At 41.7% G+C, this 64,177-nt stretch overlaps 1 protein-coding gene across 1 annotated transcript; it reads right to left on the bottom strand.

Moving 5' to 3' along the window:
* Positions 1-6,968: 6,968 nt before the first annotated feature.
* Positions 6,969-62,401, bottom strand: LOC134351977 (cytochrome P450 3A24-like). The gene is made up of 13 exons (XM_063058959.1): positions 62,158-62,401; positions 59,861-59,954; positions 57,705-57,757; positions 47,198-47,297; positions 40,832-40,945; positions 37,550-37,638; positions 34,462-34,610; positions 32,326-32,453; positions 30,154-30,247; positions 25,710-25,870; positions 9,101-9,324; positions 7,713-7,875; positions 6,969-7,502 (listed from the first exon to the last, which is right to left on the bottom strand). The coding sequence occupies exons 1-13, from the start codon at positions 62,253-62,255 to the stop codon at positions 7,407-7,409; spliced, it is 1,563 nt and encodes a 520-aa protein (XP_062915029.1). The 5' UTR covers positions 62,256-62,401; the 3' UTR covers positions 6,969-7,406.
* Positions 62,402-64,177: the final 1,776 nt, after the last annotated feature.

The raw sequence follows: 64,177 nt of genomic DNA, 5'->3' as shown, positions 1-64,177 counted from the left end.
ATCTGGTCTATTTCCCACACCTCCCTCCCCTTTTTCAATCTCCCTGTCTCTATCGCTGGGGACAGTTTGTCTAGTGATGTATATTATAAACCTAATGACTCTCTCAGCTACCTGGACTATACCTCTTCCCACCCTATTTCATGTAAAAGTGCCATCCCCTTCTTTACATTCCTCTGTCTCCACCGCATCCGCTTTCAGGATGAGGCTTTTCATTCCAGAACAAAGGAGGTGTCCTCCTATTTCAAACAAAGGGGCTTCCCTTCCTCCACCATCAATACTGCCCTTAACCGCATCTTTTCCATTTCACACACGCCTGCTCTTACCCCCTCCCCCCGCCACACTACTGGGAATAGGGTTCCTCTTGTCCTCACCTACCAACCCACCAGCCTCTGCATTCAGCACATAATTCTCTGTAACTTCCGCCATCTCCAACAGGATCCCACCACCAAGCACATCTTCCCCAGCCCCACTTTCTGCTTTCCACAGGGATTGCTCCCTACATGACTCCCTTGGCCATTCATCCCTCCCCACTGATCTCCCCCCAGCACTTACCCTTGCAAGTGGAACAAGTGGCACACCTACCCCAACACCTCCCCCCTCACTACCAGTCAGGGCCCTAAGCAGTCTTTCCAGGTGAGTCTGTTGGGGCCACCTGCTGTACTTGGTGTGGCCTCCTGTATATTGGTGAGACCCGACGTAGATTGGGAGACTGCTTCACTGAGCATCTATGCTCTGTCCGCCAGAACAAGCGGGACCTCCCAGTGGCCACCAATTTTGATTCCACTTCCCATTCCCATTCCGACATGTCTACTATTGCGAGGAGGCCACACTCGGATTGGAGGAGCAGCACCTTATATTCTGTCTGGGTAGCCTCCAACCTGATGGCATGAACATCAATTTCTCAAACTTCTGGTAACACCCACCCCCTCACCTTTACCAGTCCCTATTCCCCTTTCTCTACCTCACCTTATATCCTTGCCTGCCCACCGCCTCCCCTTTTATTTCTTCCATAGCCTTCTGTAGACTCCTATCAGATTCCCCCTTCTCCAGCCCTGTATCTTTTTCACCAATCAACTTCACCCCTCATCTCCTCCCGATTTCACCTATCTCTTGTGTTTCTTCCCTCCCCGACTCCTCATCTTTTCTTCTCCAGTTCTGATAAAGGATCTCGGCCTGAAACTTAGCTTGTTTACTCTTTTCCATCGATACTTCCTGGCCTGCTGAATTCCTCCAGCTGTTTGTGTGTCTTGCTTGTCGCTCCAGTGCTTTTTGTTTGTTTTTGCTTCAAATTTCCAGCATTGCTTTTTGCCAAATTGCTGTCTGAATATATTTCTCTTCTGTTTAACAAAAACTTTCTGATAGAAAGCTGGATGAGGGAAGCCAAGTGTGCTTTCCATGGTCTTATCCATTTAAGTTTTCTATTAATGCAAGGAACTTGTTTCTGGGAATAGAGACCAGGGTGGACCTCTGCAATATAGTAAAATATGAACCATTCAAAAGATTTACAAGTTTATATTATTCAAATTGGCAGATTACTTTCTTTATTAATATGGGCAGAGAATCTCTGCTCTTAATTCCTTCATAAGGCAGGAAAAATGGATCTTGCCATGGTTAACAGTTGCTAGGCAGATTGCCAGGATCGTTAAGCTTTCTTATTGGAATGCTTCCTGGTATAACTTTGGGTCGGATAACATAAGACTGAAAATAGACATATCCTGCACTTAATCAACTTTTTTCTTTGAGTTACCACTAAAGTTTAAATAACTCTCGAATACTGAAGACGAACTAAGAATATGTTTACACTGGACACTTTACGGTATATTAAAATAATGCTGGACTCACTGTAAGGTCAGCATAAAGCCAAAAAGAAAAAACTGTCCAAGAAGGTTAACGGCAGGATGTTGTCATGCACTAGTTGTCTTGGAGGGGAAGCGTCAGGAACCACAAGAAGTCAAGGTGAAAATAAAGTTGCTGCAAAAGCAAAAGTATGCTTATCAGCAGCATATCTGTGTACCCCGAATGGGAACACCAGTATATCTGTGTATCCCTTGTTGTGACACACAACAAACTGTGCCAGCTTCCGGGGTTTAGATGCTTTATCCAGAATGTGGATAGCTGATATAACCCTTTAAAGGAATAGGCTTCCCCATTCATTGGTGCCCATGTTATGGCACCAGGATTTAATATTTAAAGAGCTCCTGAACTAAGGTTCAGTGCTCAATCATCAGCTGAGTTTTGGATTCTTGTCTAGTGTTTAGCTTAGAACCTTATCTTCATTTCAGTCTTGTATCGTGTCTCAATTCTAGTCTCGGATTCTACAGCACTTGGGTCATAACCATTCTCGCCTAGGCCTTTCATCACACCCCTAATGGGAGCCAGTATATCTGTGTCCCCCTTACACAGGTGCAGAGTATGAGCTGGATTTGACTTTTTTTTTTAATTGTCCCCAGACAATAAAACATACAGCAGAGATAAAATTTTACCCAGATTGAGGATGAGTTACGAGGCTGAAGTTAACTTCAATAATCTTGGATGGTATTAGAAATTATCTGGTGTGAATTGGGACAGTCTATTTTCTGGAAAGGCGTACTTGGAAAGTGGAAGGCCATCAAAAAAATGAAATTTTGAGAGTACAAAGCTTGTATGTGCTTGTCAGAATAAAAGGTAAAATAACAAGTGTAGGGGACCTTGGTTTTCAAGAGCTCTTGAGGCCTTGGTTATGACAAAGAAGGAGGTGCATAGCAAGTGTAGGCAAGTGAGAACAAATGAGGTGCCTATAGAGTACAAGAAATGTAAGAGAATGCTTGAGCATAAAAATCATCAAGGCTAAAAGAAGGCATGAAATTGCTCTAGCAAACAAGATGAAGGAGAATCCTAAGGGGTTCTACAGATATGTTAAGAACAAAAGGATTTCTAGGGACAAAATTCGTTCTCTGGAAAACCAGAATGGTAATCCATGTGTAGAGCCAAAACAGATGGAGAAATCTTAAATGCATTCTTTACATCTGTATTTACTCAGGAGGTGAATACATAATCTATAGAAGTGAGACAAAGTGGCATCAACTTCATGAACCCTATGTAGATTACAGAGAAGGAGGTGTTTGTTACACTGAGGCAAATTAGTGTGGGTAATTCCCCAGGGCCTAACCAGGTGTTCCCTCAGTTGCTACAGGAAGCAAGTTCAGAAATTGTCAGGTGCCTAGCAGAGATACTTAAAACATCCTTAGTGACAGGAAAAGTACCAGAGGATTGGAGAATAGCCAATGTTGTTCCACTGTTTAAAAAAGGCTCTAAACAGAAACCAGGAAATTATTGGCCGAAGTGCCTGACATCAGTTATGGGAAAATTATTGGAAAGTATTCTAAGGGACCAGATATACAGTATAAGTATTTGGATAGACATGGACTGATTAAGGATAGTCAGCGTGGCTTGGTGCATGGTAGGTCAGGTCTAACCGATCTTATACAGTTTTTTGAAGAAGTTACCGGGAAAGTGGATGAAGGCAAGGCAGTGGATTTTGTCTATATGGACTTTAATATGCATTTGACAGGTCCTGCATGGGATGTTGATTAAGAAGGTTCAATATTCAGGATGAAGTAGTAAATCGTATTAGATATTGGCTTTGTGGAAGAGCCCAGAGAGTCACAGTAGAGGGTTGCTTCTAAGACTGGAGGCCTGTGACTAGTAGTGTGCTGCAGGGATCAGTTGCTGGGTCCTTTGTTGTTTGTCATCTATACTGATGATCTGGATAATAATGTGGTTAACTGGATCAGCAAATTTTCAGATGACACCAAGATTTGGGGTGTAGTGGACAGTCAGGAAGGCTATCATGGCTTGCAGAGGGATCTGCAGCGGTGGGAAAAATGGCCTGAAAAATGACAGATGGAATTTAATGTAGACAAGTGTGAAGTTTTGCACCTTGGTAGGACTAACCAGGGTAGGTCTTAAACAGTACAGGTAGGGCACTGAGGATTGTGGTAGAAGAAAGGGATCTGGGAACACAGGTCCATAATTCATTGAAAGTGGCATCACAGGTCGATAGGGTTGAAAAGAAAGCTTTTTGCACATTGGCTTTCATGAATCAATGTATGTTATACAGAATTTCTGATGAGATGTTATGTTGAGGTTGTATAAGATGTTGGTGAGGCCTAATTTGGAGTAATATTGCCAGGTCTGAAGGACCTGAATTATAAGGAAAGATTGAATAGGTTAGGATTGACTCTTTAGAACGTAGAAGACTGAGAGGAGATTTGATAGAGGTATACAAAATTATGAAGGGTATAGATAGGGTAAATGCAAGCAGGCTTTTTCCACTGAGGTTGGGTGGGACTACAACCAGAGGTCCTGGGTTAAGCGTGAAAAGTGAGATGTTTAAGGGGAACATGAGGGTATACTTCTTCACTCAGAAGGTCTTGAGAGTATGGAATGAGCTGCCAGCACAAATAGCACATGTAAGCTCAATTTCAAAACTTAAGAGAGAAGTTTGGACAGGTACATTGATAGTAGGGGTATGGTGGGTTCTGGTCCTGGTGCAGGTCATTGGGAGTAGACAGTTTAAATGGTTTTGGCATGGACTAGGTGGCTCAAACGGCCTGTTCCTGTGCTGGACTTCTTTATGACTTGTTGATGTCAGTAGGTAAAAAGTAACGAACTTAGTCAGCATTTGAAAATAGGTTGTAGTCATCCCAGCAAAAACTCTAGATGAATTAACATCACCATGAATTAATTGTTTTTAGCACTGCTTTCCCTTTTTGGAATATACAGCGGATTCTGGTTAATTGGGACACATTGTCAGTACATTTTGGCCCAATTAAGCGGCTGCCCCAATTAGACAAAGTTTTATAGAAATAGTTAAAGTATAAACAAATATTTAAAAATTATGTATTTAAATAAAATACAGAACAAATCAGAACACTATCAATACTACTACAGTACTATAAAACTGTGTATTACTTCCTGGTGTGTACTTTAGACTGACTATAAATGAACAAAATTGGCACAGACATCTCGTGCAGAGAGTAGACTGCCTTCATATAGCGCTTTCGTCGATTACATCCTCTAAATCTCCATTTCATTCTAATATTCAAGATAATTGCTGATACCTTCAAATTCTTTGTAGTTCCTACCTTTTGGAGTAGAAAAATTGTTTCATTTTCACCCCCGGCCGTTTCAAGCATCTCCCAGCTTGAATGCCTGAAACCAATGTTAACAAAACGGTTCCGAATTGCCTTACTGCTTATTTCTCGCAAATTATCTGAGAAAACTCTCTGCTTTTTGAACACAAACACATGCAACTCAGGCTATTTAAAAACTGTTTGCTCTAAGAATGCTGTAAATGTCTAACAGCCACACATGTGCACTCAACTAGCACTAATTAGAAACTGTTTGTCAACAGTCTCCTGCACCAATTAAGCAGCATAGTGCCCCACGTAAATGAAGAGAATCCTAGCTATTTTCTCAATTAGTTTTTGTTCTTTAAGCTTCTCCAATTAACTCATGGCCCACTTAACCAGAATCCACTGTAATTCATTTGTTACTAGGATAATTTGCTACTAGGATTGATAGGATAAAATGAATTCATTGTTGAAAGAAACTGTAAAATTGAAAAAAAAAATCAGTACTCTACATTAACTGCCATAACTGGAAATATTGCTCTTGGTTTGATATCATTTTAATTTAACAATTATCAAAAAGGCAATTCATTCATTTCTATAGATGCAGCCTGACCTTTTGAGTACCTCCTGCACTTTGTGTGCGTTGCTTTGGATTTCCGGCATCTGCAGAATTTCTCATGTTTATAGATCATGGTAATAGTTTACATCTGAAAGCTCTTGACTTTTGGTAGTCTAATGCACAAGATCCCAAGGGGCAGCAGAAGGTTGTAGTCGCAGCTAGTTCCATTATGGAAGTGACTGAGTCTTCCTCCCCCTCCCCACATCAAGTACATCTTCAAGAGGCGATGACTCAAGAAGGCAACATCCATCATTAGAGATTCTCATTATCTGGCATATACCCTCTTTGCATTACTACCACCATTGGGATGAAAGAATGGTGGTGCAGGGTCTGCATTTTCTCATGAGCAAGTGTGTTCATTTCCTCTTCATACTTATCTCGTGTTCTTATTCCTGGTACCTTAAGAAGGAAGATCACCTGGGGTGGGTTTCCTACCTCTGTAGCTTCACAGAACTTGAACTCTCAATATGGAAGTTCCTGTGGAGATGGTGATAGATGGGAGCTGATTGGAAGGTCAAAGGGCAGGAGGACAGGCTGAGCTGAGCATATCTGCAATCTCTGACCTTTCACAAGTGGTAGTTGTGTATCAGAGATTCTAAAGTGCTCTTGAGCTATTCCATCAAGAAATTCATAAATGGTGCTTTTCTTCAAATACATTTACACACATGCACAAAAAATACATTTAGAGTGCATTTAAAGGAATGAATTAGAAACTGGGAATTACAACTCTTCCGTGGCTGAAACAAATTTCAACATTTTATACTTTTCTAGGCTGATTTGCCCTTTCCCTCTATGCCTTCAAAATGATGACATTTCTTGTGACAGATGAAACATTGCTCAGGAGCACGGACCCATCCTAGTCCAGTACACACCATGACCATTGTTGATTGAAGGAAGCAGAGGCAGTTGGTCTCTCTCAGGCATACCAGACAAGACTACACCTAGAACTGCAGATATACTCTTCAATGTTCTGCTCACAGCCTGCAGCATTGAAAATTTTAAATATAGAACAAGCACTGCGTAGACTTTTGAACAGGTGCCAGCATAAATCACTACAATGTCTGTTTCCCCTTAAGCAACCCGCTCTTCACCCAACATCTCTCTCTCTCACATCATAACTGCACCAAGTAGTAAACCCAGAAGTATGCCTTAGGACAAAATACAGCCTAAGCAAGACTACATAATGGACAATATTGAATAACTAGCCATTCTGCACACTAAACAGTTTTCTTTTGAACATGAACGTTTATTAGATCACAAAAAGAAGTAGACAAATTTATAACTGGCACAAACATTCAAAATCAAGATGCTGAACATAAAATGCTTTACTATTAATTGCAAAGGGTAAAAACCATTTGCAAGCTATCTCTTTATTAGATATTAATGGCACATCATAAAATGATTGGATATTGAAGTGAACCTCTAAGTTAGTTTTCAACATTTTTTGATTGGAGTAATAACTAGTTGTTTTATTTAGTATCCAACAATCGACAGCACTAAAGACTCTCTTCACAATTAAACATGAAGATGCTTATCTCTAACCTTCGTGAAAATGATTAGCTTCCTCACTCTCAAGATGCCATTCAAATATTTAGTGGTATAAATCTCTAAACTCTAAGTTATGTGATGTACACTCTCCTAAATATTTCGCAGCACCACTGCATTCTTGTCTCTTACTCCTCTGAATCAGTTTTCGTTCGTGGTACCAATTTCAGAATTATGGGTTTTTTAGGATGCATGGGTCCTTTCACATCAATTTCTAATGGGACCTGGAATAGAAACAGCGACATTAAATTAACTGAAAAGCTTGAATAGACACCATTATCCTTTTATCAGCTATCTTTCCATATTTCCCTCCTCAATTCACATGCTCCTTTAAAAGCTCTTAATTTAAATGTAATTTCACAATACAAATCACTTCCCCACCGCACCCCCCCCCCACCCTCCCCCCTGCAAATCCTCTATTCTGCAGAGCTCACCGGTGTCTCCTTGCATGGCACAAAAGTCAGACGTTGAAGGAGCGAAACAAGTCCCATCTTGATTACAAATTGAGCGAAGCGCATCGCAATGCAGTTGCGAGGACCCAACCCAAATGGCAGTAAGATGCAAGAATTCGAAGATTTCCATTCTTCTTTACTAAACCTAAATATATGGAAACAAGTTGAGTATGCAAAATGGATCATTATAAGATTTGGTCAGGAGACATAGATGAAGACTGGAACACTTTGAATAAGTAACTGACTTAAGTTCTCATTTCTCCCTGACTTTCATATGTACCTGATGTTGCAGTTCCATAAATATTGGATGCTAATTGATGATAATCCTTCGACTTTGGAACTCCTGACAGTGTGGACACATTTTTTTCTAAATCCTTTTTCAAGTTTGAAAATAATACCAACATTTTATAGATGCTCCACAGAAAGCATCCTATTGGGATGCATCACAGCTTGATATGGTATTTGCTCTGCCCAAGACCATAAAAATTTCCAAAGAGTTGTGAATGCAGCCCAAACCATCATGTAAACAAGCCTCACTTCCATTGACTCAGTCCCCATTTCCCATTGCCTCTAGAAAGCAACCAACGTAACAAGGGTTCCTCTTTCGACTCTGGTCATTCCTCCTTCTCTTCCCTCCCACTGGGTTGAAGATACAAAAGCTTGCACACATGTAATAGTGGGATAGAAACTATCCTTGCACCTGGTGGTACAAGTCTCTTGCACAGACTTCTCTATGCTAAAGATGAATTGTTGATTTCTCAATCTACCTTGTCAGGTCCCTTGCAATTGTCTACCTTCACTTTCCCTATAAATTAATGTACGTTCTGTATCTTTTCCCTTTTATACTAGCTTAACATATTTCTCTGTCTGATGGCATGCAAACAAAAGCTTTCACTGTATATCAAATGTTTACAGTCAGCACTTCATCTGGTGGATTTTTAGGTTGGGAAAATTGTACTGGATACTAGTAGCCAATTCCCCAGAGGCAGAATATCTGTAAGGGCTAGAAGCTCAATTTTTGCAAACAGGAGCCAGATCTACCTATGAGACTCATTCTGATTTCCAGTGTGCAAACAAATGAAAATAGGGTATCGGGAACACATCTACAAGTACTTAGTAGTGTACTGAATCTGCTCTCGAGGGGCAGCATAAATAGGCTACCAAATTTCACTTCCATTCACTTCAAGATGTTCCTTAAAGCCTACCTTGTTGACTATGTTGTTTGATTATCTGCCCTATAATCTACTAAGCTTGAAGCTTTCCATGAAAAAAAACCAAAATAACTTCAACTGGTTAGCAAAGGCCACAGTTGATGGTGAGTGTTGGGTCAGAGGTTGGTGCATTTAAAAGGCAATGTCATTACTACATACCTCTCAGGTCTGAATTCTTCAGGTTCTTCCCAGTACTTTGTATCACGGTGCAAGACGTAAACAGGCACCACAACTACAGTGCCCTTTGGAATTGCCACTCCATTGAGTTTGACATCTTTCTTGCAGACTCTTTCCAAACGGGGTGCAGGAGGATATAACCTCAGTGTTTCAGATATCACCATTTCCAGGTACTCCAGACGCATCACACCATATGTAGGCTGAGCCTTCACAGAGAAACACACTTTTAGCAACCCTAAGAGGCACTAGTATAGAAGTGTGATGGTTATTGAAGCCAATAATATAGTAAAGTTAAAAGATTTTGTCATAGAGTAGGAAGAATATTTTGCTGTGTACTTTTAGAAGAAAAATGTTGATTTCACTTACAGGAAGTCTAGAACCAGGAATAATATTTAGCAGATAGTGATAAAGATCCAAAAGTGAATTCAGGATTCAAGGATTTACCCAGAGGTTGAAGCACATCACCGTGCAGTATAGCTGAGACAATGCCATCAAAGGGTCTGTAAAAGAAGCTTGACAAATAGGGGAAAAGAAATAGTGGGTGCAAAAATAGGTAAGGGGAGCGTCCGGTGGAGCCTGGCCCTATTAGGTGCAACAGATGCTTTATGTGCTGTAAATGCTATCCAAAGCATTGGGAGACTGACCAGAGAAAATATTCTTGAGTGCTTTATGGACATAAATCAGAAAGAGGGGAAAAACTGGGGCACTATGCACATCAGGAATAAATGGCTTTCAACCGTATTTGCTGGAACAGCTTGACTCTTTGGGTTAGAAGTATACAGTGCCTTGGAAAAAGCATTCAGCCGCCACAACTACTTTCACATTTTACTGACTCATTTCTTAAATATCGAATACATTGAAGTAGGATTTTTTGAGTTAATCTACAAAACATTGTGCATCGCGTCAAATCAAAAGAAAAATTCCAAAACCTGTAAACAATTTACTCAAAATTAAAACCAAAATTGTGAAGCTTGAGAAGTATTCATCCCTTTTGTAATTACTATGCTAACTTTCCTTAGGTGCAATACTGTATATTACCTTACCAACTCACTCAATTTGTTGCTGTACAAACGTAGTAAATTGGAGGATCTTCTGAATAAACGCCCTCTCTCTCTCCAAAGCCCAACAGTATGGTAGAGTTTCAATGAACCAAATCAAAATGAAGACAAAAGAGTTTGCAAGGGTATTCAGCAAAATGATAACAGAGAAGCACAAATGTGGGGCAGGGTACCAGACCATGTCAAAGGCACTGAACAGCTCTCAGAACTCAATGCAGCCCATCTTGAAAAAGTGGAAAACAAATGAAACCACAGCCATGCTGCCTAGGTCAGGACACCCATCTAAACTTAGTCACAAATAAAGTTAATCTTATCTCTGGTATTTCAGAACAAATGGCTGTGCCCTCTGGTCCTAGGTTCACCCACTACAGGAAACATCCTCTCCATGACCACTCTATCCGGGCCTTTCAATATTCGATAGGTTTCAATGAGATGCCATCTCATTCTTCTAAACTCCAGCAAATACAGGCCCAGAGCCATCAAATGCGCCTCATGTGTTAACCCTTTCATTCCCAGAATCAATTTTGTGAATCTCCTCTGAACCCTCTCCAACGCTAATGCATTTTTTCTTAAATAAGGGGCCTAAAACTGCTCATGATACTCCAAGTGCAGTCTGGCCAATGCCGTATAAAACATCAGCATGACATATTTGCTTTTATATCCTAGTCCTCTTGAAATGAATACTAACATTGCATTCGCTTTCCTCACCACCAACTCAACCTGGAAATTAACCTTTAGGGAATCCTGCACAAGGACTCCCAATTCTGATTTTTGAATTTTTCTCCCCGTTTAGAAAATAGACTATGCCTTTATTCCTTCTATGAATGGAGCTTGATCATACACTTCCTTACACTATACTCCATCTGCCGCTTCTCTGTCCATTCCTTCTGCAGACTCCCGATTTCCTCAGCACTACGTGCCCCTCCATCTATGTTTGTTTCGTTTACAAACTTGGCTACCAAGCCATCGATTCCATCATCCAAATCATTTACGTATAATGTGAAAAAAGGGAGTCCCAATACCAACCCCTCTGAAACACCACTAGTCACTGGCAGCTAACCAGAGAAGGCACACTTTATTCCCGCTCTTTGCCTCTTGGAGTCAGACAATGCTCTATCCGTGCCAGTATCTTTCCTGTAATACCGTGGGCTCTTATCTTGTTAAGCAGCTTCTTGTGCAGCTCCTTGTCAAAGTTCTTCTGAAAATATAAGTAAACAACATCCACTGCCAACAAGTACACTCAAAAACTTCTATAGATGAACCGTAGAGAGCATTCGGACAGGCTGCATCACTGTCTGGTATGGAGGGGCTACTGCACAGGACCGAAATAAGCTGCAGAAGGTTGTAAATCTAGTCAGCTCCATCTTGCATACTAGCCTACAAAGTACCCAGGACATCTTTAGGGAGCGGTGGTTCAGAAAGGCAGTGTCCATTATTAAAGACCTCCAGCACCCAGGGCATGCCCTTTTCTCACTGTTACCATCAGGTAGGAAGTACAGAAGCCTGAAGGAACACACTCAGCGATTCAGGAACAGCTTCTTCCCTTCTGCCATCCGATTCCTAAATGAATATTGAAGCTTTGGATACTTTATACTTTATTGTTGCCAAACAATTGATACTAGAACGTACAATCATCACAGCAATATTTGATTCTGCGCTTCCTGCTCCCTGGATTACAAATTGATAGTAAATATTAAAAATTTAAATTATAAATCATAAATAGAAAATAGAAAAATGGAAAGTAAGGTAGTGCAAAAAAAAAACTGAGAGGCAGGTCCGGATATTTGGAGGGTATGGCCCAGATCTGGGTCAGGATCCGTTCAGCAGACTTATCACAATTGGAAAGAAGCTGTTCTCAAATCTGGCCATATGAGTCTTCAAGCTCCTGAGCCTTTTTCCGGAGGGAAGAGGGACGAAAAGTGATACTACCTCACTTTATTTAATATACAGTATTTCTGCTTTTGCACATTTTTAAAAAATCTATTCAATGTATGTAATTGATTTACTTGTCTATTTATTATGCTTTATTTTATTTATTATTGTTTTTTTCTCTCTCTCTCTCTCTGTTAGATTATGTACTGCATTGAACTGCTGCTGCCAAGTTAACACATTTCATGTCACATGCCAGTGATAATAAACCGGATTCTGATGCTGATTCTCCACTGTCTAATCTGCCTGTTATTTCCTAAAAGAATCCCAACAGATTTGTCAGGCAAGGTTTCCCCTTAAGAAAACCATGCTGACTTTGACCTACTACATCATGTGCCTCAAACACGCTGAAACCTCATCCATCATTGATCGTGTGGATAGTCAGAGGCTTTTCCCAGGGCTGAAATGGCTAACATGAGAGAGCATAGTTTTAAGGTGCTCGGAAACAGGTACTGAGGGGATGTCGGGGGTAATGAGAAAATAGGATACATCTGATGATCTGACCCACCTATGTAATGCCAAGGTCATAAAATAGAAAATCACAAACAATATTATAAATGTTTAGTCCACTATCAGAAAGCACTCAGGCACCAACCATGTAGGCAAGAATGAGGTTTATGGACACAGTTGGAATTTCAAGCCCAACATTCTAATCTTGAACTCAATAATGCGAGCATTATTTCTGTAGGAGTATTGAAATGGAACCATGTATGATTCTACATTGAAGGGAAAAGGAGCACACTTTGGCCAAAACCTTCCAAAGCCCAGTACCTCCACTCCAGGATTGATAAGATGCAGTCACTTACCTCAGAAATATGGTAAGAGGGCTGGGCTCCAGGCAAGGCTGAAATTATGTGGGTTCAAGTTACACTCCCCCCACCAAGCATCCTACTAATGTCCAGGCCTTTGAGAACAAAGTTGATGAAGTAAGCGCAAGACTGACCTATCAAAGAGAACCAAGGGACTGCTGTGTGGTTGTGTGCAATGTCTCACCAAAATGTAGCTTACACTTACTCGCCCTGATGAAGGGTCTCAGCCCAAAACATCTGCCCTTTATTCCTCTCCATAGATGCTGCCTGACGTGCTGAGTTCCTCCACTATTTTGTGCGTGTTACTCTGGATCTCCAGCACCTGCAGAAATGCATGATTACACCTGCTTCACCTGACTGCACCATACAACCTGGTTCCTTCTCAATTCATTGGAGGGATGATAGTGCATCCTCAGACAATATTAGAGAATGGGGGGGGGGGTGTCTTCTTCCTAATTAATACATTGTTGTGCTTGGACGTAATGGTCCTGGTGATTTACTGTTCACCAAGCCTGGAATATACAATGGTGCAATGTTGCCCATACTCCCAACCAGAAGAGTTCAGTTAAGCTGTCCTGACAACAATCTACATCCTACCCCAGGCTGATGTGAAGTCTACACTCAATGAATTATACTCCTTGTCAATAGCTCTGAAATGGGATACCTTAAGATTCTCTACATCATTGCTGGTGGTTTCAATGAGGCCAACTTCAAGAATGTGTTACCAAAATATTACAAGGCATGTCTCCTGTCCCACCAGTGGCCCAAGCACCCTTGACCATTGCTACACAGTACAACCAAAGACACCTATCAAGCCACCCCCCACCCAAAATTTGTTACATCACCACAATGTGCTCTTTCTCCCCATATATAACAGAAGTTGAAACATGAGGATCTAGTACAGAAAAGACTCAGCACACAGCCTTAATCATCACCATCATGTACTTTTTTTTGTAATTTATTTTTTATTGAAGTTCATCATCAAACATTTCCATAATATGTATTTCAGATACTGTACATATATATCATATAGTCATATTTGTCACAAATCTCCACATAGTATTTATCTAAGGTATACACTTATAGAAAAGAGAGGAAAGAAAGAACAATCGAAAGAAGAAAACTATGTACAAAATAGGGAGTGATCCTTTTTTTTTACAACATATTCATTGACTTGTGAGAATAAAATCAGACCTATGAGGTGTTATGTAGTTAAACCATTTTTCCCAATATGAATCGCGTTGTTCCAACTTATGATTAACAGATGCTGTTATCTTCTCCATTTTGTAAATGCGCATTGTAATTTCCATCCATACATTTAAAGTTGGGCTCTCCTGTGATAACCATTTCCTGGTAAGGGTCTTTTTACCAGCCACCAGCAGTATATTCATTAAATATTTATCTCTTTTCAACCATTCTTGAGGTATATACCCAAAATATATGGTCTTACTCTCTAAGGGTATTTCACATTTAAAGATGTCTTGTAGGGCATTGTGTATCCCACTCCAATAGTCTTTGATAACAGGGCATTCCCAGAAAAAATGATAATGGTTTGCATTTTGATTTCCACAATTTCTCCAGCAACAGGGAGGTAACTATCATAATGGGATTTCTGAGAGGGTGCAATAAAATATCTTATCAAGTTTTTCTACCCGAACTCCCTCCATTTCTGCGAAATGGTACGCTTCCATTGATACTTCCATATTATTGTCCAGTCTTCCTCAGATATTATTATCCCTCCTTCTTTCTCCCATTTTGTTTTAATGTATGAAGTTGAATGTGTTTTAAGATTTGACAAACCCTTATACACGCTTGAAATGATTCTACTATCATTGTCTGAATTATATGCTTTTCTAAATAGCTCTATCAGACATGTACTTGCCTTGGTTACATTTTTAACCGTCCTATTAACATACTGTCACATCTGTAAATACTGATAAAAGTCTTGTTTTTCTAATAAGTGTTTCTCTTTCAGCATTTCAAAAATGAACAGTTCCTTCTTTCATTATATTGCAAATAGCTGTTATTCCTTCAGCTGTCCAGTCCTTAAATCTAGCATCCAGTTTATTCAGTGTAAAATCCGAGTCATATGCACACCATTTAAGCATTGCAATGTCTCTCTCTAGTTTTTATTCTTTTATAATTGTTTTCCATATTCTAAGAATCCATTTCACCCATGGGTTATCAATAGTATTTATGTAACTTTGCAGGTTATCATCAGCCAAAATTGCCTGTATGGGGATGGAAAGCATCCTCCCCTCAATGTTTTTCCATTGAGCGCCATATGATGGGTTGCACCAGTATATCACAACTCTCAACTGTGCTGCAAAATAGTAATCTCTAAGAGAAGGTAGGCTGTGCCCCCCCCCCCGCCTTCCTTGGCTAAATGCAAGGTTTTGAGACGAACTCTAGGCCTTTTACCTTGCCATATATATCTTGATAGTATCTTGTTCCATTCATTGAATTGATTTTGGTTAACTTCTACTGGTAGGGTCTGAAAGAGATATAGTAGTCTGGGCAGTATATTCATTTTAATAGATTCAATCCTTGAACTGAGACCAAGAAAAGGAATTAGGTTCCATCTTGTTATATCTTCCTTAATTTTTTATATATAGGCTGATAATTGCATTCTGATAATTTTGCCAAATCTTTTGGCATAATCATGCCCAAATATTTGACGGACTCTGTTTGCCATGCCCAAGGATATCTACTTTCAATTTCTCCTGGAGGGCTACAGTTATGTGAAAGTAGTTGGGTTTTATCTTTGTTGATCTTGTATCCTGATAATTGGCCATATTGTTCAAAGGATTGTATCAATTTAGGTAAAGAGTATGCTGGCTGCCCTAGATAGATCAAAATATCATCAGCGTAACAGGCCAATTTACATTCTGTCCCTTTAGTAGTAATTCCCCTGATATCTTCATTTTGTCTGATGTGTTGAGCTAATGGTTCCAGATATAATGCAAAGAGTAGCGGTGACCATGCACAACCCTGTCTCCTGCCCCTTTCCAGGGTAAAACTATTAAATAAATATACATTGATTTTAATCCTAGCAGTAAAATTGTCATATAGTGCCTGTATAGTTTTAATAATTGTGTCAAGTAGACCAAATCTATGCAAAACTCTGTAAAGAAAATTCCAATTAACCGAATCAAATGCCTTTTCAGTGTCCACACTTATCACTATTGCTTCAATTTCATTTTCTTAATATGATCCATAATGTGAAGTGTCCTTCGTATATTGTCTTGTGTTTGGCGTTATTGTATAAAACCTGTCTGATCATTATGTATCAGTGTGGGTAGAAACTCTTCTAATCGTTTGGCCATTATGGAGGTAAATAATCTATAATCCATATTAAGAACAGATATTGGACTAAATGACCCACATTCCATTTTATCCTTGCCTTCTTTCGGTATAGCTGAGATTATCGCCTCCTTCCAGCTGGGTGGCATTTGTGCCTTTCTTAGAGCCCAGTTCAGTGTGGTGAGCAAAACAGGAATTAACTCACTTCAAGCAACACACATCAAAGTTGCTGGTGAACGCAGCAGGCCAGGCAGCATCTATAGGAAGAGGCGCAGTCGACATTTCAGGCCGAGACCCTTCGTCAGGACTAACTGAAGGAAGAGTGAGTAAGGGATTTGAAAGCTGGAGGGGGAGGGGGAGATGCAAAATGATAGGAGAAGACAGGAGGGGGAGGGATAGAGCCGAGAGCTGGACAGGTGATAGGCAAAAGGGGATACGAGAGGATCATGGGACAGGAGGTCCGGGAGGAAAGACAAGGCGGGGGGGGGTGACCCAGAGGATGGGCAAGAGGTATATTCAGAGGGACAGAGGGAGAAAAAGGAGAGTGAGAGAAAGAATGTGTGCATAAAAATGAGTAACAGATGGGGTACGAGGGGGAGGTGGGGCCTAGCGGAAGTTAGAGAAGTCAATGTTCATGCCATCAGGTCGGAGGCTACCCAGACGGAATATAAGGTGTTGTTCCTCCAACCTGAGTGTGGCTTCATCTTTACAGTAGAGGAGGCCGTGGATAGACATGTCAGAATGGGAATGGGATGTGGAATTAAAATGTGTGGCCACTGGGAGATCCTGCTTTCTCTGGCGGACAGAGCGTAGATGTTCAGCAAAGCGGTCTCCCAGTCTGCGTTGGGTCTCACCAATATATAAAAGGCCACATCGGGAGCACCGGACACAGTATATCACCCCAGTCGACTCACAGGTGAAGTGATGCCTCACCTGGAAGGACTGTTTGGGGCCCTGAATGGTGGTAAGGGAGGAAGTGTAAGGGCATGTGTAGCACTTGTTCCGCTTACACGGATAAGTGCCAGGAGGGAGATCAGTGGGGAGGGATGGGGGGGACGAATGGACAAGGGAGTTGTGTAGGGAGCGATCCCTGCGGAATGCAGAGAGAGGGGGGAGGGAAAGATGTGCTTAGTGGTGGGATCCCGTTGGAGGTGGCGGAAGTTACGGAGAATAATATGTTGGACCCGGAGGCTGGTGGGGTGGTAGGTGAGGACCAGGGGAACCCTATTCCAAGTTGGGTGGTGGGAGGATGGAGTGAGAGCAGATGTACGTGAAATGGGGGAGATGCGTTTAAGAGCAGAGTTGATAGTGGAGGAAGGGAAGCCCCTTTCTTTAAAAAATGAAGACATCTCCCTCGTCCTAGAATGAAAAGCCTCATCCTGAGAGCAGATGCGGCGGAGACGGAGGAATTGCGAGAAGGGGATGGCGTTTTTGCAAGAGACAGGGTGAGAAGAGGAATAGTCCAGATAGCTGTGAGAGTCAGTAGGCTTATAGTAGACATCAGTGGATAAGCTGTCTCCAGAGACAGAGACAGAAAGATCTAGAAAGGGGAGGGAGGTGTCGGAAATGGACCAGGTAAACTTGAGGGCAGGGTGAAAGTTGGAGGCAAAGTTAATAAAGTCAACGAGTTCGAACTCGTTGACTTTATTAACTTTGCCTCCAACTTTCACCCTGCCCTCAAGTTTACCTGGTCCATTTCCGACACCTCCCTCCCCTTTCTAGATCTTTCTGTCTCTGTCTCTGGAGACAGCTTATCCACTGATGTCTACTATAAGCCTACTGACTCTCACAGCTATCTGGACTATTCCTCTTCTCACCCTGTCTCTTGCAAAAACGCCATCCCCTTCTCGCAATTCCTCCGTCTCCGCCGCATCTGCTCTCAGGATGAGGCTTTTCATTCTAGGACGAGGGAGATGTCTTCATTTTTTAAAGAAAGGGGCTTCCCTTCCTCCACTATCAACTCTGCTCTTAAACGCATCTCCCCCATTTCACGTACATCTGCTCTCACTCCATCCTCCCACCACCCAACTTGGAATAGGGTTCCCCTGGTCCTCACCTACCACCCCACCAGCCTCCGGGTCCAACATATTATTCTCCGTAACTTCCGCCACCTCCAACGGGATCCCACCACTAAGCACATCTTTCCCTCCCCCCCTCTCTCTGCATTCCGCAGGGATCGCTCCCTACACAACTCCCTTGTCCATTCGTCCCCCCCATCCCTCCCCACTGATCTCCCTCCTGGCACTTATCCGTGTAAGCGGAACAAGTGCTACACATGCCCTTACACTTCCTCCCTTACCACCATTCAGGGCCCCAAACAGTCCTTCCAGGTGAGGCATCACTTCACCTGTGAGTCGACTGGGGTGATATACTGTGTCCGGTGCTCCCGATGTGGCCTTTTATATATTGGTGAGACCCGACGCAGACTGGGAGACCGCTTTGCTGAACATCTACGCTCTGTCCGCCAGAGAAAGCAGGATCTCCCAGTGGCCACACATTTTAATTCCACATCCCATTCCCATTCTGACATGTCTATCCACGGCCTCCTCTACTGTAAAGATGAAGCCACACTCAGGTTGGAGGAACAACACCTTATATTCCGTCTGGGTAGCCTCCGACCTGATGGCATGAACATTGACTTCTCTAACTTCCGCTAGGCCCCACCTCCCCCTCGTACCCCATCTGTTACTCATTTTTATGCACACATTCTTTCTCTCACTCTCCTTTTTCTCCCTCTGTCCCTCTGAATATACCTCTTGCCCATCCTCTGGGTCACCGCCCCCCCGCCTTGTCTTTCTTCCCGGACCTCCTGTCCCATGATCCTCTCGTATCCCCTTTTGCCTATCACCTGTCCAGCTCTCGGCTCTATCCCTCCCCCTCCTGTCTTCTCCTATCATTTTGCATCTCCCCCTCCCCCTCCAGCTTTCAAATCCCTTACTCACTCTTCCTTCAGTTAGTCCTGACGAAGGGTCTCGGCCTGAAACGTCGACTGCACCTCTTCCTACAGATGCTGCTTGGCCTGCTGCGTTCACCAGCAACTTTGATGTGTGTTGCTTGAATTTCCAGCATCTGCAGAATTCCTGTTGTTTGCGTTTAAATTAACTCACTTCTGTTGTTTGCTGTTGTTTGTATTAACTCACTTCTAAACTCTTTATACCACTCTGCCGTATATCCATCTGATCCTGGTGACTTGCTTAATTTAAGCCTACTAATTGCAGTTTTTAGTTCAGCTTCAGTTATGTCAGCAGTCATCTTTCTATTTTGTTCTTTGCTTAAAGTGGGTAACTCTAAAGAATTCAGGAAGGTGTCAACCTGGGCTATGCTTCCCCCTGGAACTTTGGAATATAGAGTTTTGTAAAACATTTCAAAAGCTTCTTGAATTTCACTTAGCTTATTTTTTATCACTTTTGTTCTTGGATCCCTAATTCTATGAATTGTATTTTCTGCTATCTCTTCTTTCAGTTTCCACACCAGTATTTTCATAGATTTAGATCCACTTTCATAGTGTCTTGGTTTCAGAAACATTACATTTTCTCTAATTTCCTGTGTAGCCAAACTATTAATTTCATTCCTATTATCAACAGATACGTATATAGGTGCATGGTCACTTACATTTATTGTCCCAATTCCACAGGAGTTTATTTTGTCTTTATCTTTAACAAATGTTATGAAATAGTCTATTGTTGTATATACAGAATGGGGGGCAGAATAATGAGTGTAATCCCTTCTGTCAGGGAAAAGGTCCCTCCATATATCAATTAGACCAACATCCTCAAAAAGAGTGTTAACTTTCTTATGTAAAGACTTTGTTTCGTAAGTGTTTCTATTGGAAGAGTCTAACTTCGGTTGTAATTGTAAATTTAAGTCTCCCCCACATATCAAGAGACTTTCTGTTTCCGTTACCATAATATTAGTAATTTTCTGGAAGAAACTAATACCACTTCCTGGGTGTGCGTATATATTCAATAATGTTACTGGAGTTCCGTCTATTTTCCCCCTTACCAGAATATATCTGCCCTCCTTATATTAGTCTCTTCCTAATATCCTTCTCTCGTCCTCCTCCCGTCCCCTGCTTTCTCGGTTCTCTTACTATTTCCCAAGCAGATCCGGATAACTGCTCAGCCAGGCTTTCCCTTGGTTTGACCACGCTAACGGGCAGCCCTCTCTTGTTCATGTCTGTAGTCGCCTCTTCCACTGTCTGATATAGCTGTATCCTTCCTTCGTAAAAAAGGGTACGGGGTTTGGAATTTAATCTTTTCTTGCTTTAATATTCGTTTTGCTTCAGAATATTCCTTCCGTTTCTGTAGGACCGCTGGGGGGTAATCATGATCGAAGTATATTAACTTCCCGTTTCTTCTTACACCCTCTTCTTAACTCAGGCCCTTCGCAGAATCTCCGCCTTGCTCTTGAATTGAAGGAATCTAAGTACCATTGAGCGTGGCTTACCTTCTCCGTCTCTGGAAGGCCTCTGGACGAGCGCACGATGCGCCCTCTCAATTTCAATCTCCATAGTCGGGGGTATCTCCAGCGCTTCCCGCAGCAACTTTTCTACAAACTCCATTATCAACAACCCCTCCACTCCTTCAGGAACATAATAAATCCTGATATTTTTCTGTGGCGATCTTCCCTCCTAGTCAAGCAATTTACTTTCCTGTTGATTGAATACTTTTATCGTCTTACTTAGTATCCGTTCCACGTTTTGCATGCGATCTTCCACTTTCTCAATTCATGTCTCTGCCACCACTATTTTCTGATTGTTGTTGTCGAGCTCTGACTTTATATCATTTAGTTGCTGTTTTATATCTTTTTGGACTTCCCTTATCTCTTCCAGAATTTTTATCATATTTGCCGGTTTGCCTGAACGAGGCCCAGCATCAGCCTCGCCACCACAAGCACGTGTAAGAGAGCCGCTTGTTGTACCTCTCTCTTCCATAGGCTCTGCAGCGACGCTTTTTTGGATGATTCTGGACGATGACGTCACCGGAGCCCTCCAGCACCAGGAACTTAATCAGCAAGATACTCTGTACCAAAGATGACCATTTGGGTGTGCCCAAGTTGGAAACCATGGATGAACCAGGAGATCCACTCTGTACTGAAGTCTGGGTCTGTGGTGTTCAAATCACATGACCCTGACCTTCACACAAAATTGAGATATTGCCTGTATAAAGCAATCAGGAGTACCTAGAACATGGAATTGTACAGACCATTTAACCCACTCCAAGGTCAATCTAATGCTTCCTCCCACAAAGACCTCCATTTTTCTTTTATAAATGTGCCTATTCAAGAGTCTCTGAAAGCTTCCTAATATATCCACTATTATCACTATCTCTGGCAGTGTGTTGCATAAGCTTACCACTCTGTAAAAAAAAACCTACCTCTTATATTGTGATGGATATTCACTTTCCAAGTCCCAAGGCTTATTAGTATCAGTTTTTTAGTATGAGCTTTCCAAAGGGTCAGAGCTGTTGGTGACAAAGTTAAACTTTTACCAAATATACTTTGCTCAGCTTTTTGTTGTAAACAAGAACCGGTCTCCAGTTCTTGATGTAAATTGCAAGCAGGTATCAGTTTGAAGTTGGAGGCACAGTTTTACGAACAAAAGTGTGAAGAATGCAATTGTAGTTTGCAAAGACATGGCGGTCCATGGCCTCCTCTTGTGTCGAGGTGGAGGAGTAACACCTTATATTCCATCTGGGCAGCCTCCAACCAGATGGCATGAATATCCATTTCTCCTTCTGGTAAAAAAAATTATTACCCCTCCCCTCTTCTTCTATTTCCCACTTTGGCCTCTTACCTCTTCTTACCTGCCTATCACTTTCTTCTGGGTTCCCTCCTCCCTCTCTTTCTTCTATGGTCCACTCTCCTCTCTATGAGATGTCTTCTTCTCCAGCCCTTTACCTTTCCCACCCACCTGGCTTCGTCTATCACTTCTAGCTAGCCTCTTTCCCCTCCCGCCAAATTTTTATTCTGGCATCTTCCCCCTTCATTCTAGTACTCAAAAAGGGTCTCAGCCCAAAATATCTACTGTTTATTCATGTCCATTGATGCTTCCTGACCTGCCCGGTTCCTCTAGCATTTTGTGTGTGTTACCTCAGGAGGTTTTTGCCTGCGTTAGCCAGACACAAGATAATGGGGCTACATCACTTAGCACATCAAACATGGTTACAAGTTGAGATGTTTCTGTACTCTGATGGTCACCAGAAGCTTTAAAGAGTATTTGTGGAGTTATTCTATTCCAGCAAAGGTATCTGGAAAACATCACATGCAAATGATGTAATCCAGTAGTAATCCAGGGGCAGCAGGCTGAGGGTAGCAGACACCAACAGAATCAACAAACTCATTCGTAAGGCCAGTGATGTTGTGGGGATGGAACTGGACTCTCTCATGGTGGTGTCTGAAAAGAGGATGCTGTCTAAGTTGCGTGCCATCTTGGACAATGTCTCCCATCCACTACATAATGTACTGGGTGGGCACAGGAGTACATTCAGGCAGAGACTCATTCCACCCCGATGCAGCACAGAGCGTCATAGGAAGTCATTCCTGCCTGTGGCCATCAAACTTTACAACTCCTCCCTTGGAGGGTCAGACACCCTGAGCCAAAAGGCTGGTCCTGGACTTATTTCATAATTTACTGGCATAATTTACATATTACTATTTAACTATTTATGGTTCTATTACTATTTATTATTTATGGTGCAACTGTAACGAAAACCAATTTCCCCCAGGATCAATAAAATATGACTGTGACTATGACTATGACTAAACGCTATAAATATTAGAACGCATTGGGGACTGTCAGGAATGACAAGGATAATGACAGAAAGAAGAAAAGGAATTCATTCCTCAATCTTTGGTTTCTATGACAAAGAACTCATTTGTCTGCAGCTCGTGGGTATGTTCTTCTAGTTCATAAGCATTGTACCTACGTTTGGAAATCTTTTGTAATTCAGAAATCTTTTATTTATCAGAATTCCTCTAAAGTGTTAAATGTATGTTATAAATTATTTCTCTAAATTTAAATGCATATCATTAAAAATAAAATAGTGTATTTAAACTACTTTGTTAGCTGTTTGGTGGGGGGGGGCACCATTCAAGCATCGGGTATTAGCAGCTAGACTTCACCACGGAGTCTAGACAGGGACGTAAGCTCATCCTTGAAGAGTAAGCAAATACAGTATAACCTCCCAATAATGTATATTAGAATGGGCTTAAAATCTTCTTTTGAGTTTAGTGCTTTATGAACTAATACCATCACAACATCCCCCCTATACTTTCTTCCAGTCACTTTAAAATTAAGCCCTCTTGTATTAGCCATTTCCACCCTGGGAAAATGACCTGTGTTTTCTACTTTATCTATGGCTCTTACTATCTTATAACACCTCTATCAAGTCAGTGCTCACCATCCTTTGCTCCAAAGAAAACAAATCCCTAACTAGCTTAACCTCTCCTCATAAAAGATGCTCTCTAATCCTGGTGGCATTCTGATAAATTCCGTCTCCCTCTCCCTGCCTATAACGAGAGGACCAGGACTAACTACAGTACTCTTCACGTGATCTAACCACACTTCTACAGAGTTTTCACAGAGCTGCAACATTACATGCAGCTCTTGAACTCAGTCCCGACTCACACTTGAGTGGCAGCTCTGAGGGATCTATGGACATTGATTACAAGGCCCTACTGATCCTCCAAAGAGATAATACCATTCAAAATAGACTCTCAAACCAGCCTTCAGTTGTGGCAGTGCTTTCATTGCATAACTGGCAACTAGAGTCAGGTAGTATCACTGACAGCAGCACATATTGTACCTTCTCAATTAGGAGCCATTAGGAGTTGTTTGGTATATCACCACCCCCCCCCCCCATACAGCCTCCAAATCACTTGAATCCTCAGTCACTGGTGTGGATGCAGGATCAGTCTTCCAGGAAGTGAACCTGTGGAAAGCATGTGGTGTCCCTGGCAATATCTTTAAATCACGCACAGTGCCTTTAGATCCAGCTGGTGAGAGTATTTGTACACATATTTAACCTCCCTCTGCTTCAATCTGAGATTTCCACCTGCTTTAAGATCTCTATCATACAAGTAGCTAAGACGAACTAGGTAATATCAGCAAAATGAAAGTTCTGGTCACTGACTTCAGGAAGGGGGTCTGTATACATGCTCCTGTTTATTTTAATAGTGCTGAGGTCGAGAGTGTTGATCTTCAAGTCGCTATGAGTGAACATCACCAATCGCTTGTCCTGATCTGATCACATTGATACCACAGCCAAGAAAGCTCACCAGTACCTCTACTTCTCCAGGAGGCTAAATAAATATGATATGCCTCCTTTGACCTTCAACAATATTTATCAATGCACCATAGAAAACTTAAAAGCATGTACCACCAGGCTCAAGGACAGCTTCTACCTCGCCGTAATAAGACTACTGAAAGTTTTCCTAGTACAATAAGCTGGACTCGTGACCTCACAATTTACCTCATTGTGACCTTACACCTTACCAGCACTTCACTGTCTCGGAACTATAACACTTTATCGACACTCATAATGGTTTACCTTCAACTACCTCAATGTACCATTGTAAGGAATTGATCTGTAAGGGTGGTTTGCAAGTCAAGATTTTCAATGTGCCTCAGTACATGTAACAATAATAAAGCAATAAAGGCGGGAGGAGAAGATGGCGGCACGACGCAGTGCGCGCAGCCTCTCCGGTGAAATGATATTGTATTGTTAAACAGGGTACCGTGCACAACTCTGATTTGATGGAGACAGCCGTGAGAACCATGGAGGAACATCTGGAGAAACTTCTGAAATGCCTGGTTTGCTGCCGCTGCTACTGTACGATCGAGAATCTCCAAAGGGAAGGCCCCAAATCCTCAGCTTTGCCTGCTGCTGGCGGCCGGGGCTGGGGTCGAAGTGCTCGGCAGAGATGGTGCTCGGTGCTCGGTGTCAGAGGGCTGGTTGGAGGCTTGAAGTTTTCGGACGACTCAGAGTCGGACTGTGGTCGGGCATGGCAGGGAGAGTTTTCTTCCTTCTCCCATCTGCATAAGATGTGGGACTTTCAAGAGACTTTGAACTTTTTTACTGTGCCCATGGCCTGTTCTTCATCAAATTATGGTATTGCTTGCACTGTTGTAACTTTGTGTTATAATTATGTGGTTTTTGTCAGTTTTTCAGTCTTGATCTGTCCCGTGTTTCTGTGATATCACACCGGAGGAATATTGTATCATTTCTTAATACATGCATTACTAAATGACAATAAAAGAGGACTGCTTGTCCTCATAATCTAATCTAATCTAAATTTACCAAATTTAATGGTCAATTATTTCAAGGGAAGGAAATAAGAGAAGGTTGTGTGCAAATAGTTTCTGGTGTTTCTTGTGTTACAACAGCGGCTACGTTCAATAACTTTGATGTTCGTTGGCTAAAACACACTTTAGGAATTCCACGTACATAAAATAGGTTTAATAGGAATGCTTGTTTTTAAGCAAGGACTCACCTTGTTTGGAAAAGCCTCATCTATTTCCTGCTGCAATTTTTTCTGCACATCCGGATGCATGGCCAGATTGTACAGAACGTTCGAGAGTGTAATACTGATTGTTCCATACCCGGCCACGATGAAGCCAATACACTGTGCCAGGACCTCCGAGTCAGTCAGAGCTACAAAAGAGAAAGAGCCCACTGTTGTAAATTGCACCATCATACAATGAAGAAATTAAAACATTGGGTTAGCATTGCAAATATTTGACTTTTGTTATTCCTAGTGATTTAGACTATGCCCCCACTAATGCCATAGCATCTGTAACTTATTAGGCACGTACTAAAATCTAGTATAGCCAGTGAGAACATGGGGTAGGTTATGTACTAGTGTTCAGTAAGAGAGCTAATTACTTATTATAGTACAGCTCATCGGATCCATGTCAGTTCTCAGAGCTACCTGATCATTTCCCCTCTGTTTATTTTCCTTTTAAGATATTTTCTTTAACATATTGATCATTGGCAATCCAGATGTACTTTGTAAGCTTGATAGATCATAGTTGTTTTCAAAGGACAGAAGTAGCAAGAGACAATTGATTCTTAAATGGCTAATCTAAAGATGGTGCATTGTCACACAAGTCTGTGCAGGTGCTCATGGCAAATCAACACCTACTCTGCATCTCCCAGCTCCCAATATCTCTGTCCCATATCTGCAGGGAGAAATCAGGTATCTCCCAGTAGGGATAAGAACAACAATTTCCTGGGCTGATTGTTTTCATTAGCTGGTAATTTCAGAACAGTTTGAACAGCATAAGTCAAGTGACCAAGGTGTTCACCAGGTAGACTAAAGCAGTGATTCCCAATGGGGGCAGTACTTACGTGGCCTAAGGGGGATGTTAGGGGAAATATAAGTAGTTGGCGGGGGTGGGGGGGGGGCAGTAAGCAGCACACTAACTTGAGGCACGAGACCTGACCAATCGTAACTAGAGCAGGCACCTCCAAAATAAAAGAATGAGACACTGGAACAGGGGAAGGACCATAGCTCTGTAGGCGGTGAGCAGTCATCATCACAATGCATCTAAAAGTCAGCAATCTCATCTGAACTTACAGATATTATTTGGGATGCATAAATTACAACCAGGGTGCCCAACAGTTCCCCTTGACTCGCGATGCAGAATGAGTTCATGTAATTTAACAGTTGTTAAGTCAAAAGTACACCCTCTCAGCTTTCTCTACAGATCTATGGAAACCAGGTTGCACAATGATAAAGCGCTGACTGGAATCAAATGGTGAAATAGAGCCAATCAGTGAACCTGCTGACCCTCCTGAGGTGTTCAGAATGACCTGTCCAATGAAGCCATGAAACCATCAAGATTGCAGGAACATTTCCATAAAATACACCCTGAAAAGGCTACTTATAGTATTACTCAGTTCCAGAAGCAGAAAGATGCATTTGAAAAGTGTGGTACTCTCGAGTCATTTGCCAAGAAAGCTATAGATGACCTTGACAGCGATCTCATTGTTTCTTATAGCATTTCCAAAATGATAGCAAAGTGTGGAAAATATCATACAATTGGCAAAAGATTAATAATGCTTGCTGTGTCAGAAGTGTTCACCACTGTTCTCAAAATGGATACCAGTATTTTAAACTCAATTTCTCCGAGTAATAACTCTGTAGCTCATTGTATTGACAAAATGAGTGAAGATATTGAGTATCAACTATGCACACAACTACAAAAGCTGATCTGTATGATAAAATTAACATTCAAAGTATGAAACTGCAGGGTGAGAATTTCAATTTAATCCAGGCATAAAGTGCAGTTTCCACTTTTATTGGAAAATTGGAAATATATAGGCAAATCATTGGGAGAAGAATGTCCCTACAGTTTCTCTGCATGGAAAGTATGGCACTCTCTCTATCACAGATGGTGACGTGCAAGAGTACTGCTTACACCTGCAGTCACGGAAGAAGGATTTTCAGAATCAATTAAAGGACTTGAATGATCTGGAAATTCTGGGCTGTTTCTTGCAAGACGGAAGAACAGGAAGAGAGCTTGCAAGAAAAAATTATCGAAATTTAGAATGATGAAGAAGCAAAAATTGATTTTCAAACATGTCACTTTTGTGGTATGTGGCTACACTGTCATATCAAGTTTTCTTGGTCCTTGGAGAAGAGCTAAACTGCTCTTCATTGCATTTCCATCCTTCTACCTTGTTGAAAGAGGCTTCAGTGCAGAGAACCACATACTCGCAAAAAGCAGAAACCGCTTGGACATTTGAACCAGATATTTCAACCTTTGCTAAAAATTGTCAAGCTGCAGGATCACATTGATATCAAAGTTGCTGTATAGTGCACAGTTACTGTGTAAGCCACGTTTGAAGACAAGTAAAAAATTAAAGCAGAATCATTTTCCTCATGTTAGCATATGGTAGACATGATTTTACACTACAGGGGTGCCAGAAAGTATATTGTTCCTAAGAGGGGTGTTGGCAAGTATGAAGGTGCTTTGCGGGTAGGGGGGGTGTTGGCAAATTTGAAAATCCTTTGGGGGGCATTGGGCAACAAAAGGTTGGGAAACACTAGAACAAAGAGAATGTAGTGTAATTAAAACAGGCCAGTAAGTATCTGAACAGGGCATACTTGTTTGCAGTGTTGACCAGAAAGGAATTAAGATCTGCAAAACATCTAAGTGGAATGAGCTGAGTACTGGGCAAACCAAATATTTATGTTGTTGCTATGTGGTCAATAGAATGGATGCTGCCATTTTTGAGACTGTCCTTGCAGCCACCATTTTATGAACTGTTTTGTGAACTGGTTCTCGCTCAGGGATGGCTTAATCACAGCAATTGAAAAAAAGGACACAATGAGGTTGCCGCTGATGATCTGCTAAACATGATGTCACTTCCAGATGAGAAGCTGTGCATCTGGTTAGGTGGAAATGGCTGGCTTGTAGAAAGAACAGCCAGTGACCGGAAGTTGACTGAGCCCAGTGTTTGGCTGATGTACCTCACGTCACTTTCTCTGTCCTTTCTCAGTCATGTCAGATGAGCTACATCAGCCAAACACTGGCCTCAGACAACTTCAGTCTCGCAGAAGAGCAATAAAGTAACACTGCTTTGCAGCCTTATGCCAGATAAGCATGAGCCAACAAAATCAATAAAGAGCTTAATCTGATAATTAAGCAGATAAGAATGGAGAATTTCAGGTGTAGCAGCAGTAAAAACTCTGGAGATCAACCATTGCAGAAGTGGATGACCCCACTTTGGAAATGTGGAGATTACATTGGGGATCAAGAAGAAAGCCTGGCTCACGTGAACTCCTGTTCCTGAGTTTTACCTTTTCTATTCCTTGACTGTTCAGAGAGGATCAGAGAAACTAAGCAGGTTTACGCAAAATTAATTTTGTATGACTTGCATGTTTGTTTTTAACTGAACCATTAAAGGTAATCGTTGGTTAATACAGATTTTCCTTGTGCCTAAACAATTAGTGTTGAAGGTGAAAGAGTGTAGTTGGACAACCTCGATGTGAAGAAACTTCAAGACGGGGCACAAACCAACATTTGACTCCATTTCACCAGTTAAAGCATCCATTAATCACTGATTAAAGCATCGAGGAAGATTGAGATATTGAAGTGAATGCAGAAGGCGAGCAAGAGTTCAGCACCGACTGCCTTTCTTTTGATCACTGCCAAGAAGGAGTCTGTGATGAGCCTATCGTTATGTGGCTCACTGCCTCGTGTGGTGTCCCTCCCTTTCTATGAATGTTGGTGATATCGTAGGATGGTATCATGGTTTTGCATTTATGAATTGGACTACTGCATTTATGGACTATGGACTGCTTTCAGACTTATGGCTTTTATATTGTGGTTTTTTTTTAAATTGGCCATTCCTTTTCTGTTTTAGAACATAGAACATAGCAGCACAGTACAGGCCCTTCCACCCACAATGTTGTGCCGACCCTCAAACCCTGCCTCCCATATAAGCCCCCACCTTAAATTCCTCCATATACCTGTCTAGTAGTTTCTTAAACTTCACTAGTGTATCTGCCTCCACCACTGACTCAGGCAGTGCATTCCACGCACCAACCACTCCCTGAGTAAAAAACCTTCCCCTAATATCCCCCTTGAACTTCCCTTTGTTGTACCAGGTGAGGGTGTTTGGGGGGGTTGATGTTCTCTTGTATTTTGTTTCTTTCTGTGGGGAAGGGGTTGCTTTTTGAGGGTTGATGTTCATTTTGTGTGGGGGGGTTGATTATCGAGATGCCATTCTTTTTCATGCCGGGGGATGGGTTTGATGTTTCTCTCTGAATGACTTTCATGTTCTTTCTTTGTTTCGTGGCTATCTGGAGCAGACAAATTTCAAGTTGTATATGGATACATGCTTTGATAATAAATTTGAATATCTACAACAGCTGACCAGACAAGCAGCACTGACCAGGGGTTCAAAATATACTCCACTGCTGGTACCTTTGTGTGTTGAATCGTTGACTTTGCTCTGATGCTCTGAGTTGGTGACAGTTGCTTGGGAATCAATCATTACCTGCAGAAAATCCACCCGATCCTACGAGTTGAACAAGAGTCTTATGAGATTCAGCTACAACAGTACAGAAATGGATTTCTCTCGCACGTATTCTGAAATTCCACAGTGTGAAAAGAAAAGCGGAACTTGTTATCTCCAGAGGGACTAGAATCACAATACACCCTGAATACTAGCTGGGTAAACACCATAGAGAACTTCACTTCCACTAATGCACCAAGGCTGCTCTGGAGGTGTCAGAGAGTTTCAGATCTCCTCTGAGGATTCAGCCCAATCATTCCCCCACCCCCACCCCAACCACGCAGACCTGTTGATTATGTAGTTGGAAAAGAACACTTGGACTTACCAGAAGGATACTAACCCCAGCAGATCAGCTCATGAAAATCAAAAAGCTGCAGATGTTACTCTCGCAACTCCCTGGTCATCTCTTTTGTCCCCACTAACCATTCCTAGTTATGGCACTTTCTGATCCAACTGCAAGAGGTGTAATGCCCATCCTTCCAACTCTTCCCACCATCTGGGGATCCAAACAGCGTTTCCAAGCAGTGATTCACTTGCACTTATAGTCTGCTATATAATATTCAGTTTTCCCATTCTTACATTCTCTCTTTATCAGAGCAGGTTATTTCTGTCGTCAGTTTGGCTCAGTTTTTGTTTTTATATTCATGTCCCATCGGCCCACTATTAATAATGCTGTATACAGATAAGAAAGCATTAATATGCTTGTAACTTTCTCCATTAATCCATTTGGATAACCCATCAGATTTCCTTTTCTTCTTCCCACTGTCCAGGTTGCTCAAAACATCCTGATTTTCTCTTTCTCAGTTCTGAAAAGAACTCTAGACCTGCACATTAACTGTTTCTCTATCCATAGGCACTGCCAGACCAGCTGACTGTGCAATCCCAGATGCCAGGTATTAGGTATTATGGGAAGGAGAAGAAACAAGAACTTAATAATTTTAAATACCTTTGGCCTTCATAGTTTGCTTGTGTAATAGTATAGTTGGCCCTCCTTATCTGCGGGGGATTGGTTCCCGGACCCCCCCCCCCCCGCAGATACTAAAAAACATGGATGCTCAAGTCCCTTATATAAAATGGCATAGTATTTGCATATAACCTACAGACATCCTCCTGTACATTTTAAATCATCTCTAGATTACTTATAATACCTAATACAATGTAAATGCTATATAAATAGCTGTTATACTGTATTGTTTAGGGAATAATGACAAGGAAAAAAAGTCTGTACATGTTCAGTGCAGACACAACCATCGTAGCTCTTCTGGGAACGCTGATGCTGCCTCGGCATCAGCCGATGCCGATTCTCCCATGATCTTTAGGTTCTTGAGGCTGTAGCGCTTTACATAGGTAGCCAGCCATCCCTTACTAGCCTTAAACTCCTTCCTCTCACTCACAACACAAGTAGCAAACCAACGATTCGTTCTTACCGACCTTACGGCCCACTTCAGCAAGCGACATGCCACTTTTCAAAAGATCTAAGATTTCTACTTTCTCGGCGAGAGATAGCACTTAACGCTCCATCTTAGCCTTTGAGGAATTGCTTTGACCACTTAATTGCTTTTTAGGAGCCATTTTTTCACAGAAACAAAGTAGCGACCGAACGAAACGCGAGGCAAACAATGCTCAAACTGCGAGTGCTGGAGAGAGAACTGCTGGGTTTTCCCGATCTGCGGTTGGTTGAATCCGCACATGCAGAACCCGCAGATAAGGAGGACTGACTGTAATGATACAGCTATCTTGCAGGCCCACCATGTTCCACTTTCTATAGCAGGGTATGCTAGTCACAGGTCAGACAAGAGGATTTACTATCTTGGGCCTCTACTCTGGGGAGCACATTTCTCAGGCTTCTCCTGAACTCCAGAGTGAATCTCTGCAAACCTCAGCAGAAGGATGGGAGAAAATGGAAAAAGCAGCAACTGTTGTAGAGCTTCTGCACTATTGCAGCAGGTCAGTGTAATCCTCATCCGCAATTATTGATAGTTTGTGATGGGGTAAGGTGTGGGCAATGCATTAGGGTGGTGGGGAAAAGGCAAAAAAGACACTGGAATACAAACTGTTCCAGTAGATGGTTTAATACTCACTGGGCTTCCATTTTTTTGTCTCTTTTTCTTCATAGCTAATAGAGCTTCCATTAAAAACTGGACCGCATCTTTTGGGAAGAAGCCAATTTGAAGTTTTGCCAGGATTGGAATAACAGCAGGAAATATCACTGGGAAATGAAGGGGGAAAATGTACAAAATAAGTTCTAAAATGTACAAAATGAAGCACACAAGCACACACACACACACACGAAAGCAGGGAGACTAAGTGAGGACTGCAGAGAGAGAATAGGGAAAAAAAGAACATGGTAAAACACTGTACTGCCTACAGATATACAGAGAGTTGTATATTTGAATATTAAATCTCGATACAATGTAGGAAGTATACCAACCAATTTATGCACGGTAAAATCCCATGGAGGTAAGGATACTCTCAGTGCTTCTGTTATTAGTTCATTGACCTTAAATTCCTCGGTGTTATCTTTTCAGAGGATTTGTCCTGGGCCCAGTATGTAAGTGCAATTACAGTAAAAGCACTGCAGTGCCTCTACTTCCTCAGAAGTTTGTGAAGATACAGCATGACATCTAAAACTTTGACAAGCTTCTATAGATGTGTGGCGAAGAGTACATTGACTGATTGCATCACATGTTGCTATGGGTATACCAGAACCTTTGAACAGAAAACCCTACAATAAGTGGTGGATCTGGGCCTTTCCATCATGGGTAAACCCCCATCACTGAGCACATCGACACAGAACGCAGTCACAGGAAAGCAGCATCCTCTATCAAAGACCCTAACTGCCCAGGGCATGCTCTCTTCTCATTGCTGCCAGCAGGAGGGTGGTACAGGAGACTCAGGACCATCTCCACCAGGTGCAGGAACAGTTACTACCCCTCAACCATCAGGTTCTTGAACAAGTGGGGAAAACCTCATTCTACTTCACTTGCCTCATCACTGAACTCGTCCCACAACCTATGGACTCACATTCAAAGACTGTTCATCTCATGTTCTCGATACTTCTTGCTTATTTATTTTCTATTTATTTTCTGTTTTGTATTTGCACAATTTGTTGCCTTCTGCTCATTGGTTGTTTATCCATCCTGTTGGGTGCTGTCCTTCATTGATTCTACTGTTTCTTGGATTTACTGTGTATGCCCCAAAGAAAATAAATCTCATGGTTGTATATGGTGACATATATGTACCTTGATAATATATTTACTTTGAACTTTGACCAAAATAATTCTGTTCTGTGCAGAAATGCCTTGGGGCCTTCACCAATCACAGTGAGTAGATAACTTCAAGCGGAACATAACAAAAGGACCCATTGGAATTAGGCCATTCAGATCCTCAACTACAGTCTTCTGTCATTCAGCTAGATTATGACTATTCCATGCCTGTCAAACTGAATTCACTGATAGCCTCTGATAATGTGGAAGCTTGGGAAATTTTAAGAAATAAAGTGAATGGAATAGGATTTTTCATGCCATTTTTTCATAACCTGGCAAACTCTCATATGCCCCAAACAGATCTTCCAAAGCTGATCCTAAATGCAGGAAGGTATTTGTACATTCCAACAAGAGCTACTTTTTGAACAGTCAGTCAGAAGTAAGTGGGCAATGTCCAGTACTGAGGATCGTTGTACCAAATCTGTGCACATTTTCATACAGCGACAAGAAGTATCAAAATCAATCCCATAATTTTCGAGAATATGGCCTTTGTTGCCAATCCTAGAATTTAGTAATTGTCTGTCTGTATTGACCTTGATTGGGTGCTAGTGATGTCACCATATCCCATGTATTATTTGATTGGAAGTTCTAGGATTTATACAGCAAAGTGAAAGAAAAGTGATAGATTGTTAAGGCAGGATGGTGTGTAACATTGCAAAAAAACTCAAAATCATAAAATGCCAAGATTTTGAACTTAAATAAGCCAACTGCCTATCTATAATACTGTTAAAATGGAATAAATGGGCACTGCAAAAGTTCCATTTTACATTCCATATGTTGTTCTCATGAAGCTTAGGCAAATTTGCCGAACATTATTAACAGGCAAAGAGAGCATCAGGAACCCAAGTAGACAGGTGACCAACCAGGGTCATTCTTGGTCAAGAACAGTGAGAGAGAAAAAAAATAAAATTTAACCCCAATTAAGTTAAACTAATACTTTAAATGACTTACAAGCAAGAAAAAGTGCAGGGTTAAACACGGAGAATTTTACGAGTTTCTTAATATTGACGATAATCAAGTCATCAGCATTGTTGATGGAATCAATATCCACACTGAATGAGATACTGGAGACTACATCCAAGCTATATGGTCCACAGATGCTGATAGAAGAGAGATAATATTCATTAGTTTTATATGAAGTTTATACCACATGAATGTTAGGGCCAATTCAGCCAACATTTTAGCTCATTCAAGCTTCATCCAACTATTTTATCAGATACAATCAGCTTAACTTTCCAATCCTTTCTCACTCAAAGTTTGGACTAACCTTTCCTCTTATTTAATGACTGGGAAATAAATAAGACTACAGATTCTTGAATTTTATACAAAACAAATGCTGGAGGAAACCAACCAGTTAAGAAGTGAAAAAGAAACCAGTTAATATTTCAAGTCGATGACTTTTAGCAGATCTTTGGTTTCTACTTTTGGTTAATTTAATTATTGCCCTATTGGAGCATGCTCAACATTTTCACTTTCCTGGACCAAATCCAAATAGAAACAAAAAGTGCTGGAAAAACTCGAAAGGTCAGGCAGATTCTGTGGAAAGGAAAACAGTCAAATTTCAGATCTGTGACCCGACATCAGAACTGGGAAAGAGAGCTGCAAGTCACTTTTCAGGAGAGGACAGAAGAACATATAGAATGTTTATTATAGAGCAAGTCAAATGGCCACATTAAGTTCTTGGTCTGTGTAATGAGTTGTTAATGGTAAATAGGTGGAACAGCGATATCTAAACTGATAGAATCAAGGAAAACTAGCAACATGATACAAAAATGACAAATGGGGAAAATCTGAAAAAACTAAATGGGTCAGGGAGGGTAATACTGAATGTTTCAAATGAGGGACTGTTTGTCAAATATTTGAAAGAGAGATCAATTTTGTTACTTCAGATTACAGTGAAATGAGTCAATAGGGAAATCACCCTACAGAGTGAAGTCATGTGGCAGGCGGGATCAGTTTAAGCTTATATGGCTGTAATTCGTTGCTAGTATGGTTCTGGTATGCTGGCATGTGCCAAGTAAAACAGATTACACTAAGAGCGAAAGGAAAGAAAGAGAGGATGGCAGGCTAAAATGCTTCTTTTATTGACAAGACAAGAAGAAAGAGTACATCATCTGAAGGTGGAGTATTCAATATCGAGTTCAAAAGGCTGCAATATGTCACATAGAAGATATGGTATTGTTGCTCATGCTTGAGTTAGGTCTTGATGTAACAGTGGGAATGATTCATTTTGCTTTATAATTTTCATTCGAGGCCATCATATTCACAGCTCCTGGCTTTGGTTTCCATAACATCACCTTACTTGGGAGTTCCAAACATATTATAGAGTAACACCATCTGCTTCGAAGGAAACATGTAATCCACCAACACTATCATATGGTGCATTTGGTGCTTACAAATACAGTTAAATTTCTAAGCAACTCTCATCAGAATCAGAATCAGGTTTATTATCACTGAGATGTGGCATGAAATGTGATATTTTGTGGCAGCAGTATAGTTCAAGCTATAAAAATTTTCTAAAAGCTACAAAAATAAATTGTGCAGAAGACAAATAATGAACTAGTATCATGGGCCATCCAGAAATCTGATGGTGGAGGTGAAGAAACTGAGTCTGGGGCTTCAGACTCCCGTACTTCCTCCCCAATTGTAAAACATGAAGAGAACATGTCCCAGATGGGGAGGGTCTTTAATGATGGATGCCACCTTGTTGAGGCACCACCTCTTGAAGATGCCATTGATAGTGGCGAGGGTTGGGTCCATGCTGGAACTGGCCGAGTCTATAACCCTCTGCAGCTTCCTGCTACCCTGTGCATTAGAGGATCTGACCAGGCTGTGATACAACTAGTCAGAATGCTCTGTGCTGTATATCTGTACTGTGAAGCTTCCTCCACTTTCACCCCTTCAAAAAATGTAAATGTCTATAACATATATACTCAGGGCATTAGAATCCAACTTCTCTAAGCATCTCTGATAATTATTTCAGATATTATCATTATTGTTTTGTTGGATCATCTTCAGTGACAATGTCTTTTTTCTAGCAACTTTGATGTAATTTGCATTAAAATTGAAACATTCACCAACTGAATGCTTTCACTTGGACTGAAGAAGACACAGACAATGATAATCTGTCAGGCCTGCTCCCATGGGCACCTTCCAGTCTCCAGCTAGCTAATACAATTCACCCCAATGCTTGTTCCAGACTCATCACCGGCAGCCTATTTAACCCCAGTTCTCATCCACAGTCCTTGTTCACTTATCCAAAGAGCTTGTCTCAACTAGTTGCTCGTTGCCTTTACTCTCCCTGCCTAAATTTTAATCTGTTGCCTGCTGTATTTAGCTTGTGTTCTCTTTTGCATTATGGCCCTTTGTGGCTTGTTATTTTGTGGTCTATTATTTAAGTTACTGTTTAGTGCTACATCGTCTCCACTGCTCTGTTTTTGGGTCAAGCCTCCTCTACATTTCCTGACAGAATCTACTCTTCAATCTTGTCAGTGGGTTAGTATTCAAATAGCCTTGCCTCTGAATTGTGGTCTCAAGCATCAGAAAATGGAAAGTTAAGAAGAAAACAGCTTTTTGTAGATACAGACACGTGCTGCTGAAACATGGTGTGGACCCAGGGAGGTGGATAAGGCTGGGTTGACTATCACAACGGATCATTCCCATCGATCCTTCATAGCAGTTTGAAGTGACACTGATGAAGTCTGGGTAACGAGTTTGGTCACTTCTGTCTGCAAAATGTGAAAGAATATCCAAATAGGATTTAATTTTTCTTTCAAAGAATAAAATTTAAACATGTGGTTGTCCAGTGAAGAAGCTGCCTGTTGAGAAGTTGTGCTGAGTTCTTACATCCCAAGTCAGACATCTGAACAGTAGGCACAAACTGGCTGACAGAGGGTATTAAGTAACTTAATGAATAGTCCACAAAGATCATATTTCTCATTTGTGACAAGACTAAGGGTTTGATAATCCTCATAACAATTTAGTGGAAGCACAATAGGCGCTGAAGGAACACAGACCTACAATTAGACAAAATACTTACACCTCCAGGTTGACCGCTTCATTTAGATTTGCTTTCTTTTCAGCTAATTTCACAAGTTTCTCTGTGTGGTGATTAATTATTGGCCACATCTGGAGAGGGGGAAATAAAGAAAACCAATGTAAAGGATATACAATAAATTGGTCTACACACCAAATCTATGTTCCCAGAGGCTTGATCATATGGCACCCTGTTCCAAAGCGCTCTGCCCTGCCACTCTGCAACTGATGACTTGACATATCCAGCTCAGGCTGCACTGCTTCTAAGCAGCAGCCAGAAAAGCTTTTCATTTCCACATTGCACTATTTGTAATTTATGGAAAACAATACATAACTCATGTCCAATATTTTATATAATGTTGAAACTGTCATTATTTTAAAAAGGCAATTTTAAATGCCTTTAACTTTTGGATGCTTCCTCCCCCTCATGATTTCCCAGGACACAGAACATCATTCAACCCAACAAGTCTATGCTGGATATCAGAGCAATCCCACTTGCCCATATATTTCTCTGTCTCAGATGGTCGACTCCATCCCGAATAACTAGGTAAGGGTCATTTACTGTAGCCTGTTAACCCAACACCAAGTACAGTGGATCCTGAATATTTGCTCATGTCAGCAAACATAGAAATGTGACAAAAATGGGAATAACTTCAGTGAAATGCAATAGAAGAAATAGGCTAGTTGAATGGAAGTTTAGCAGTAGATGGGATTTAATACAGAGAAATACAAAGTGACGGATTTTGACAAAATGAGTGGAGAGGCAAATTAAAATGTAATGATAATGTTCTAAAGAGTGCACAGGAGCAAAGAGACCTGGTGCTCATGTTCATTGATTTATGAAGGTGGCAAGATACAGTATATTGAGGAGATACTGTACGTAGTAAAGCATTCAGAATCCTGGAGTCGAGTACAACAGAAGGTAATGCTGATTTTTTTTTGTATATAAATCTCTACTGTTACATCTAGTTCAGATTGCTGCACTTTAGAAAAAATGCAATGGATTTTGAGAGGGTGCAAAGGATATTTTCCAGGATGCGTTCAGGAATGAGTTATTATAGTATCAACTTTGTTAAATGAAACATGAGTGATTTCCCTTGCAGCAAGAGAAATTGCAACTTATTCAAGACAAATAAATAAAACAGACAATACAGAAAGTGAAGGGATAGAGAGTTGAAGGGCTCTATGTAATCAGCATAAACTTGCAAACCAAAATATTACTCATGTCATCAGATGATGTCATCAAGATGCAGCATACAAGAAATAAAAGGAGGATCCTTGGGTGACCTCTAAGGTTGCTGCAAGATGGCTATTGCAGTGATATGCTTGTTGTCTTTAGACTTGTCCCAATGCAAGCCAATGGGCCATGCAACCACATGAGGCTCTCCCAAATATCCATTTGTGAGAGGACATGGAATTTGGAAAGAAGTTACTCAACAGAGGAAACATAAAGCTAGACATGGACCAATTATGCAAGTACAGGTGAGCATAGTTTTCTTTAAACTGGAGAATGTACTTTATGATAGCAACTTTGAACAATGGGTAATTAAGCACATTACTTTGAAGAAATAACAAGCAGGATAGACAAAGAAGAATCAATGGATATTTTGTACTCGGATTTTCAGAAGGCTTTTGACAAGGGGCCACACATGAGGCTGCTTAACAGGTTAAGAGCCCATGGTATTATAGGGAAGATCCTAGCATGGATAAAGCAGTGGCTGATTGGCAGGAAGCAAGAGTGGGAATAAACGGAACCTTTTCTGGTTGGCTGCCGGTGACTAGTGGTGTTCCACAGGGGTCTGTGTTGAGGCTGTTTCTTTTTACACTATATGTCAATGACTTGGATAATCAGGTAGATGGCTATGTGGCAAAGTTTGTGGATGATATGAAGATGGATGGAGGGGCAGATAGTGTTGAGGAAATAGAGAGGCTACAGAAGGACTTAAACTAGGAGCACGGGCAAAGAAGTAGCAGATGGAATATAGTGTCGGGAAGTATATGGTCATGCACTTTGAAAGAAGAAATGAAAAGGTAGACTATTTTCTAAATGGTGAGACAATTCAAAAATCTGAAGTGCAAAGGGATTTGGGAGTCCTTGTGCAGGATTCCTTAATGGTTAATTTGCAGCTTGAGTCTGTGGTGAGGAAGGCAAATGCAATTTTAGCATTCATTTCAAGAGGACTAGAATATAAAAGCAAGGATGTTGAAGCTTTATAAAGCACTGGTGAAGTCTCACTTGAAGCACTGTGAGCAGTTTAGGGCCCCTTATCTAAGAGAGGATGTGCTGACATTGGACAGGGTTCAAAAGAGTTTCATGAAAATGATTCCAGGATTGAAAGGCTTATTATATGAAGTATTTGATGGCTCTGGGCCTGTACTCACAGGAATTCAGAAGAATGAGGGGTGACATACATTGTCCTAATATATTGGATTTTAATCCACATCTCTACTTACGTTATGATCATAGTATGCTTTACTTTGCTTGAAAAACACCAACTCTGGCCACTGTTCCTTCACTAAACACAAGGGGTTTTAGTCATAGCAATCCTTTCCTGCCTGCAAATGCATCGAGAGACCACATTCAGATACTTCTCCCATCAAGAACAGACAATAAATCCTGTTAATCTTTCCCATTGCAAAGCATCTCAAAATAGACAATGTATAATCCATTCTCTTTGGTGAAACCAATAACCTAATCACAGATTACAGAGCTGCCTTGTTTGAGATGCCTCTCACTTTCCTCACTAATACTAAAATACATTGAAAATACTTCATATATCCATTTTATGACATGTTTCTGTAGAAAAAAAATGAGGAACCTTGTCCTTGGTGCATTCTGAACAAGGAAAGATTTTTCTCTTAATTTCATGGGATGGTGTTAGGAAACATTGAGGGAGCATTTCTGGTGGTGAAGATAGGCAGGTAGAAGCAAGGCCAAGTTAAGAATACAACTGAAAGAAGACCTATAAGTCAGAAAGAAGTATTTCTCCATTCTTTCAAAGAAGACAACCTAAATGATCAGAATTCTTATCAAATACCAGAATGCCAGTATCTGACATGTTCAAGCTACAAAATTGTTCAGCACATGGTTACTGTGGAATATTGTTAAAATGCAACCTATTAACAATTTCACCATGATAAACTGCATTTAAGTTGCCATATTGCTGTTCCTCTGTGTGTTATCAGCACCTACCTTCTTACCCGCATGAACCAAATGATACATGAGGTGTGTATCTAATGTTATGCAAGCACGAAGCTTTGTGACTGAAGGATTCAGGTTCTTTACCTCTTTCAGTCTCCCACTGCTGAATGCTGGTGAAAGCACATTTCGTATTTTCTTCCATTTCTCATCTGTGACAACACTAACTGCCTCTTCAAATGGTCCACTCAGCCCAAGGTCCTACAGGGAAAGATAGGAAGCTGTATTATTTTAATTTTCGAAACAAAGCACATGGGATTCAATGTCTTGTTGTTTCATTGAACTTCTCTTTCCTAACACTCCACAGATTGGACTGTAAAAGGGATGGCAGAACAGGGTAAATATTTGGGCTATGTCCTCCTTTTCTTGGAGGAGCTGGGGCAGGAAGAAAGAACTAATAAAATTCCACCTTTTTGTGGTCCATTGAATTGGCTCTTCCACAGGTATCGCAAGGTATTAGATGGTTAAAGAAATGTTGACCTTTCTTGCAAGGGGTACATAGTAGGGATGTTTTGATACCATTTTATAGAGGACTGGTGTATTGTTTGCAGTTTTGGTCCCCACATTTAAGTGAAGCATGTGCTTGCATTGAAGGCAATGCAGAAGGTTCACTAGGTCAAGTCCTTGGACATATGAAGAAATGTTGAGCATATCAAGCCTGTACTTTTTTGAACATTAGATGAATAAGAGGGGACATTATTAAAACAAAAAAAATCAGAAAGGATTTGATAGTGAGGATGCTGAAAGAATGTTTCAAGAATTGGGAACGTAATTTCAGTATAGGGTATTGGGGATACAAGATGGTGATGAGGAAAAGTTTCCTCTTTCAGTGGTTTGTGTCACTTTACAATTTTCCACAACAGCATCAATGATTTTATTCAAGGTGGAGATCAAAAAAACACAAGTCACAAGAAAGTTGCGGAGCATGAGGATAAAACAGGTAAGTGGCCAAATTGACTCAGCCAATAAAATAGTTGAGCAGAGGAGATTCAAGGGGCCTAATATCCCACTTCTGCTCTTCTAGGATGGAGGTGCCAGTAGGAGCAGGAGTTCCAAGGCAACACTGATTGCCCATCACCCATTCCCTTGCTCCCTCACCATCACAAAGCTGTTCAAGAGACAAGCAGCAGGTGTTCAGCAAGCCAGCCATTTGGAGCTTTTCAGATGAAGCCAACAGCCCAGCTTGGAAAATATCTCTGAAGGTGCTGTCTTTTTCACTTATGAAAATAGGAGACAACTGTTACTACTTTTCCAAAAAGACTGTAGATCTTAGGTCTAAATAAGACTTAACCAGCAACTTACTAAAAGCTATGAAGGGATTACAATGTCAAGCAGGTAAATAGATTTGAGTTGAAGCATGATCAATTTTTGCCACCTGCATGTGGTGCAAGTCCCTGGCCTGCTCCTTGCCATACATGCATGGAAGGTATCATCCAAGAGATGAGCAGCATGAATTGTGGGCTACCTGGCAACATTCAGGTTTGCATCAAAGCTCTGCAATAGTTTGCTCCTGCCAGAGATGTCACAAGACCTAGTAGGAACCCCCAGTGTGGACTAGAAAAAAAAATAGTAAAACAAATATTTCCTCAATCTGCATTGATTTGGAAGGAAAAATGAAAAACTAAATTAAAACAAATTTAACTACAAAATAATAAAGGTGGGATTACTCCTAATACATGAAACACAAATGTTAAGATGCAAGCATGGCAGTCAACTAGGACATCAACTGTTCCCAAAACCATATGACATAGGAGCAGAATTAGGCCATTCAGCCCATCGAGTCTTCTCTACCATTTGATCATGGCTGATTTATTTTCTCCCTCAACCCCATTTTCCTACCTTCCCCCATAATTTTTGACTTCCTTAGTAATCAAGAATTTATCAACCTCCACTTTGTATATACCTAATGTTGGACTCCATGGCTATCTGTAGCAATGAATTCCACAGATTCACAACATTCTGGCTAAGGAAATTCCCTCTCATCTCTTTCTGAAGGGACATCCTTGTATACTGAGGCTGTGCCCGCTGATCCTAGACCCTCCCACAATATGCAATGTTTGGAAGGTTTCAATGAGATACCCCTCATTATTCTAAACACCACTGAGTACAGACCCAGAGCAATCAAACACACTTCATCCATGAACACTTTCATTCCTGGAATTGTTTTCATAAACCTCCTCTGGACCCTCTCCCACGTCAGCACAATGCTGCTCACAATACTCTAAACGTGTCTCACTTTAGAAAGTCTCAGCATTACAACCTCGCTTTTATATTCTAGTCCTCTTGAAAGGAATGCTAACTGTGCAATTGTCTTCCTTACAACCAGTTCAACCTGCAAGTTAAACTTTAGGGAATCCTCCACTTGGTTTGCCAAATCCCTCTGCACCTCTAATTTGTGCATTCACTCCTTGTTTAGAAATTAGATAACACTTTTATTCCTTCTACCAAAGTGCATGGCCATACATTTCCCGACACAGTATTCCATTTGCTACTTCTTTGCCCATGCTCCTTAATTATCAGCACTTGCTTCCTCAACCCTACCAGCCCCTCCACCTTTATGCAGACTTGGCCACAGAGCCATCAATTCAGTTACCAGGATTATTAACATACAACGTGTAAAGTAGTGAATCCAACACCGAACCCTGTAGATCACTACTAGTCACCAGCAGCAAACTAAAAATAGGCCCCTTTATTCCCACTCTGCCTTCTGTCAATCAGCCAACCTTCTGTCCATGCTGGTATCTTCTCTGTAATACCTCAGGTTCTTTTCTTCTTCAGTGACCTCATGTGCAGTACCCTGTCAAAGGCCTTTTGAAAACTCAAGTAAACAATATCCTCTGACTCTCCTTTGTCTATACTGCCTGCTTTTCCCTTCAAAGAATTTCAAACGGTTTAAGGCAAGTTTACCTCTTATGAAAACCATGCTGACTTCAGCCTATTTTATCACGTGCCTCTGAGTACCTCCAAGTAGTCTTCATTAGTTGGAGACAAAATACCTAGTAACTACAATAAACCCCTAGTGTGAAATGCTGTTCATTAGCATAGGAATTCTATGGAACAATTTGACACCAAATAATCCATTCTCCACAGTTCTGATTTCCGCTTTATATTAAAGTTCTTTGTTGCCAGCAGGATACCATATAGAAATTGTGGAATATTTCAGTGTTATTAACCACATTGTGGTCCATCTCATATCACTTACAACAATGGAACAAATGGACATGGCGGAAGAAGGTAGAGAAAGCAAAGGAACGGAATGGAGTGGGCACCAGTGGCACAGAGGAGGTAAAAAATAGCTTGTCCTACTCACAGCTGCTCAGCTCATGTTAGCACTTGTTCTCATCTGGGTTATCTTTGTGTGTAGAGAATAGGTGCAGCATTATATGTACACAAACTGAAGAATTCCAATTCAATTATTGCCGTTCTATGCACTAATGCGGTTGATACTCAATTCTATCCTCTATGTCAAAGTCAAGTTTATTGCTATATGCACAAGGACATGTACACACAGGTGTACTGAAAATTTACTTGCAGTAGAATATCAGGCAAGAAAATCATAAATTAATCATTTTAAAAGAAAGAACACAATTAGAACAAACAAAAACAACAGGAATTCTGCAGATGCTGGAAATTCAAGCAACACACATCAAAGTTGCTGGTGAACGTAGCAGGCCAGGCAGCATCTGTAGGAAGAGGTGCAGTCGACGTTTCAGGCCGAGACCCTTCTGCAGATACTGGAAATTCAAGCAACACACATCAAAGTTGCTGGTGAACGCAGCAGGCCAGGCAGCATCTGTAGGAAGAGGTGCAGTCGACGTTTCAGGCCGAGATCCTTCTCTGTAGGAAGAGGTGCAGTCGACGTTGTCAAACAAAAGTCAGTTTGAATGCAAAGTGATCAAATTGGTTATAGTATTGCTCCACTCTAGTGATTTGAATTGTGCCAATTGGTTTAAGAACCAAGTGATTAAAGGGAAGTCACTGTTCTTGGACCTGGTGGTGTGGGACTTCAGGCTTTTGTACCTGATGCCTAATGGTAGCAGTGTGGATCTGGGGTAGTGCCTCCTGAATATACCACCTATTGTAAAAAGCAATGTGCCCATGATGCTAGGTTTGTAGCCGTCCCACACATAGAATCAACAAATGGCCCTTTAAAGGTATATCCCAAGATTCTGTTGGAATGGGCTAAGTTCCTTTATAACTTCGTTTAATAATAATTTCTAGCAATTTCCCTTCTACTGATGTCAGGCTACCCATTGGAGTAATTTAGTGTTGGACCTGATTGTTTAATCTAAGATGAGACTGTTTAATCATTATTTTCTTTGCAGTTTGACAATTATTTATATGTTTGTATTTTATATAATTACTTACAGTATATACAAGTAACTCCTTACTATGATTCCTAGTGACTGTTGTAAGCACATAACTGTTTAATACGCCCCTAGTGGTTCTACAAATTCTAATTCTAATTCTAATTATAATTCTGGAAGCTTCTTTGTTCTGCATCAAGTGAACAAGTGTTTTCCCATTGATTAATTTGGTACTGCAGTATAGAATATTTCCTAATTGATTAATTATTATCTATAGATTTGAATAGATTTTTTTCTTATCTCTGTGGGCATGAAATAGCTAAACACAAAGCAGCATCATCTTAATCTTTGTTTTCCCTGTCAACTGCTTGCTCAGTTTTCTTTAGTTCTACCAATTCTTAATAAAATGATTTTGAAACAGAAAGTTTTGTTGCTCATTCCTGACTTCTAAAAGAACCATGAATATAAACACCAGAATTTGTCATTAGCCCATATGCAGGCTTAAAAAGAGGATTTTCATAGCAGTCATAGAGTCCATTCTCACGTACGGATGTGAGACGTGGACACTCACCAAGACGATGTGAAAGTCTCTAGATGGTTGCTATACACGAATGCTCCGGATGGCTCTTGATGTGAGTTGGCAACAGCACATGATGAACGTGGAGCTCTATAACAACCTACTGATGCTCACCACTAAAATCGAGGCGAGAAGACTGCAACTAGCGGGGCACTGTCTACGCCACCCCGAGCTACCTGCCAGCCTCGTCATCATATGGGAGCCCAAGCACGGGAGGGTGAACCCTGGGTCCCCTCGCAAGACTATGGTCAACACGCTCCTAGAAGACAGCGGCGCGGCTAATGTAGATGAACTGAACACACTGATGAGGGAGAGGGAGAAGTGGAGAGTCCGTCATCGTGCCTGACCCCCTAGGCCTGAGTCGACGTAGTAGTAGTAGTAGCAGGTTTCCCCCGCTATCCGAAAGTAGAGCGCTCCTATGAAACCTTTCATAAGCCAAAACGGCGTAAAGCGAAGAAGCAATTACCACTAATTTATATGGGAAAAATTTTTGAGTGTTCCCAGACCCAAAAAAATAACCTACCAAATGATACCAAATAGCACATAAAACCTAAAATAACACTTACATATAGTAAAAGCAGGAATGATACAATAAATACACAGCCTATATAAAGTAGAAATAATGTATGTATGTACAGTGTAGTTTCACTTGCCAGAATCAGGAAGACTTAGCCAAAAACCAAACTGTAGAAAAAAAATCGGCACGTACACACATGCACACATACGCGCATACGCATGTACACACATACGCACACACCTGCCTGCGCAAGGCTTCACGGTCACGGTCGTCTTTCTCGGGGCAAAGACGAGTTTAAAGCGGGCGGCTTTTTTCCTAAAAGCGAAAATCCTCTTCGGATTTCTTTCAGGTAGCGAAAACAGGTACTAATGTAGGTCTTTCATAAAAGCGAAGTGGTGTAAAGTGAACTTTCGTAAAGCGGGGGACCCCTGTATACCGAATCTGAACTATAATACTAGATCAGCATAATGCATAATATATTTTGCTCTCAACCCTCCAATATCCTACTTAAACTAAAAATAAAACTTGTGTCCTAGTATCCATCAAGTTTGTTCCTTTTCCATTACGTGAAAAAAATTACACATGCAAATGCTCTGATTATTTTAAAGAATTCCCAAATCATAATAGGATATGGCTTCTTTAATATCTGACTATTGATCCATCCATTCCCTGCTCAACACAACAAATAGATGGAAATAGAATTTAAGGCAATAATATATTGAACTTTCTACTCTGCTTCAAGTATATTGTTCATTCGAAACATGGAAAAGCAGACATTGGGATTTTCTAAGAAACAAAAAGACAGACGTAACAGTATGCCCATTAACTCACATGACTGTCATCACATCAATGCAAAAATTAGTTTTCCCTACCACTGAAAACTATCACCCTAGATTCAACTTTTCCACCAGCCTCACACTGAAAAGCAATCACAATGTACTCAGTAATCTAAACAGTGAAAAAAAGGAATAGAACACAAGAACACGGTGACAAGAGGAAAAATAACATAAATGTAAATATAGCTAAAGCAAACAGAGCATTTGTATACCTACCCTCCTGTTAGTGAATAGAGTGTAGAATTCCTTAATAAGAACAGTCTTAATCAGGTCAGGGTCCATGATGCAGAGAACTGGCTGCCGCCCATCATAAATCCTGAAGGGAAGTAATGTTTTCAGAAGGTGAATCAGATACTTGTTACAAATCTACAAGTTTTTTTTAACAAACTATACTTTATTCACAATAAAATTATTTACAATAAACCATGAATACTTTACAGACCTTACCATTACATTCCATACAGTTTAAAAATTTCAGCCACTCACGTGGCACTCTGCTGGTTTGAATTGTATAATACAACCATTGTTGAGGGGTATACTCCCTGCCACTCAACCCCTCCCACTCCCGCAGAAGAAGAACCCTAAACTGTGGTTCTTCCCCATCGGGCCCTTGCAGTGGCTGCACAGAGTTTCAGTGTGTCCCTTAATACGTAATCCTGCAACTGAGAATGTGCCAGTCGGCAGCATTCTGCCACGGACATCTCGAGGTGCTGGTAGACCAACAAGTCTCAGGTAGACCAAAGAACATCTTTCACCAAGTTGATGATCTGCCAGCAACACCTGGTGTTTGTGTCCGTGTGTGTCCCCAGGAACAGCCCGTAGATCAGAGAGTCCTCTGTTACGCAGCCGTTGGGAATGAAGTGTGACAGAGCCCTTTCATGTTCCCCCAGACCTTCTGCACAAATCCACAGTGTGAAAAGGGGTGAGTTACCGATTCAGCCCCACTGCAGTCCTCCTGTGGGCAGCGGGTTGTGGAGGTGATGTTACAGGCATACTGGAGGGATCTGACTGGGAGGGCCTCTCTCACTGCCAGAGGTCTGTCATTGAAGCATTTTGCCAGATGACCTGGACAGTCTGCTCAGGGAACTACCTCAATGTGTCCACCACATCCTTCTCCTGCAATGTCTGCAGGACATTCCATGTTGACCATTGCCTGATGCCCCTGTGGTCAAAAGCATTGTTCTGAAAGAACTTTTCCACGAAGGACAGGTGGTGCGGCAAAGACCAGCTGACTGGGACTTTGAACGGGAACAGGGCCAGAACCATCCTTCGTAACAAGGGCGACAGGTAGAACCTCGGCACGTAGTGGTACTTGGTGCCCACATATCTGGGTTCCACACACACCCGGATGCAGCCACACACGAAGCTGGCCATCAGGATGAGGGTGACATTGGGAACATTTTGGCAGCAATGGTCCAGGGACTTGTGCATGGTGGCCCATCTGACCCACTCCATCTTAGATTTCCAGATGAGCCTAAAGACAGCTTGGGTGATTTCCGAGCTGCAGGAGCTGGGTACGGGCCACACTTGAGCCAAGTACAGCAGCCCGGAGAGCACCTCACACCTGATGACCAGGTTCTTCCCCGTTATCGACAGGGCACGCCCTCCCCACAGTCCCAGTTTCTGCTTTACTTTGCCATCCGCTCCGGCCAATTCCTATTGCACGCTTTGTTTACCACCACCCCACCCCCGAATCAGATCCCCGACACCTTCACGTTATCAGACCTGATGGTGAAGGGGACGCTGAATCAGTCAGGCCAGTTGCCGAGGAGCATGGCTTCTCTCTTCATGCGGTTGACCCTGGCCCCTGACCCCAGTTCAAACTGGTCGCAGATGCTAATCAGCCTGCGAACTAACCTAGATCAAAACAGAAGATGGTGACGTTGTCCATGTACAGGAAGGTTTTCACTTGGGATTGTCCGCTGCCTGGCAGTGTCACCCCTCTTAAATCCTCATCCTTCCTTATGGCTTTGGCAAAGGGTTCTATGCAGCATACAAAACAAGACAGGAGAGAGAGGGCAGCCCTGCCTGACTCCAGATTTGATGGGGAAGCTATCTGTTTCCTACCCATTGACCTGGACTGCACTACAGATGTCTGTGTACAGCATTTTGTTCCAATTCCTGATTCCCTCCCCCAAATCCCATTTTGGAGAGTAGGTCTGTCATGTACGCATGCTATAACCTGTCAAAGGCTTTCTCCTAGTCCAAGCTGACCAGGCAGGCGTTCACCCCACTGTCCTGCATGAAGGCGATGGTGTCCCTCAGCAGCGTGAGGCTGTCTGAGATCTTCCTGCCCAGTACAGCACAACTTTGGTCCGGGTGGGTCACCTGTCCCAGAGCAGACTTGACCCTGTTGGCAATAGCCTTGGACAGGATCTTATAGTCCACGTTCAGGAGTGATATTGGCCTCCAATTTTTAATGTCATCCCTTTCCCCCTACTGCTTGTAAATGAGGGTAATGATGTCCTTCCTCATAGACCCAAGATGCTGCCAGCTAGAAGCATAGCATTGTACACTTCCTTCAGGTCTGGGCCCATCCAGTTCCACAGAGCCGAATACAACTCAACCGGTAAGCCGTCACTTCCGGGAGTCGTACTCGACTCAAAGGAATGGATGGAGCCTGTCAGCTCGTCCAGGGTCAGCGACTGGTCCAGACTCTCCTGCTTGCTGTCGTCTGAGACCTGCGTGATAGACGACAGGAAGTTGTGGGAGGCTGTGGTGTCTTGTGACCTTTCTGTCATACAGACTGGCATAAAAGGACCTATAGATCCTCAATATGTCTGTCTGCGAGGACATGACTGATCCGTCCTCTTCCTCGAGGTTGTGGATCACAGAGATCCCCCTGTGCACCTTTTGGAAGAAGAAGCCTGAGCACGTCTCGTCCTGTTCCACAGTTTGGATCCTTAATCAAAAGATGATCTTGGAGGATTTAGTAGCAAAGTGCTGGGCTTGCTGACCCTTCATCTCTCTTAATTCCTCCCTGACATCCACCCCCTTCGACTACAGAAGGAGGAGTTGCTGCAACTCTGTCTGCAGTTTACACAGTTCTCTCTGCCCCTGCCTTACAAATCTACAAGTAGACTTTTTCCTTTTATCTTAAGGAAATTAAATTTTCAGTTCTCCTGCTAGCAGCCACCAAGAGGCAAGTGGTCCAACTACACATCAAGCTTGTGACACAAAGTTATAGTTAGGGAGAGTAAAGAAGAAAATGACAGTGTGGGAGGGGAAAAGAAAGGTTAAGTGAAGTTGGTTAGGAGAGGGCTGACATTGGCAAGGCCTGGTGGGTTAATGGCCAAAGTGGATTAAAAAGTTGATATAGAAAGTCCTGACGAAGGGTCTCGGCCTGAAACGTCGACTGCGCCTCTTCCTACAGATGCTGCTTGGCTTGCTGCGTTCACCAGCAACTTTGATGTGTGTTGGTTGATAGAAAGTGACATTTCATCATTGTACATTTACATATAATTATGTAAAATGACCTATCTTGAATATGTAGGGCAGTGATGGAAGATGGAGTTAATCAATGAAACAACAGCAAGACACGTTCAAAAAAATCAATGAGCAATCTCTTGAAGCCTTTACTGAATGAGGAAGGTGTCTGATTAGATAAGGAACAATTTTACTGCAGGAGGTATAAATTCAAAATACTCTGCAAATACTGGGGTCAAAGCAACACACACAACACGCTGGAGGAACTCAGCAGGTCGGGCAGCATCCGTGGAAATGATCGGTCAAAGAACAGAAACATTGACTGTTCATTTCCACAGATGCTGCCCGACCTGCTGAGTTCCTCCAGCGTGTTGTGCGAGGAGGTATAAATTCGCTCCTGATCAAGGATGCCTAAGGTGGTAACCTGGAGTAAGTAATCATCTCCAACTTCCCAAGTGTAATTATATTCAGATCTTATTAACACTGTAAAATGACGGCCAGATGCTTTGTAGTAGCCAGGTACTAATAGAGATCAAGGAGGATTAGTCCCAATATAAGGAGATGAGTTATACAGCTCTCGTTACATGTACATGCAGTTCAATTCTTTGAGTGATTGTGCAGAAAGTTTGAAGTTAATAACTCATCTTCGTCTACCTTAGACCACGAACTTATCAATTACCCCTGCTGTGGGCACTTTCTGGAGGTCCAAGATCCACGATCACTGGACGAAGTGTGTAAATGTAGGAGGGGACTATGTTGAAAAATAAATGTGCTAGGTTTTCTAAAATTGACTCCTTCGACCTTAGGCCACAAACTTATCAGTCACCCCTTTTATATATATACTCTGCAAAATGTACAAAAACAGATCTCCAAAAACACCTTTACAAACATGGAGGTTGTCAAAATGCCCATTTCACATAGACATGTCCACACTGTGCAGAGTCAGGACTTCACATTCTTCAGATCATAAAGTAACTACACGACTGGAGACTGGAGTCATGAGCAGCGAGCTAAACAGATCTTCCAGGTCGGAGGAGGTGCGGCAGGTGAAGCTAATTACTCAAAATTATCAGCTAATATAAGCAAGGCTCGCTCTAGGGGAGCGGCCTGTCGGGGAGCGACCTTGTCGAGGGAAGTGCCTTTGCGAGAAAAGTGCGAGTCTTCGGCGAGGAGGCTGAGAGAGGAGACTACGCCACAGTTGGAGAGGGTGAGAAGTGGTGAGGAAATGACCGCTAGGCTGATTCAGTGTGCTGCATGCATGATGTGGGAGGTCAGGGACACTGATATTGCCTCTGGCTCCTACACCTGTGGAAAATGTGTCCAGATTCAGCTTCTGAAGGACCATGTTGCAGCACTGGAAAGGAAACTGGATGACCTTAGGTTCATCCGGGAGAACGAGAATTTTCTGGACAGGACCTACACTGAGGTCGTTACACCGAGGATACTGCAAGAGAGAAGGGGGACGACGATGAGCAAGGAAAGGACGCTTGAAGTACAGGAGACCCTGGGAGATGTGCCTCTCGTAAACAGGTTCTCCCTCTTGGAAGCTGTCGGGACAGAAGATGATGCCAGCCTGAGAGGCGGTCAGGTCTGCGAGTCAACAATTGGCGCTGAAGCAAACCCGAGGAGACAGACTTCAGGCAGAGCCGTGGTAGTAGGGGACTCCATAGTGAGACGTACAGAAAGGGGTTTCTGTGGCAACAGGCGAGATTTAAGGATGGTGTGTTGCCTCCCTGGTGCCAGGATCCAGGATGTCATGGACCGGGTGCAGGGAATCCTCAAGAGTGAAGGTGAACATCCGGAAGTGGTGGTGCATGTCGGCACAAATGACATGGGGAAGAAGAGGAAAGACATTCTACAGCGTGACTTCAGAGAACTCGGAAGAAGGCTGAAAAGCAGGACTTCCAGGGTGGTTATCTCCGGTTTGCTTCCAGTTCCCCGTGCTGGAGTGGTCAAGAACAGGGAGATAATGGATCTGAATGTGTGGCTGAGGAACTGGTGCAGGAAGCAAGGATTTACATTCTTGGACCACTGGAGTATGTTTCGGGGTAAGGATGAATTGTACAAAAGGGACGGGTTGCACCTTTATAAGCGGGGCACCAGCATTCTGGGAGGCAGGCTTGCCTCTGTAACATGGGTGTGTTTAAACTAAGTAGTGGGGGAGAGGGGATGAACTGGAAACACAAGGATGGAGATAAAGGGAAAGTGAGAATAAGAAAAGTTAAGAAAGACAGCAGAATCAACAGAGCAGAAAGCTCAAGAAGGGATCGTACAGTATGGCCAAGTGAAATAGGAATTGATATGGGAGGTGAGGGGAGTAATGAATTAAAAGTATTGTATATGAATGCATGGAGTATAAGAAATAAAGTGGATGGGCTTGAGGCACAGTTGGAAATTGGCCAGTATGATGCTGTGGGAATAACAGAGACATGGCTTCAAGTGGACAGGGCCTGGGAAATGAATATTCAAGGGTATACGTCCTATTGAAAGGACAGACTGATCGGCAGAGGGGGTGGGGTGGCTCTGTTGGTGAGGAATGATATTCAGTCCCTTGCGAGGGGGAACATAGAATCAAGAGACGTAGAGTCAGTATGGATAGAACTGAGAAATTCTAAGGGTAGAAAGACCCTAATGGGAGTTATCTACAGGCCCCCAAACAGTAGTCTGGATGTAGGGTGTAAGTTGAATCAAGAGTTAAAATTGGCATGTTGCAAAGGTAATGTTACAGTTGTTATGGGGGATTTCAACATGCAGGTAGACTGGAGGGATCAGGTTGGTACTGGACCCTAAGAAAGGGAGTTTGTGGAGTCCCTCCGAGATGGATTCTTAGAACAGCTTGTACTGGAGCCTACCAGAGAGAACGCAATTCTAGATGTAGTGTTGTGCAATGAACTGGATTCAATCAGGGACCTCGAGGTAAAGGAGCCATTAGGAGATAGTGACCATAATATGATGTTTTAATATACAATTTGAGAGGGAGAAGGGAAACTAGGAAGTGTCAGTATTACAGTTGAACAAAGGGAACTATGGTGCTATGAGGGAGGAGCTGGCCAAAGTTCAATGAAACAATACCCTAGCAGGGATGACAGTGGAACAGCAATGGCAAGTGTTTCTGGGAATAATGCGGAAGGTGCAGGATCAGTTCATTCCAAAGAAGAAGAAAGATCCTAAGGGGAGTAAGGGGAGGCCGTGGCTGACAAGGGAAGTAATGGACAGTATAAAAATAAAAGAGAAGAAGTATAACATAGCAAAGACGAGTGGGAAGCCGGTGGATTGGGAAACTTTTGAAGAGCAACAGAAGGTAACTAAAAAGGCAATACGCGGAGAAAAAAATGAGGTACGAAGATAAACTAGCCAAGAATATAAAGGAGGATAGTAAAAGCATCTTTAGGTATGTGAAAAGGAGAAAAATAGTTAAGACCAAAATTGGGCCCTTGAAGACAGAAGCGGGTGAATTTATTATGGGGAACAAGGAAATGGCAGACGAGTTGAACAGGTACTTTGGATCTGTCTTCACTAGGGAAGACACAAACAATCTCCCAGATGTAATAGTGGCCAAAGGACCTAGGGTAATGGATGAACTGAAGGAAATTTATATTAGGCAGGAAATGGTGTTGGGTCTGAAGGCTGATAAGTCCCCGGGACCTGATGGTCTGCATCCCAGGGTACTTAAGGAGGTGGCTTTAGAAATCGTGGATGCATTAATAATCATTTTCCAGTGTTCTATAGATTCAGGATCAGTTCCTGTGGATTGGAGGGTAGCTAATGTTGTCCCTGTCTTCAAGAAGGGAGGAAGAGAGAAAACAGAGAATTATAGACCGGTTAGCCTGACGTCGGTGGTGGGAAAGATGCTGCAGTCAATTATAAAAGATGAAATTGCGACACATCTGGATAGCAGTAACAGGATCGGTCTGAGTCAGCATGGATTTACGAAGGGGACATCGTGCTTTACTAATCTTCTGGAATTTTTTGAGGATGTAACTATGAAAATGGACAAGGGAGAGCCAGTGGATGTAGTGTACCTGGACTTTCAGAAAGCCTTTGCTAAAGTCCCACATAGGAGATTAGTGGGCAAATTTAGGGCACATGGTATTGGGGGCAGAGTACTGACATGGATTGAAAATTGGCTAGCTGACAGAAAACAAAGAGTAGCAACTAACGGGTCCCTTTCAGAATGGCAGGCGGTGACCAGTGGGGTACCGCAGGGTTCAGTGCTAGGACTGCAGCTGGTTACAATATATATTAATGATTTAGATGAGGGAATTAAAAGTAACATTAGCAAATTTGCCAATGACACAAAGCTGGGTGGCAGTGTGAAATGTGAGGAGGATGTTATGAGAATGCAGGGTGACTTGGACAGGCTGGGTGAGTGGGCAGATTCATGGCAGATGCAGTTTAATGTGGATAAATGTGAGGTTATCCACTTTGGTTGTAAGAACAGGAAGGCAGATTATTATCTAAATGGAGTCAAGTTAGGAAAAGGGGAAGCACAACAAGATCTAGGTGTTCTTGTACATCAGTCACTGAAACCAAGCATGCAAGTACAGCAGGCAGTGAAGAAAGCTAATGGCATGCTGGCCTTCATAACAAGGGGAATTGAGTATAAGAGCAAAGAGGTCCTTCTGCAGCTGTTCAGGGCCCTGGTGAGACCACACCTGGAGTACTGTGTGCAGTTTTGGTCTCCAAATTTGAGGAAGGACATTCTTGCTATTGAGGGAGTGCAGCGTAGGTTCACAAGGTTAATTCTCGGGATGGCGGGACTGTCATACGTCGAAAGATTGGAGCGACTGGGCTTGTATACTCCGGAATTTAAGAAGGCTGAGAGGGGATCTTATTGAAACATATAAGATTATTAAAGGATTGGACACGCTGGAGGCAGGAAGCTTATTCCCGTTGATGGGTGAGTCCAGAACCAGAGGCCACAGTTTAAGAATAAGGGGTAGGCCATTTAGAACGGAGTTGAGGAAAAACTTTTTCACCCAGAGAGTGGTGGATATATGGAATGCTCTGCCCCAGAAGGCTGTGGAGGCCAAGTCTCTGGATGCGTTCAAGAAAGAGATGGATAGAGCTCTTAAAGACATCGGAATCCAAGGTTATGGGGATAAGGCAGGAACTGGATACGGATTGTGGATGATCAGCCATGATCACAGTGAATGGTGGTGCTGGCTCGAAGGGCCGAATGGCCTACTCCTGCACCTATTGTCTATTGTCTTAAAGCAAAGTGAAGAAAGTTCAACAGACTGAACTGGTAATTATGTATACAGTTAAGATTTTCAAAAGCAATGGGAAAGCAGCATGGTATGTTTATACATAAATAAGTAATGAATAATAATTGATGTACAAGGACTCTTCAATTTACAAATGTCTGATATAAGAATTTTCTCTATCAAAGAAGAAAAATGAGAAACAGAGGGCTATGTATAAGGGAAGGGTTTTGGAATGATCTGAGACTTGTTGGCACAACATCATGGGCCTGTATGGTGCTGTATTCATCTATGCTCTACATTCTATAATTCTTTAGGGTACACATCCTTAATTTATGAAGCTATTTTTCATTACAATGAGTAGCTTAAATCTCAGTGCATAGGATTATATTACGCTGATATCATCATTCTGATTTACGCCTAGCTTCTACTTAAAATTTTCACTTAATAAAAAATTTTCTAGGAATTTAACCCTTTATAAATACATGTAGAGCATCATACATTCACACTACGCTGGATAATTTTGAAAACGCCGGTTTGGAGTAAAAAAGACAGGCGTCCACACTAAGCGTTTTTCAAAATATCTCCATTCACATTAAACGGATATTTGGGCGAATCTTCTCCTACTGGGCATGCACAGGACACACACACAGAAAACAAGGGAAGAGGAAACGATATACTTGGTGCGCGTTTGTCCAGTTACAGAGTAGAAACACTTAAAAGGAATTGCTCCTGGATCTCGTGCAGGAGGACTTAAAACTAAAAAAAACAAATACTGGAGCGTATGGAGGCAACCGACAGGGAATTCACGGACAGTATGACCCGGCTGACGACGAACATTGAAAAACTGACTAACTCTGTTGCATTAATAAAGCACCTTGTTAAATGTCTGCATCAGTGTTATCTTGTATTTCCATACAATGTTACATTAGGCTGTTACACATCTATTACCAGAGAAATTGGTAAACCACCTTCATACAAGCAAGGACAGAAAACAGGGCAAAGTGAGTATACATATTTATTCAGTAAGCTATGGTTCAAAGTATTTGGTGAGTACATTTCTAACTTCTGGCTTCAGTCTCGTTGCCGTCTTGTTAGGTTATGTAGGGGATTGCGTTCAAGTAAACAACGAAATGCCGCGCTGCGGCCATCTGTTCCGGCACGTCATGACAGCGTTTATAAATAGTCAAAAAGCTCACTTTACAATTTAACTCTCACGCCGTTCACACCGACTGCGCGTTATAACAGCCGTACGGCAGAGCTTGCGCAGTACCAAGCAGAAGCAGAAAAGCGTTGTTGGTGAGGTGTTGTCATGACAGCATTTTTAAATCTCTCTGGTTACCCCATACACACTACAACAGATATTCGGCATTTTCAGATTTATTCACTCTGGAGACCGTTTCTGAAAATCTCCGTTTTCGGGGGCTGAAAACGCCAGCTCAGTGTGGACGGGAGGTCAAAACGAAGAGAAAAAGCTTTGTTTTCAAAATTATCCGGCGTGTGGTTAAAGTTAACATACCTCGAGTTCCCAATGTCTCCTTTGATGTGATACTCACCAGATCCACACAAAAGTCCTTACGAATGTTTTGCTGTCCATTTCAAATGCATTAGTAATTCATTAGCTCAAAGGCAAAATTGGAATGTAAGATTGCATAGCCAAATAGCAAAAGAAAAAATCACCTCCAGGCTAAATCACTTTTGCATGTACTTCTGGGTATTTGTCTGGAAAAGATCCAGTGTCTAGCAGGTCTTAATGGGGGCATTTCCTTACACGTTGGGATTATTTGCAGAAGAACCCAAGGTATAAAGGTACAGCAAACATGCCCAGGAACAGCACACTTAAAGTACAAATACAACAGACGTTGAGTAAATTTGATAAAACAAAATATTCATGTATCAATAATCTGCTTTCTTCCAACTAACAGTGTAATAATTGATTGAAAGAGTACCAACACTAGTTCCAATAATTTGTACTTTTATCCTTTACTAACAAATGGTAACTTTTCTTGTACTAAACATTGCATTATGGGAGTGGACTAAATTTTTGAAAGGAAAATGAAAAGAAAAATTACCGGCTAACTAATTACACTCACCCCCAGATTGTTCCATACTTCTGGTAGCATTCTGTATCAAACTTAAACATACCCTGATGAGGAAGAAAACAAGCCATTACGTAAGGTATTTACACTGTACAAATCTGAAATGACTTAATCTGAAAGTCGCTGTTATAATGTGGGAAAAAAAAACATTAATTGGTAATGTGAAGGACAAAGGCAAATACCAAGTACAAACTATGGCTTTTGTTAGATCCGACTGTTTAATTCTTGGATTAGACTACTTAATTCGTATTTGCTTTGTAGTTTAACAATTAATTATCAGCTTTCTTAAATGCAAGCTCTTATATGCACTTAAGTACCAGAAATGCAAAGAACAGTGTTATTTACAAAATAACTGCGAATAAAAAATAAGTGCTACAGCACACAAATATAAAAGTACTGAGACAGTACAATATGGGTGCAATACTGCTTAGCGCCGTGATGTGAGGTTCAGCAGGGTCACAGCCTAAGGGAAGAAGCTCTTCCTGAGCCTGCTGGTGTGGGACCGGAGGCTCCTGTAGCCCCTACCGGTTGGGAGGAGAGTAAGAAGTCCATGGTTAGGGTGAGATGCATCCTTGATAATGCTTTTCGCCCTGCCCAGGCAGCGTTTATGGTAGATGTTCTCAATGGTGGGCAATTGGGTGCCGATAATCTGCTGGGCAGTTTTCACCATACGCTGGAGTGCTTTGCAGTCCATTACGGGACAATTGCCATACCACACTGAGATGCAGTTGGTGAGTATGCTCTCAATGGTACAGCGGGAAAAGTCCGTGGTGAGAGTGAAAAATTGGCTGAGAAATCTTTGATGTAGTCAAATAATACTGCTCCCATGAGCAAGGATGAACTATTCCAGAAAATGGAATGAAACAAGTTAGGAGAACAAACCAGTTCTTCTGTCTTCCCCCTTTACTCTGGTCTAATTGGGTGATTTTAAGGAAGGCAGCCAGCCTGCAATGCCATCAAGAGAAAGAATTCTCTCAAACAAGCAAAAAAAAAATCACTGCAACTACCAGAAACTTTCTTAAGAATTAAATCAGATGAGTGATTGCACACAAATCAAAAAAAAAATATATATAATCACCTTTTTTTAAAAAAAACATTTTTATAGATGTTTTCACAGTTCAATATCAGTTCACACACTTTGCTCATTCATACATAACTCAAAAACCTTACGCTAACAGTCAGTGTAGGGAACATTTAAATTTGTTTCCCAGTGGATCCAAGGAAACATCAATAAATATTTAGTAACATAATCACAGACATGGGTAGCTACTTTTAGAGTCACTACAGCTCACTGCCCATTTAATGTTGCCCATCTTTAATGCATTAATGTTGTCATTCTTAAAGCTTTCTCAGCTTGGAGCATCAGAAAATGTACTCAAACTTCAGGCAAAATGAGTTACAGCTAAATTTTACTTATAGAATCACAAATGCAAAATCTTATATGAGCCATCATTAATGTGTCTTTATTATTCGATTTTAGTAAGTACTTATGATGTATACAATAGTCATAGTCATACTTTATTGATCCCGGGGGAAATTGTAGGACTGCTTCATGAAACCCTTTTAATAACATGACCCAGTCAGTGAATAATTCAAAATAAGCTGAAAAAAAATTAAAGTTTCACTAGCTTACACCAGCCAGATTTTTCCCCTAAATTTGGCCCTTTGGATACTTGACATTGACCTATGGGCTCACTTTCAAGGAGTCTACAACTCATTCTCATCATTCTCATTATTATTATTATTATTGTTATTATGGTTTCTTGTATTTGCACAGTTTGTTCTCTTTTGCGCAGTGGTTGCTCATCAACTGTGTGAAAATTTTTATTGATACCATTGCATTTCTTTGTTCTACTGTGAATGCCTGCAAGTAAATGAATCTCAGGGTAGTATGCAGTGACCGACACCTACTGTGATCATAAATTTACTCTGAACTTTGACTGGCCCTCCCAACAGCTTCTCACCTGCACTACAGCAAGCAAAGAAAAAGTAACCACCTCACATTCCAACTGAATCTGTGGCATCTTCTCTCATCCAAACAAAGCTGGAGGTTTAGAGAACTCTCCCTTAAATAAAGGAACAATAGCAAGTTGGTTGAATAGTGGATGAATTACTAACATATGTTATTGACATGTTGAAAAAAATCATACTTTTCTGTAATGTAGAAATGTCCCAATGAATGGCAGTGGCCTTGGCCCTGGAATTCCAAGTCGTCTAAAAACCCCATATGGTAAAACACTGTACCTGCAAATCAAAATTAACTGGTAAACATCTTCATAACAATAATGCTTAGTACAGCAACATCAAATATACAGTACTCATGCACTTTATTCTCAACACAAATCCCTGAAAGAAGCCCCCTTCTATCTAATACGTCTGTTCCGTTTTGTTCAGTTTTCTTTGTGCAGGAAGGGTTTGGGGTTTGATGTTCCTGTTCCATTTTTGTTTGGTTTTTTTTTGTCCGCTGCAGGGGGATTTGTGGTAGATGATTGTGCTGCCTTTCTTTTCTTTCTTGTTTTCATGGCTACCCGGAGAAGAATTTCAGAGTTGTACACTTTGATAACAAATGAACCATTGATTCTTTTGTTTTTAAAGCCTATAACCATTGCACATTAAGGTTCAAGAGTTGAGACTTAAGACCAGGAATACGCAAATAACAAAGAATAGCGAGCTTAAGTAGAGCTGATGGTCCTTTGGCTCCCTAATAGAAGCAAAAAGTAGTTATTAATCAGAAACTCCATCCAACTTTGGGAGACGTATCCAAAAGCAGGCTTTCTCTCTCTGCACAAAGGTAGTTAGAACAACTGGGGAAGTTAAATGTTCTCTCAACTGATAAATGGATTCTTTTGTAAGTAATAAAGTTAGATAGCACCCTAATCTCCCAATAGTTTGTAGGATTATTTTTAATGAAACCAGCATTCAAAGAGTCAGACGTTACCAGAGTAGATTCTGGTTATTGGCTCCACTGGTTAATCAGGGCAGCCACTTATTTGGGACAGCTCTTAAATGATAAAACTTAATCAAGAAAATAGTTGGGATTCCCTTCATTTATTTGGGATACTAATTGGGGCAAGAGACTGTTGCTGAACAACTTCTAATGAACGTCTGTCACCTGCACGTTGTGTTGCTGTTAGATACTACACCTTTGCTTAGAGTGAACAGTTTTTAAATAGTACCATGCATTTTTTTGTATTTAATAAGCAGCTGGCAAGTAATAAACAATAAGACAATTCAAAACTGTTTTGTTCACTACTGTTTCAAGCATTCAGGCTTGGAGATGACAGAAAAGGCCGGGAGTGGAAATGAAAAGATTTCAATACTTAAACAAGTTAGGAACTATGAAGAATTTGAAGATATCAACAAACATCTTGGATGTTATAATGAAAATGAAGATTTGAAAGAGAACACTTAGAAGGTTGCTCTAGCAGACAAAGCACCTCTATGTGATTATCACACTTGAAATTAGTTGAGGACCTGAGAAAAATGGGTTAGAACTTAGGAGCACGGGAGAATGGAGAGTAATAAAGTTATATAAAATTATGTGGGGTATAGATATGATAAATAAAAGCATGCTTTTTCTCTTCTGGCAGGGTAAGACTAAAACTAGAGGGCATAGAGTTAGGGCAAAAAGTGAAATATTTAAGGGGAATATGAGGGAAAACTTCTTCACTCAGAGGACGGAGTAAGTGTGGATTAAGTTGCCAGTGGAAGTGGTAAATGCACGTTTAAATGCAACATTCAAAATAAGTTTGAATAAGTGCATGGATGGGAGGGGTTTGCAGAGACATGTTCCGAGTACAGAGAGACGGGACCAGGGTTAAAATCATGTGAGAGTGCTCTGGTCGGGCTGGGGCTTATTGCTGTGCTGTAGTGCTCATTAAACTATCCTACTCTATCCGCCACCCTTAACATACTTCTCCCTACACCAAAAGAGTCACGACGGATGTAAAATACACTGCAGTTTTTCACCTAGTCTCCTCCAATAGCTCCTCCCAAACCTATAACCGGAGGTTAAAGGAGAGATTTGGGAACAACGGTGAGATCGGAGGACGAAGGTGAGATCAACTCGACTTGCCCTGTACCGTTACATTTTGCAACACCCGCCATGTTTTGACTAGGTTCTCATCCTCAACCTGCTGCCATTCCTCTGACGGGATTGTTTACAGCGTACCACTCCGATCACCCTGACCTTCTGACTACTCCTAACGTTTCCGCTTTTCGTTTTCCAGCACCTGCAGTTTCGCTGCTCGGAAGGCCACCGGGTGTAAAAATAACGACGCTGTGATAGAGAGCGAACCACAGCAATATAACGGGGTTGTCGTTTTCTCAACACCCTTCCCCTCGCATCCCCAAACACTTTCTGGATTAACTAAAGATAAACTGCTGATAAGCAAAGTTAAACTTTTCAGCGAAACTTGTGCGTATGAAGTTAGAATGGGCTACTAACCATGCCAGTAACACCAGGGCAATAAGGATAATGATCCAGGTCTGGTCAGACAGTGCCGCGCGGATAGAGTTCAGACTCTCCAAAACAAACACGGCCATTCCAAAACCTGTCAGCGTTCAACTACGGAGCTCGGTATATTAAAATGGCCGGTCGACGGAAACTTTAAACAAGAAGTCCACGGAGTCCCCTAATGTATTACATAACCCCATGCACGGGAGCGTGCCGTAATTCCGGAAGTAGAGTCTGTGTTTGCTTTCGAGGATGGTGTTTAAAGTCCTTTGTTTATACATATACTGTACTTTTAACTCATTCCACGACAGTTTGCAAACAAACAAAGTACTTAAAACTTGTAGTTACACTGCTGATAAATATAAGAAAGTCAATGTGATCCCACAATAAGAACGCCATAATGATCAGTTAAGGAAATTAAAACAGAAAATGCAGGAAACACTCAGTAGGTCAGGCAGCATCTGTGGAAAGAGAAGCAGAGTTAATGTTTCCAGGGATAAACCCTTGACAGAAGTGGGAAAGAGAGAATTCAAGATAGTTTGAAGTTGCACAGGTGCAGGAGGAGGAAAGGAGGAATGGATAGAATAACACACAAAATGCTGGAGGAAATCAGCTGGACAGGCAGCATCCATTGAAGGAAATAAACAGTCAACATTTCAGGCCGAGCCCTTCATTGGGTCTGGAGAGCAAGGGTACAGAAGTCAGAATAAGAAGGACGAATGGGAGGAGGACAATATGAGGACATGGTCAAAGATACAGAGAGAAGCAGAGCTCACAGATGGGGAGCAGTGAGAGAGGGTCTCACTAAACTCCAGTTGGAGAGGGGAGAAAAACTTCTTCAGGGTAGGCATACCTTGAAGGGACTTCACAGTGGAGTGGCAAGTCAGAGACAGAAAAGATCCTGCAGATGCTGGGCATCTTGAACAACTGCCCCCTTCCTTTCTAGGCTTGATGATGGGTCTCAGACCAAAACATTGACTGTTTAGTTCCTTCTATAGATGCTGCCTGACTGGCTGAGTTTCTTGAACACTTTGAGTACATAGTTCAAGATTTCCAACATTTGTAGATTCTCTTGTGTCAATTGATGGATCAAGGTGTTAACTCTGGTAGGGCCAAGCCAGAATTGCAGTAGTGATAAGATGTTGACTAAGCCCTCTGGTTGATACTAATAGAGAAAACAAAAGCACTTTAAGTCAATGTGGCTGGAGGTGCTATTCCTCATATACTGGGCTTCATTGAAATCATACAGTATATGAAGCCACAGGCGAAAACATCAAAATGTCAAAGGGCTGGAGAATTGAATTGATGGGTAACTGGAAACTCAGGTAACTTCTGTAAACTGAATCACAGACAAGAGAAAATCTGCTGGAAATCAAAGCAACACACACAGATTGCTGGAGGGAACTCAGCAGGCCAGGCAGCATCTATGGAAAAGAGTACAGTTGACATTTCAGGCTGAAACCCTTCGGCAGGACTGGAGGAAAAAAAGATGAGGAGTAGAGTTAAAAGGTGGGGAGGGAGAAACACAAGGTGGTAGGTGAAACCAGAAGGGAGAGGTGTGAATTACACTGGAAGTTTGAGAAATTGATGTTCATGCCATCAGGTTAGAAGGTATCCAGACAGAATATAAGATGTTCCCCCAAAATGCCTCATTGTGACAGGAGAGGAGGCCGTGGATATTGGAATGGAATGTGAAGTGAAATTCAAATGACTGGCCACTGGGAGATCCCACTTTTTCTGGTGAATTGTGCATCGGTGTTCGATGAAACAGTCTCCCGATCTATGTGAAGTCTCACTGATATACAGGAGGCCATACCGGGAGCTCCAGACACAGTAAATGACCTCAGCAGACTCACAGGTGAAGTGTTGCTTCAACTAGAAGGACTGTTTGGAGGTCTTGAATAGTCGTGAGGGAGGAGGTGTAGGGGCAGGTGTAGCACTTGTTCCTCTTGCAAGAATAAGTGCTATGAGGGAAATCAGTGAGGAGGGACGAATGGATCAGGGTGTAGCA

Source organism: Mobula hypostoma, chromosome 9 (genome assembly GCF_963921235.1).
Source record: "Mobula hypostoma chromosome 9, sMobHyp1.1, whole genome shotgun sequence".
NCBI lineage: Eukaryota > Metazoa > Chordata > Chondrichthyes > Myliobatiformes > Myliobatidae > Mobula > Mobula hypostoma.
This window is presented reverse-complemented; position numbering and strand designations above follow the sequence as displayed.

Bases quoted from the DNA above. Each gene is read 5' to 3' on its own strand.
- LOC134351977 (XM_063058959.1), bottom strand. From the start codon at position 62,255: ATGGCCGTGTTTGTTTTGGAGAGTCTGAACTCTATCCGCGCGGCACTG. The intron at 25,871-30,153 runs GTACCAGCAGTG...TCTCTTTTGTAG, and splicing joins CAACGATTCAACACACAAAG to CTCTGACTGACTCGGAGGTC. The intron at 7,876-9,100 runs GTATGTAGTAAT...CCATATATTTAG, and splicing joins GAAGAATTCAGACCTGAGAG to GTTTAGTAAAGAAGAATGGA.